Genomic DNA, 71,001 nt, shown 5'->3' on the forward strand with positions numbered 1-71,001 from the left:
CACTGAGCTCAAGATCAGGTTATTTAGGAATTGGTGTTGAGTGATCAGAAGAGCTAATTGAAACTTTTGCTGGAAAGGACCTTTTGGGAACAGTGACCACAATGTTTTGGTTTTCTTTTATGCTGTTTGAGTACACGGCAGTTTTTGTTTTATTTGAAGTAATCGTGAAAAATCTGAGTCATGCAAGCCATGAAAGTGTGAGGCGAAAGTGGGGATTACAAATGCTGGAGATCAGAGTCGAAGAGTGTGGTGCTGGAAAATCACAGTCAGGCAGCATACTTAACAGCAGATAAATCGATGTTCCGGGCATAAGCCCTTTATCAGGATTGAAGCTTCTGTGCCAAGGGGGCTGAGAGATAAATGAGAAGGGGGTGCGGCAGGGGGGAGGTAGCTGGGATTGCGGTAGGTAGATGAAGGTGGGGTTGAAAGTGATAGGTGATGAAGGGAGACAGAATGCCTCATCTACTGCATCCATTAAACCCATTGTGGTCTTCTCTACATTGGCGAGGCAGGAGGTCAACTTGTGGATCATTTCAGAGAACATCTCTGGGACAGCCACATTGAACAACTCCATCGCCTTGAGGCTGGGCACTTTAACTCCCCTTCCCACTCTGCCAAGGACATGAGGGTCCTGGACCTGCTCCATCACCAAACCCGAGCCACCAGAAGCCTGGAGGAAGAAAGCCTCCTCTTCTGCCTTGGGACCCTCCAACCACAGGGGGTGATAGTGGATTCCACCATTTCCCCTAATCCCACCTTATCCTACTCCAACCTTCAAAGTCAGCACAGCCCTTTTGAATGATCCTGTGTCCACCTTCCTCCCTATCAATCTGGTCCACCCTCCTCTCCGACTATCACTTTCAACCCCACCTTCATCGACCTATTAGACGAAAGGCGGCAGCTTAGAAAAATGCCAAGTGTTGCAGTCAGCCAGTGGATTCAGAGAAATGTAGGACCCAGCAAAGGATGACCAAGAAACTGAGAAGAAAATCAAAAAGAGAAAAAGCGTGCAAACGAAAGAAAAACATAAAGACTGCTAAAAAGCGTCTATCAATGTACGAAAATAATAAAAACAGTGTCAAATGTGGAACAGTTGCTGCGCGTTCAGGATAATTTATTGCAGAGAACAGAGAAATCGCAGGGAAAAGAAACAGTTTCTTTGCGTCTATCTTCATGGAAGAATGTCCAGAAATTCTTCCAGAAATACCAAGTGACAATGGGACTTGTGTAAGTAAAGCCTAAGATCATTCTTATCAATGTTGAGGTCATCTTTGAAAAGAAAGCTGGATTGAGTATTTATTAATCTGACAGACGAGATGCACATCATACAAGAATTTTAGAAGAAGCAGCAATAGACATGTTGATTGCATCGCGGATTGTCACTTTATTTTCCGACACATTCCCGAAAGTCATTTAGCCATTCTGGACAAGGCAAAGGTTATAAATATTATCCAACAGTTGAAGAAAGGATGAATTTGGAGAATGGTGAACTACAGACCAGTTATCTTGTCATCCGCAGTCAGGTATCTGTTGGACTCGATTACAAAGAACATGCTACGAGATATTTCGAAGGTAAAAACATAACTGGGGAGTGTGAGAATGTACCGATGAAAGGAAAACCAGAAGTGGCAAACGTTGTTTTGGAATGGTTTGAAGATGATTCTTGTGGACATAGGCAATGAAGAACCATTGGATAACGTATAGTTGGATATTCATGAGCTTTTTCTAAAGAACTCACACAGTAAGTTCATAAGAAAAGTTAAACTGAGAGGTATTGGGAATAACACATGCAAATGGAAAGTAAAAATTCGGTTTCCATTCATGTGAATGTAATTGGAAGATAGAGGATGTCGTGCACCAGTTGCATCGAGCGTTGGTGAGACAAAACTTAGAGTATTGTGTCCCGTGCGGAGTCCCAATCTAAGAAAGAATATATTGACTACAGAGGAACTGCAAAAGGTATTATCCAGATTAATCCGTAAAATGGCAAGATTGTCTGCTGGGGAACCTCAGCCTGTAATCTCGAGTTTCAAAACATGAGAGTTGATTGTCGTACATCTTAGAAACATCGAAAGGACTGAATAACAGAAGGACATGGAGAAGTACAGGTAGGCGAGATAAGGGAGAATCCTACGATATTCTACACGGACAAGTCGAACAGAATAATCAGCAAACAGTTAGTGTCCATTAGAAACCAAAGGGGCAATCTGTGTGTCAAGCTGGAGAACATTGATGGATTGTTCCATGAGACCTTCACATCTATTTTACTTGGGAGAAGGAGGAGGCAGGTACAGAATTCCAGAAGATGGACGGGGAAACTATTGAACAGATTGATGTAAAATACGAGATTGGATTTGAGGTTTTGTTCTGTACAAATTTGGACCAATCTCCATGTCTGAATGAGTTGTATCACAGGCGGCTGTTGGGGTCAAATGAGGAAAGACCCTGACTGAATATTTTAATTAGAATCTGACCATAAGGGAGGTGTCAGAGAACTGGAGAACCATTAATACGATTCCACTTCACAGTAAGGGTGGGAGACATAGACCAGGGAAGTTTAGACGAGCGAGTATTAGATCAATTATAAGGAAACTACTGGAGAAAATAGGGAAGGAGAAAATCGAACTCCAATCAGAGTCACAAGGTTTGATCAGGGATAATCATCATGACTTTATCAGAAGGAAGTCACATCCAATTGATTTGATTGAATTAGTTTGAGGAGGTCGATTCTTTAGTTTTGTAGGAAGGCATTTGACAAATTTCCACCGGGGAAACTGAAAAATAAAGTAAAATCTCACAGTATGATGGATAACTTGGCAAGTTACAACGAAAATTGTCTTAGTAGCAGGAGACAGAGGGTGGGGGGAGAAGGCTGTTTGTGTGACTGGAGACCAGTGTCCCCTGGTGTACCACAGAGATCAGTGTTGTGTCCCTTATTGTTTGTGTTATTTATAACAAAATATAGATCTGAATGTGGAGGGGGCTAGGTGGAGAGTGGGGAAGGTGTGATATGTAAGTGTATGTTTGACATAAAGATTGGCTGGGTGGTTCGCAGTGAGGAGGAAGGTCTTACGTTACAGGAAGATGCAGATGGAATGGTCAGATGGGCACATCAAAGGCAGATGGAATGTAACCCTGATAAATATGAGGTGATGCACTTTGGGAGATGGAACCAGGCATGGGAGGACTCAATGAATGGCAGCACACTGGGAAGCTCAGATTGTGCTTCTCCACACATCCCTGAATGTGACTGGACAGGTGAATGCTTAAAAATGTGTTGCTGGAAAAGCCCAGAAGGTCAGGCAGCATCAAAGGAGCAGGAGAATCGATGTTTCGGGCAGATTCCTGAAGAAGGCTTTTGCCCAAAACGTTGATTCTGTTGCTCCTTTGATTCTGCCTGACCAGCTGCGCTTTTCCATCAACACATTGTTTTAGCTCTGATCTCCAGCATCTGCATTCCTCACTTTCTCCTGGACTGGTTAATGGACTGGTTAAGAATTGGACCTTGTGTGTAGCGTCTCCTAATCAGGGTGCAGATTATAAGAGCAATACAGGGCTTTGGTTCGGCCAAAATGGAGTACTGTATGTGGTTCCGGGAACCACATTCCAGGAAGGATGTGAAAGTGCTGGAGAGGGTGCAGTGGTGATACACCAGGATGTTCCGTGGGATGGAGCATATCAGCTATGGAGAGAGGTTGGGTAAGCTCGGGTTGTTTACTTTGGAGCAGAGAAGGCTGAGGGGTCAGTGATTCAGAAGGATAATATTATAAGCGACACGGACAGGGTGGATAGGCAGCAGCTGTTCCTTTTAGTGAGAGGGTCAAGAACAAAGGAGAACACTGTTAAAGTGAAGAGTTTGAGGTTCAGAGATGATTTAAATATTTTTTCACCTCGAGGTGTGGGGTTCTGTGACTACCTCCTGAGAGGGGAATGATCAACTCACAATCGTTAAAAAGTACTTGGACGAGCAATTGGAAGTGTAATAACATTCCAGGCTATGGGCCTGGTGTAGGAAAGTGGGACTAATATAGATCGTGCTGTATTTCTGTTGGCACAGAGTCTATGCCCCTGTGAGTGTATGGTGTGGAAGGTCAATTATTGAACAGTTTAATGCAGGAATTGATGGATTTCTGAAGAGTTATATTCATAAGGGTTATCAGAATGAACTGTATTAGCCTGTTATATTATGTCAATGTGAGAAATATGAGAAAACAAGTGCAGTTTCCTTACAGTTTGAAACCAGAGAATGGAGAATGGGGAACAGGGAAATGGCAGAACTATGAAGCCACTACTTCAGTTCTGTCTTCACAAAACTTTCTAACAATACAAGGAAAACCGAGTGTGGTGTGGGAAAATGGTAGAGTACATGGAACAATAAACATAGTAAGTAAATGGTTTAGCAGAAATTATTGTGGCTGAAAGTAATGGTCATAGACAACGCTAACATAGATTTATGAAATGGGAATTATGTTTGAGAAACAGACTGGGAGACAAATGAAAGAGAAGCAATGGATGTAAAACATGTTGATTTTTAGAAAAATGTTGGTAATGCTCCAAGCCCAATTTGCAAAATCAAATCTGAGTGGATTGGGGCTAATATATGGACATGTTTCTAGAATGGGACAGCTGGCAGGAAACAGTGAATCGAAATAAACAGACTCAACAAGTAATAGCCTAACATTGTCTGAAAGGTATGATTCTGTGAGTATGACTATGTCCCAGACTCCCCATTACCTTCCCCAGATATCTCCTGTCTCATCAGCAGGGCGCACACAGCAGAAATGGCAGTACAGTTGGATACAGTTGGAAGGGAATTGCTCTTGGAGTCCTCAACAGTGTCTCCGTATCCCATGAAGTCTCATGGCATCAGTTTGTACATGGGAAAGGAAACGTCCTGCTGATTTCCATGTACCAGCCTCTCTCAACTGATGAATCAGTACTCCTCCATGCTGACCAACACTTGGAGGAAGCACTGAGGGTAGCCTGTACGCAAGATGTACTCTGGGTGGGGGATTTCAATGTTCACCACCAACAGCATCTCAGCTTCAGCATTATTGATCGAGCTGGCTGGGTCCGAAAGGACATAACTGGCTGCAGGTGGTGAAGGAACCAACAAGAGGAAAATACATACTTGACCACAGCCTTACTAATCTGCCATTTGCAGAAGTGTCTGTCCATGACAGTATCGGTAAGAGTGACCACCGCATAGTCATTGTGGAGACAAAGTCACACCTGCATATTGAGAATAACCTCCACCATTGTGGGTGGTACTATCACAGACTTCGAACAGATCTAGCAGCTCAAATCTGGATGTCCATAAGGTGCTGTGGGTCATCAATAGCAGTGGAATTGTACACCCACATAACCTCATGGCCTGGCAAATCCCCTCGCAACAATTACCATCAATCCAGAGGATCAACCTTGGTTCAATGGAGTGTGCAGGATGGCAGGAGCAGCACCAGGCATACCTGACAATGAGGTGTAAGCCTGGTGAAGCCACCAAAAAAGACTACTTGTGCGCCAAACAGCATAAGCAGGAAGTGATAGACAGAGCTAAGTGATCCCACAAGCAACGGTTCAGATCTAAGCTCTGCAGTCCTTCCACATCTAGTCGAGAAATGTTGGGGATAATTAAACAACTCACTGGAGGAAGAGATTCCACAAATGACCCCTTCCTCCATGATGGAAGATCCCAGCACTTCAGTGTATAAGATAAGGCTGATGCATTCGCAACAATCTTCAGACAGAAGTGCTGAGTGGATGATCCATCTCAACCTCCTCCAGTGGTCCCCAGCAATTCAGTTACCAGTCATCAACCAATTTGATTCAGTCCACGCGATATCCAGAAAGGGTTGGAGATACTAGATACTCCATAGGGTCCATAATCTGACAATATTCTGACAATAGTACTGAAAACTTGTACTCCATAACTTGCCACTCCCCTAGCCAATACAGTTACAACAATGGCTTTCCCCGATTATGTAGAAAATTACCAAAGTATCTCCTGTATATAAAAAGCAGAACAAATCCAATCCGGTCAATTACCACCCCATCAGTCTACTCTCGATCATCAGTAAAGTGGTGGAAGGTCTCGGTGCTTTTAAGCAGCACCTGCTCAGCAATACCCTTGTCAATGACGCCCAGTTTGGGCTCCACCAGGGCCACTCAGCTCCTGACCTCATTACCGTGGTTCAAACATGGACAAAAGAGCTGAATTCCAGAGGTAGGATGAGAGTGACAGCCCTTTAAAACGAGGCTGCCTTCTACCAAGTGTGGTATCAGGGGCCTTAACAAAACTGGAATCAATGGGTATCAGAGGCAAACTCCCCGCTGGTTAGATTCATACCTGACACGGAGGAAGATGGTCATGGTTGATGAAGATCAGTCAACTCAGCTCCAAGTCTGTAGGCGTCCCTCGAGCAGTGGCCGAAAACTTCTTCAGGGCTGCTTCATCAATGACCTTCCCTCCATTATAAGATCAGAAGTGGGGATGTTCGCCAATGATTGTACAATGTTCTGCAACATTTGTGGCTCCTCAGATACTGAAGCAGTCCATGTTCAAATATGACAAGATCTGGACAGTATCCAGGCTGACAAATGGCAAGTAATATTCAGGCCACACAAATGCCAGACCATGACCATCACCAATAAAATACAATCTAACCTGCCCCTTGGTATTCAATGGTGTTACTATCAGTGAATCCCCCAGAATCAAAGTCCTGGTGGGTAAACATTGCTCAGAAACCCACTGGTCTCGCCACATAAACACAGTAACTATAAGAACAGGTCCGAAGCTAGGAATACTGCGGCGAGTAACTCACATCCTGACTTCCAAACGTCTGTCCATCATCTACAATTCATAAGTCAGAAGTGTAATAGAAGACTCCCAATTTGCCTGGATGAGTGCAGTTCCAACAACACTCAAGAAGCTTTATACCGTCCAGGACAAAGCAACCAGTTTGACTGTCCCTTCATCCACAATGCTCCACCATCAACGCTCAGCAGCAGCAGCAGCAGTGTTTTACTATCTACATGCTGCAATGAAATGATTCACCAAAGATCCTCAGAGACCATCTTCCCAATCACGACTACGTCTATCTAGAAGGACAAGGGCTGCAGATGTATGGGAATACCATCATCTTCAAGTTCCCCTCCAAGCCATTCACCATCCTGACTTGGAAATATATCACCGTTCCTTCACAGTCGCTGGGTCAGAATCCTGGGATTCCCTTCCTAAAGGCATTGGAGGTCAACCACAGCAGGTGGACTGAAGCGTTCAACAAGGCAGCTCACCACCACCTTCTCAAGGGCAACTAGGGACAGGCAATAAATGCTGGCCCAGCCAGTGACACCCAGATTCACGAAATAAATAAATAGAAATGAACAGAGGAAGGTTGCTGAGGTGTCGCAGGGATCGGTGCTTGGGGCCCAGCTGTTCACAATACCCATTAAACATTGGGTTGCTGGAATCAGATACAATATATCCCAGCCTGGTGACAGCACTAACGGATGTGGGATTGTGAGTGGGTGAGGAGGATGTAAAAAAGCACTGAGAAGACTAAGACAAGTGGAGTGAATGGGTAAATACGTGACAGATGGAGAACAATGTGGATCGAGGTGATGGTGTGACCTTTGGTGGAAACGAGAAATTGGCCCCCTACCATTTGAAAAGGATTGGTGGAAACATGTTGATCTACAAAGGGACGTATGCTCCTTTTTGTTGTTTCCTCCTGCATGAACCTCTGAGGCCCCTGCAGCGCAGTGAGTTCTGCAACCAGAAGTCAATACTGGGCATGGCATTGGCACGCTGACCAGTTTACATGGACCCACCAATTGGGTAGCTGCAACATTAAAAAAAGTTCTGGATCTCCTTGTATACCAGTCACTGAAAGCAATATTGCAGAAACAGAAAGCAGCGAGGAAGATAAATGGTGTGTTGATCTTCATTTCAGGGGGATGCGAAACCAGGAGAAAGGGTGTCTTACTGCAGCTGTACAGACCCTTGGAGAGATCCCATCTCGAACATTGTGCAGTATTGTGGGCAGTTTTGGTCTCCTTACCTCATAAAGGACAAACCTGACATTGAGAGATAGCAGTGAAGGATCACCAGACTGATCTCTAGTATGACAGGCTTGTTTTGGGAACAGAATTTGGGGTGACTGGGCCAGTATTCCATGGGGTTTAGCAAAATGAGTGGAGATCTCAGTGAAATATACAAAACGCTGAAGGGTGAGACAGATTGAAAGCAGGAATGATAATTCCCCTGGCTGGGACGTCTAAAACAAGGAGCCACAGTATTCGGGACAGACAGGCCATTCTCCATTGAGATGAGAATAAATGCCTGTACTCACTGACTGGTGAACATGGGGAATTCTCTCGCACCTGGAAACCAAGACACTGATTATAAATAAGGATTGAGAGACAGTAAAGGGATGGTGGGAGAGCAGGCGTGCGGTGTGGAAATGAAAGGCCAACCATCATTACATTGAGTTGGGTAGCAAACTCAATGGACCAATCATACTACTTCACCGCCTATTTTATAGCTTCCCAAGATTACTCACATTAACGGATATGTATATCGTGTGGGATGAGTGCATTGAGGAGATTTTTTCCATGAACTAGAATGGGGGAGGCTCAAAGTGTTGTATGACCGACTCCTTTCCCGCTGTTTCTGTGCAGTCTGTGGGAAAGCTCTGTAAATGCAGTCACAAGCTCTCAGATGTTAGGAAGGGGGTCTCTGCAGGGTCGACAGGACTGTGTTCCCATTCCCTTTTCCGACACTTGTGCTGAGGCTGGATGTTCTGTCCGGTTTCATCCTTTCAGACCTCGGAGTAGTTTGATACAAGATCCCACTGTCATACATTACAACAGGAAGGAAAACCAAAGGAAAACGCCAAAGGAGTTGATGCTCGGAAGACTCGGCTAAAGCATTTCTAGTGGCTGGAATGCACAAGGACGTGGTTAATTTTTGTTGTACATGTCATACATTCCAAATGGTAGGTAGGTCACAGTCGGTAATAAAACTAGCACCTTTGTTGGCAATTTCTGTATTCGAAGAACCTTTCAGGTGGGTTATGATTAGTTGTGTAGCTCCCATTTCTGAAATAAAAGTGGAAACCAATATCTGCTGATCATAGTGGATGTGTCTACCCGATTTCCAGGGATAATTCCATTATGGGGTGTTAAGGCAAAAAGAGGGGGGGGGGGGGTGGAGGAGTTGGTAGCTTTCTTTACTCACTGTGGGCTACGCAGTGTGATTCAGTCAGACCAAGGGTCTCATTTTACCAATCAACTGTTTAAGTACGTCATGGATAGCTTTGGCATACAGCAGTTTAAATCAAGTGCATCGCATCCCGAATCCCAGGGGGAGCCTTGGAAAGTTGGCATCAGATGCTGTAGACGATATTAACGGCGTACTGTCAGAATTACCTGAATGACCGGAATAAAGGCGTCTCATTATATTGTTTACCATTAGAGATGCCCCAAATAAATCTACTCACTTTACTTCCTTTGAGTTAATATTCGTATATGAAATGAGAGGTCCTTTGAAATTAATTAACTATAAACTCACAGGACAGAAATCGGAGATTTCACACTTGGATTATGTATCTGAGGTGAGAGAGAAATTAGATGGAGTAGGGGAGTTAGCTTAACAGCACCTGAAGGGGTCACAGCGTGGAATGAAGCAGATGGCAGATTAAAAAAAAACTGAAACTTTGACGATTTCCCGTGGGGATGACGTGTTAGTATTGCCACCAGTGGTAGGAAATCCCTTCAAAGCCAGGTTTAGTGGACCCATTCAAATTAAAAAAAGTATTGAGTCAGTTCAACTATCTGGTAAAGATACGGAGATGACAAAACAAGTTAGAGTACGTCATGTGAATGAATAATGCTCCAGCCACATTTAAGACTCAGGAACAGAGTTGGCTAGTTAAGACCACTGGGTAAACAGCGAGGGAGGCTTTGGGTTTATTTTAATGCAGCTTGAATGGGTGTGGCCAGCTCTCACAGATTAGGATCTCTGGGATTTGGTTTCTCAGTAACATCAGAAACTATTGGGGTCTCCACAAAGTTGGAAGCTTCAGTGATTGTCTCTTGGCTGCTACTCTCTCTGAATGTTCTCTTGCTGCTGTTTTTAAATCCTGGATTGGAGAAATGTTTGTGACAATCTGTGTCTGAATATTCCTTTTTGCCAAGGGCTGTGTTTATGGGATTTTCCTATATTGGAACAGTTCATTAGTAATCACTCCACAATCTATTATTCTGTTAACTTCTCCAATAGAATTACGTTATTCTAAATTCCTCTTTCTTTGGTTTCATTTTATCTTCCGTGTTTAAATAAATGGTGTTTGCTTCACACCAAGTAGTTTGACCAGTCACATTGCATCTGGAACAGACAGTTTACATTTCCTTTAAAATACAAAACATTAGAGTCAAGGCTGCCACCTTCAAATATTTTTGAGGGGCTCTGGTGTGGTCCATCACACTAGATTCCTTCTGTTCCTGAGTAATAGGCTGGAGGCACTGAATGGGCTGTCCCTGTTCTACTCTAATACTGTTAATGGGCTGAATAACTTCCTCATAGTCCTGTGAAACCAGCGTGAGGTGCTGAGTGAACTCTTGTTTTACTGTGGCAATGTGCAGTGCCAGGCAGTGCTGTGACATGAATGTTACAGACCATTTAACAGCACAAACCTGACTGGTGTCTGGGTCTTGCTGCAATGGACAGAGACCGGTTCAGGAGCTGACGGGCGACAAATGTTCTGAACATTGTGGAATCTTCAGTGACCATCCCCACTTCTGATCTTATGTTGTGGAGGGTGGGGGCGGGGAGACATTGATGAAGCAGCTGAAGCTGTTTGTGAAGAGGAAGCTACCCTGAGGATCTCCCAGAGAGGTGACCCAGGATTGAGATGGTGAACATCCTTTGTGCCAGGTGTGTCTCCAAACACTGGACAGTTTAGTCTGATTCCCATTAAGTCCAGTTTTGTTAAGCTCCTTGATGTCAACAAAAGCCAACCACTGCCTTGATATCAGGGCCCGTCATTATTACCTGAACCCTTGAGCCAACCTCTTTTGTCCATATCAATAGGCCATGGTATAGGAACAACACGTGTTTTCTTCAATCAAATGATATTGAATGTCAGGGTTTCTCTTCTCAAGAATGTTAGGGAGCAAGATGATTGTAAGTATTTGAAGAAGAGGTAGATGGATATTGACCTGACAGAGAGTTGAGGGCGATGAAGAATTGGTTATGAAAGAGTGTTTGAGACCAAGAGCAGATCAGGTATGATCTTAGTGAAGGGCATGGCAGGCTTGGGGAGTGAACGACCTGTCCCTGTTTCTGATGTTCTCACATCTGTTATTGGAGAGTTAGTGGGTGTTATTTTCATAAATGTGCAATTACTGAATATTGCAGTCAGGGAGACCAGATGATTTTGTGAGCCATCTCCGGTGAGTATATGGGCTGTATTCAGAGTCAACCTGCGTCTACAGCATGACCAACAAATGAAGCACAAGTTACAGAGAGGGCAAGCTCTGTGAAGAGAGATGAGGGGCCTCTTTCCTGGATTTTCCAATTACATTTCCCAAATCACTTCAAAGCGTGTGTGACAGTCTTGAGAGGCTGAATGGTCTCCTCTGTTTCTGTGCACCAGATTATAGGAGTAAGTGGCCTCCAACTGTCCCTGTCTAGCAGGTATAAGGGGCTAAATGGAACACAGGAACATGGGACTGAGGAGCAGGAGTGGGTCATTAGATACTTTGACCCTTCTCCATCAGGAACTACGATTGTGGCTGATCAGGTTGTGGACTCAGCCCTACTTTCCTGTCTGTATCCCAATATCCGTGACTTACTTCCCTGTCAAATATTTAGTAATGCAGCTTTCAATCAATGTGAACATAGAGGCACGATAAACTTCCAGTGAAGAGAATTCCCACTTGAAAGGTCATTTTAGAATTTTTCGTAATCCTTCTTACAGAATCAGAGCGTCATGCAGAACGGAAACAGACCCGTTAGTCCAACCTGTTCACTCCGATCAGATATCAAATCTGATCTCGTCCCATTTGCCAGCATTTGGCCAATATCCCTCCTCTTTCAGATACTTTTTAAATGTGCGATTGTAACCGCCTTCAGCACTTCCTCTGACAGCACTTTCTGTACACACACCACTCTCTGTGTGAAACATTTATCTTCAGGTCCCTTCTAAATCAATTCCCCCTCGCCTTCAACCTATGCCTCTGAATCTGGTCTCCCCTACACTGAAGAGCAGAACGTGGCTGTTCAGAATATCCATTCCCCTGATGATTTTATAAACATCTATAATGTCACCCTTCAGCCTCTGACACTCCAGGGAGAAACACCTCAACCTAATCAACCTCTCCCTGGGACATCTGTGTAAATCTTTTCTGCAGACAACCGCGTTGAATGCAGTTTTCTTAAAATGGCTTTCCCAACACGGTGTACAGATGCAACATGCCACCACAAACTCTATACTCAATGCTCTGACTGATTAAGGCAAATGTGCCAAATATGTTCAGCACCACACTGTCTACCTGCGACGCCACTTTCAAGGAACAATGTACCTGCAGCCCTAGGTCCCTTTGTTCCATAACACTCCCCAGGATCTTGCCATTAAGTGTATAATTTCTTCCTAAAATGCAAAACCTTATATTTATCTAAATAAACTTCATCTGTCACTCCTTGCCCCTTTGTCCCATCTAATTGTGGTCTCGTTATACTCTGAGGTAATCTACGACACCACATTTCTGATGTCATCTGTAAACTTACTAACTATGGCTCTGATATCCACAACTACGTTCTTTACATAAATGATGAAATGCAGTGAACTGAGCACTGATTCTTGCAGCACACTGCTGCTCACAAGCCTCCAGTCTGAAAAATATCCCTCTTCATTCACGGCAATTGTGACCAGCTTCTTCTGTGTCCCATGTGACCGAACCTTTAATCTGCCTACCAATTGGAATGTTATGTACACCTTGCTGAAGTCCATATAGACAATGTGTACCAAATTGCCTTCATTAATCTTTTTTACCTCTTCATAAAACTCAACCAAATTAATGAGACATGATTTCCCATGCAGAAAGACACGTTCACTTCCCCGATCAGCCCTTGCCTTCCCAAATGTATGTAAATGCTATCCCTCAGAATCACCTCTAACAACTTACCCACCACTGACATCAGGCTCACCCGTCTATAGTTCCCCGACTTTTTGGGGTCACTGTTTCCTTTTCTCATCCCACTCCTCCACTACTCATAACAATTGTTAAATATAACCAGGTCGGTGATGTGGCCGATTATATCGGTCTCAGACTGGGTCAGGGTCAGTTTTAGGAACAAGTCAGGCTAGTTTCTTTAATCAGCTGAAATAGCACGTTTATGATCCAGAGCAATGTTACTCAAACTATGATGGAAAGATGAGTGGCAAACTGTTTGAGTACTGCAAATATATAATCAATACTTCCCTGTTTAAAATGCTGAGACACACACACACACACAATCTCTGCAATTTGAAGTTGAAAGAACTTTGTCCAAATATTAGTGTACCTTATGACAAAAGGAAAAATTGAGAGATTGTCCAAAATATGATTCGGCTTCTGAAGATATTCTACTCACACCAGCTGCTAGCAATGGGATTTCATCCTGGGACAGTTGGATTTGGCTGAATTCCCTTTGCATTAGGCAGTGAGAAGATTCCAATGAATTCTGGTCAGTAATCACCCAAAGGGTAGCACAGTGGCTGAGTGGTTAGCACTGCTACCTCACTGCGCTAGGAAACGGGGGTTCTATTCCAGCCTCGGGCGACTATCTGTGTGGGGTTTGTACATTCTCCCTTTGACTGCGTGAGCTTCCCTTCACCCAGATCCATCCATCCATCAAATTCCCTCATTAATCACTCCATCCGGGATTTTCTCATTTCAGTTCAGTGTTTCAGCGATGGAGCAGCCTGTCGCTATGGTAACAGACTGAGGGTCGCGCTGGGTTGTCCATCCTTATCCCACAGGGGGGTTACAGGGAAACATTTCAATGTTTCTCACAACTCAGGGGCCAGTGAGAAAAGGCACCATCCCACTGAGTGTATCCATCACTTCCATTTGTAACCAATAAAAATGTTGATTAAAGCGTGCCGAGCAGCAGAGTGACCGATGTTGTTGGGTGTCTTTGTGTTGGAGAAGCTGAGCTGGAGAGAGACAGACTCAGCCCCAAGTCCTGGTCCTCAGGGAAGGGGAGGGCACCGCGCCCTGAGCTCAGGAGCTGGGTTTAACTCCCTCTGTCCCTCCCCACTCCAACCTGGCCTCCCTATTTCCTCTCCCCGACTCTTCCTCCTCAATTCTCTCACTCTCTCTCTCTTTCTGCACACTGTGTCTCTCTCACCTCCTCTCCCTTTCACTCTCTCTGGTCCCCTCTCAGACACCCCCCCCCCAACCCTGGATTCTCCACCTGCCTCCACTATTCTTTCTGCCTCACTCTCCCTCTCTCTCTCACACCCCCAACATGAGTTTATCCACCTGCCTCCATTCTTCTCTCTCCCCCTCACCCTCACTCTCTCTCTCTCCTGCTGTCTCTCTCTCCCTCCCGCAATGTCGTCTCTACCCCATTTTCCCCACCTTCCACTTCCGCTATCTCTCGATCATCTCACCCCCACCCCCACACGCAGCCTCACCATCAACCCCTCAGAGGGAGAGGGAAGGACTAGGGAGACAGAGTGTGTCAGAGAGAGAGGAAAGGCACGACAGGAGGGAGACAGATTGAGTCAGAGAGAAACGGAGGGAGGTGGGGAGAGAGAGAGAGACCAAGGTAGGGGGATCGAGAGTGGGAGAAGATGGAGAGAGCGAAGGAGCAGGGAGAGACAGAGGGAGAGAGAGAGAGGAAAGGGAGAGATAAGGTGAGGGAGGGAGAGAGAGAAATAGGGGAGGACATAATGAGAGAGGGGTCAGAGAGACAGGGGACAGAGAGAGGGGGACAGAGAGAGGGGGACAGAGAGAGGGGGGACAGAGAAAGGGGGGACAGAAAAAGGGGGGAGATAGAGAGGGTCTGAGAGAAGGAGACAGAGAGATAAGGGAAAGAGAGAGGGGCACAGAGAGTGGGGGAGATAGAGGGGGTCAGAGAGAGAGAGGGTCAGAGAGAGAGGGGACAGAGAGAGAGGGACAGAGAGATGGCGACAGAGAGAGAGGGAGACAGAGAGAGGGGGGACAGAGAGAGGGGGACAGAGAGAGGGGGACAGAGAGAGGGGGACAGAGAGAGGGGGGACAGAGAAAGGGGGGACAGAAAAAGGGGGGAGATAGAGAGGGTCTGAGAGAAGGAGACAGAGAGATAAGGGAAAGAGAGAGGGGCACAGAGAGTGGGGGAGATAGAGGGGGTCAGAGAGAGAGAGGGTCAGAGAGAGAGGGGACAGAGAGAGAGGGACAGAGAGATGGCGACAGAGAGAGAGGGAGACAGAGAGAGGGGGGACAGAGAGAGGGGGACAGAGAGAGGGGGACAGAAAGTAGGCGACAGAGAGAGGGGGACAGAGAGAGGGCGACAGAGAGAGGGGGACAGAGAGAGGGAGACAGAGAGAGGGGGACAGAGAGAGGGAAGATAGAGTGTGGCGAAGATAGAGAGGGACAGAGAGAGAGGGGAACAGAGAGAGGGGGGGACAGAGAGGGGGGAGAGACAGAGGGGGTCAGAGAGAGGGGGACAGAGAGAGGGGAACATAGAGGGGGACAGAGAGAGGGGGACAGAGAGCGGGGGGATGGAGAGAGGGGGACAGAGAGGGGCAGAGAGCGGGAGAGAGATAGAGGGGACAAAGAAAGGGGGACAGAGAGAGGAATTCAGAGAGAGGGGAAGAGCGTGGGGTGATGGAGAGGGTGGGGGACAGAGAGAGAGAGGGGGACAGAGAGGGGGGCAGAGAGGGAGAGATAGAGGGGACAGAGAGAGGAGGCAGAGAGAGGGGGCAGAGAGAGAAGGGGACAGAAGGAGTAGGCAGAGAGACGGGGCAGAGAGAGAAGGGGACAGAGAGAGGGGGACAGTGAGAGGGGGGCAGAGAGAGAGGGGGACAGAGAGAGAGGGGGACAGAGAGAGGGGGGGCAGAGAGAGAGAGGGGACAGAGAGAGAGGGTGACAGAGAGAGAGGGGGACAGAGAGAGAGAGGGAGAGATTGAGGGTACAGAGAGAGAGGGGGACAGAGAGAGGAGACAGAGAGAGGGGGACAGAGAGAGAGGGAGACAGAAAGAGAGGGGGACAGAGAGAGGGAAGATAGAGTGTGGCGAAGATAGAGAGGGACAGAGAGAGAGGGGAACAGAGAGAGAGGGGGACAGAGAGGGGGGAGAGACGGAGGGGGTCAGAGAGAGGGGGACAGAGAGAGGGGAACATAGAGGGGGACAGAGAGAGGGGGACAGAGAGCGGGGGCATGGAGAGAGGGGGACAGAGAGGGGCAGAGAGCGGGAGAGAGATAGAGGGGACAAAGAAAGGGGGACAGAGAGAGGAATTCAGAGAGAGGGGAAGAGCGTGGGGTGATGGAGAGGGTGGGGGACAGAGAGAGAGGGGGACAGAGAGGGGGGCAGAGAGGGAGAGATAGAGGGGACAGAGAGAGGAGGCAGAGAGAGGGGGCAGAGAGAGAAGGGGACAGAAGGAGTAGGCAGAGAGACGGGGCAGAGAGAGGGGGACAGTGAGAGGGGGGCAGAGAGAGAGGGACAGAGAGAGAGGGGGACAGAGAGAGGGGGGGCAGAGAGAGAGAGGGGACAGAGAGAGAGGGTGACAGAGAGAGAGGGGGACAGAGAGAGAGAGGGAGAGATTGAGGGTACAGAGAGAGAGGGGGACAGAGAGAGGGAGACAGAGAGAGGGGACAGAGAGAGAGGGAGACAGAAAGAGAGGGGGACAGAGAGAGGGAAGATAGAGTGTGGCGAAGATAGAGAGGGACAGAGAGAGAGGGGAACAGAGAGAGAGGGGGACAGAGAGGGGGGAGAGACAGAGGGGGTCAGAGAGAGGGGGACAGAGAGAGGGGAACATAGAGGGGGACAGAGAGAGGGGGACAGAGAGCGGGGGGATGGAGAGAGGGGGACAGAGAGGGGCAGAGAGCGGGAGAGAGATAGAGGGGACAAAGAAAGGGGGACAGAGAGAGGAATTCAGAGAGAGGGGAAGAGCGTGGGGTGATGGAGAGGGTGGGGGACAGAGAGAGAGAGGGGGACAGAGAGGGGGGCAGAGAGGGAGAGATAGAGGGGACAGAGAGAGGAGGCAGAGAGAGGGGGCAGAGAGAGAAGGGGACAGAAGGAGTAGGCAGAGAGACGGGGCAGAGAGAGAAGGGGACAGAGAGAGGGGGACAGTGAGCGGGGGGCCGAGAGAGAGGGGGACAGAGAGAGGGGGACAGTGAGCGGGGGGCCGAGAGAGAGGGGGACAGAGAGAGAGGGGGACAGAGAGATGGGGGGCAGAGAGAGAGAGGGGACAGAGAGAGAGGGTGACAGAGAGAGAGGGGGACAGAGAGAGAGAGGGAGAGATTGAGGGTACAGAGAGAGAGGGGGACAGAGAGAGGAGACAGAGAGAGGGGGCAGAGAGAGGGGGCAGAGAGAGAAGGGGACAGAGAGAGGGGGACAGAGAGAGGGTGACAGAGAGAGAGGGGGACAGAGATCGAGGGGGACAGAGATAGAGGGGGACAGAGAGAGGGGTGACAGAGAGTATGGTGAAAGAGAGAGAGGGGGACAGTGAGGGGGTACAGAGAGAGAGAGAAAGTGAGAGAGAAACAGAGAGAGAGAGACAGAGAGAGAAAGAAAGAGAGAGAGAGGCACATACGGAGGGATGAGATGGTGGGTAGAGAGCGACAGAGCGAGAGTGGGCGAGAGAGAGACAATGTGCAGGGAGAGTGAATGAGCAGGGAGAGTTAGAGTGAGGGGGAGAGAGAGGGGCGCGAGAGAGAGGGGGCAGAGAGAGAGGTGTGCGAGAGAGAGGGGCGAGAGAGAGGTGGGCGAGAGAGAGGGGGATGAGAGAGAGGTGGGCGAGAGAGAGGGGGGCAGGAGAGGGGGGGGCGAGAGAGAGGGGGACGAGAGAGAGAGACAGAGAGTGTCTTTGTGTTGGAGAAGCTGAGCTGGAGAGAGACAGACTCAGCCCCAAGTCCTGGTGCTCAGGGAAGGGGAGGGCAACGCTGCAAATCCACAATTCAGTGGCTGAGCTATTTCAGGTTTTGTATTATTCAGTACATACAATACACCATATACATTGTTGTATAGAGCTATTCGTCTATGCATAAATATTGGAGCTGATCTGTTTACATGTAAATATTACTGTGCATCGAACTATCTCAGTTTATTTAGAAATCTTTTTTGTTTGGGAACTTTATGTTTATAAATACAAATATTGTTGTGGATGGGACGTGTTCATGTTTATATTGAAATCCTGTTTTGTTTTGGAGATGTTCATGCTTTTTCAGAAATATTGTTGTGGATTGGAATTGATATGAATTATATCCCAGACCACAACAACTTGCTGTATCAAAACATCTGCCCCCTTGATACCTTTTGCTCAATTCGATGGGCCCTGATAACATCAGCGACAGCACATTTGCCTTGTGTGTCAGACAGAGTAGTTACATTTCACTGAAACCCTTCCTCAATCTCATTAAGAAGTGATTAATCAAAGAAACGACATGTTTTTACATTTCAACCAAATAAAATAAAATTTTGTACAAAGTTAGAAAGATAGAATAATCTGGAGCGTATATGTCCATCCCTGTTTCCCTTCAGTGTTGTTTGGATTTGTTTGGACTGGGAACAGGGACTGCAGTTTCGAAATAATTGAATGAACAACAGAAAAGAATATTTTTTTAAATTTCACTGGAATTTCAGTGAAGATTCTGAAGCCTGCTCTGTCCCCACCAGATGGCAGTCTATTGTAAACTCCCCATGGGGCAGTCAGGCAGACTCACGGCAATGTGCTCTGTCCCCACTAGAGGGCAGTCTATTGTAAACGCCCCATGGGGCAGTCAGGCAGACTCACGGCAATGTGCTCTGTCCCCACTAGAGGGCAGTCTATTGTAAACGCTCCATGGGGCAGTCAGGCAGACTCACGGCAATGTGCTCTGTCCCCACTAGAGGGCAGTCTATTGTAAACGCTCCATGGGGCAGTCAGGCAGACACACGGCAATGTGCTCTGTCCCCACTAGAGGGCAGTCTATTGTAAACGCCCCATGGGGCAGTCAGGCAGACTCACGGCAATGTGCTCTGTCCCCACTAGAGGGCAGTCTATTGTAAACGCTCCATGGGGCAGTCAGGCAGACTCACGGCAATGTGCTCTGTCCCCACTAGAGGGCAGTCTATTGTAAACTCCCCATGGGGCAGTCAGGCAGACTCACGGCAATGTGCTCTGTCCCCACTAGAGGGCAGTCTATTGTAAACGCCCCATGGGGCAGTCAGGCAGACTCACGGCAATGTGCTCTGTCCCCACGACAGGGCAGAATATTGGCATCAGAAGCTGAAGACAATATTAACAGCGTACTGTCAGAATTACCCAAATGATTGGAATAAAGGCGTCTCATTACATTGTTTGCCATTGGAGATGCCCCAAATAAATCTGCTCACTTTACATCCTTTGAGTTAATATTCATATATGAAGTGAGAGGTCCTTTGAAATTAATTAAATTTAAATTGACAGGACCAAAGTCGGAGATCTCACACTTGGATGATGTATCTGAGGTAAGGGAGAAATTAGATGGAGTAGGTGAGTTAGCTAAACAACACCTGAAGAGGGCACAGCATGGAATGAAGCAGGTGACAGTTAAAAACGCTGAAACTTTGACGATTTCCCGTGGGGATGACATATTAGTATTGCCAGCAGTGGTAGGAAATCCCTTCAAAGCCAGGTTTAGTGGCCCCTTTCAAATTAAAAAAATGTTGAGTCAGTTAAATTATCTGCTAAAGGTACTGGATATGACAAAAAATGCTAGAGAATGTCATGTGAATGAATAATGCTCCAGATACATTGAAGACTCCGGAACTGAGTTGTGGCCAGCTGAATAAATTGTGCAGTTTATCTGTATGATGTAGTAATCTTTAGCAAGTGATTGAAAGCTCACATGTTACAGTTGACAGAGCGTGTTGAATGATTGCAAGAAGCAAACTTGGTAATAAACTTAAAGAAAACAGAATTCGTGAAGGCAGAGGTGACGTTCCTGGGACATTACATTGGACATGGAAGGTTGACCCCACGGAACACAAAGACGAAGGGCTTTGAGGAATTTCCACGACCATCCTCGAAGAAAGAGGTGCTTCGATTTTTGGAACTGAGTGGATTCTATCGGAAGTTTATTGCAAACTTCAGCAGAGTATTGGCATCCCTGATGGATTTATTAAAGAAGACACAGAATTGTGGTGGACAGAACAATGCCAGGAGGCATTCGTTAATTTTAAAGCCGGATTAATCATCGCACCAGTTTTAGCTGCACCAAATATTTTGAAAAATTTGAAAATTGTATTTGATGCTAGGGGTATAGGTGTCGGAGAAGTATTGATTCAGCAAGATGATGTTGGAATTGAATGGCCAATTAGCTACGTGTCGAAAAAAACAATATCCACTAGAAATAAAATACAAAATCTCCCTTATTGTAAAATAATGATTAAGTTTCGCACGGGACTGACAATATTTTGATGTTTGGATTAGTGGTGCTGGAAGAGCACAGCAATTCAGGCAGTCCGAGGATTTTGCCTGTCCTTGGATGCTGCCTGAATTGCTGTGCTCTTCCAGCACCACTAATCCAGAATCTGGTTTCCAGCATCTGTAGTCATTGTTTTTACCTCAATATTTTGATGTTTATATGACAAACACATTGTCAGAGATGGTTGTGGACAACGACAACCATCTCGCATTTTTTTTAATATTTAAAGAACAGAATATGAGACTATTTCATTGGAGTCTTATGTTACCGACTTTAACCTTACAAAACCTACATGCAGTGGGTCCTAAAATGTGATAGCAGAAGTGTTATCCCAGATTTAAAGGAAAAAGTTTCGATAAGATTTGACTTATTGCAGTGTCATATATGTGTGCAGAATTAATATGTATGGTATGGCTGAGATTAATACTTTTGGAATTCATAATAATGGGATTAAGAATTAGAGGAAAAGAAATGAAACCATTTTTTCATTCTGCTGGTTCATGTTTTTTTTTCTGAAGCGGGGAGGTCTTATGAAGCCGAAAGCATGTCCGGTCACTTTCAGACAGAACGGGTTTTGCTGAATAGAAATTACAGCCACAGATGCCTGCTAAAGGTCACTCTGTTCCACATGTCACCATTAGCTGGGAAATGGATACCTGAGTTTTGGTTTCTGTTTTGACAACAATTCAAATAAAACCAGAGAGTTTAAATAACGCTCAGGATACCAGAAGCCAACGCAATTTGAATATTATTGTTTGGACACCTGGAAAGCAATCAAATTATGAGAATTATTGTATCATGGGGAGTATATAAACCCAGCATTTTGAACACTAGAGGGAGAGCCACTGCCATCCAACAGCAGTGTAACTGCTGTAGAGCAGGAGTGTTAACTGGCCATCTCCAACACTTTCTATCAAATATACATGTCCATTTAAAAGCTATTTGCAATATATAAAAAAACATGATCCAGGGAGATCAGCAGTTGGAAGAGTGAACACAGCGGGGAAGATAGATTCTGTGTGGTCTTGAGATTGTAATGTTTAATATGTGGGTTGTTGGAACAGCATATTTTTACAGAGTTGGAGTCAGATATTAAGTTGCTAAGAAAAGAGGGGCGTGTATTTGAGAATAGTTGTTGTTTAGTATTCACTATTAAAGATAAGAAATTAACTTGTTATTCTTTGTTTAAATAGTGGAATGTAGGAGATCTGTGTTGCTCATATTTTAAAAGATTACGAGCTTTTCTGGGTGTTTGGCTTTAATTAACAGAGGGGTTCAACTCTACTTTGTAAATGTCCACCCACGCTCACCCCATTTCCCTGCAGTTGGCCCATATCCTTCCAGTCCTTTCCTATCCACATATTTATCCAAATGCTTTTGAAATATTGTTAATGTACCCCCTCAGAGCCATCTGCTGGCAGCTCAACCACGTACCATCTCTGGGTAAAGAAGTTACCCCCAGGTTCCCTTTCATTCCTTCCACTTTAACCTTAAACTGATCCCATCCAGTCCTCGATTCTCTACACCTTGGAAGAAGACTGAGAGCATTGACCCTATTCATATCCCTCGTGATCTTATATAGTTCTATTAGGACACCCTACACGCTAAGGAAAATGTCCTAGCTCGTCCAACATCTCCCTATAACTCAAACCATCGGGTCCTGGCAACGTCTTTGTGAATTTCTTCTGCACTCTTTCTAGTTTAATAACATCCGCCTGATAACAAAGGTGACAAAACTGAACACAATACTTCAAGTGCGGCCTCACCAAAGTCCTGTGTAACTGCAACATAAATTCCCAACTTCTATACTCAATATCCTGCCTGATGAAGGCCAGTGTGCTAACAGCCTTCTTCACTGCCCTCTCTATATGCGACTCGACTCTGGGAGAACAGTGCACCTGAACACCAAGGTCTCTCTGCCCACTACACCCCTTAAGGCCCTCTCATTCACCGTGAAACTCCTACCTTGATTTGATTTTCCATAATGCAAGACCTCACACTTCTATATTCAATTCCATTTGCAATTTCTCGGCCCACTTCCCCACCTGATTACGGTCCTGCTGCAATTTCTGATAAACTACCTCACTGAACATGCTCCCACTCACTTTAATGTCATCTGCAAACTTACTAATCATATCTTGTACATTCTCAACCAAGTCATAGATAACAAACAGCAATGGACCCAGCCTCCAGTCTGACAAGCATCCTCCCACTAAACCCTCTGCTTCCTATCAACAAGCCAACTGTGTATCCAATTGGTCAGTCCTCCCAGCATTACATGTGATGTAACCTTCCTGAACAGCCTACCATGTGGAAACTTATCAAAGGTCTTACTGAAATCCATAGAGACTATGGCTGCTGCTCTGCCTTCGTCAACTTTCTTGGTCACTTCATCAAAGAACTCTAACAAATTTGGGAAGCATGATCTCCCACTCACAAGTCTATGCTGACTGCTCCGAATCAAACCCTGTGTAAGTAATGGGTGCAGTCAATGGTATGCTGTCCTTCATTGTAAGATGATTCGAGTACATAAGTAAAGCAATCTTCCTGCTGTTGTAAAGCCTTGCTGAGAGAGCATTAGGAGCACTCTGTACAGATTTGATCTCCTTTGTAAGGAATTATCTCCTTACCACAGATACGGGTGATGGTAACATGAGGATAGAGTGAAGAAGCTGAGTGTTTAATCAGTAGAGCTGTGAGAGACGAAGAAATGGTGACGCTGAAACGCGAGGAGTGGCAGCGATCACTTATTTCCAAAAGAGACATTGATAGGGTGAGAAATTCCATACTTTACCCAGGATTGATTGGTTTGATTTATTGTCACGTGTACCTCAGTACAGGGAAACACTTTATTTATGAGCAGTGGATACAGGTCATAGTAAGGATGAACTGGCAGATCATAGGGTGGAAATAGGCTTGGACAGAATAAGGCGTTCAGGTTACACTGAACAGGGCGTGCACTAGACAAGATCAACATGAGTAATACCATCATTATTTGAACTTAGAGAGTCCATTAATTAGTCTAACGTGACTTTCCTAATAGTTTATATGTCTTAATTAACTCTCCCCACGTTATTGTGCAGTCGGTGTGTGAGCCCGTACTGAACGCCCTGTTGCTCACAATCCCTAACAGCAGCCACAATACATTCCATCTGAAACAGGTAGCCATTCCCACCAGCATCCGCCCTACATAGAAGCACCAGGCTGTCTTCTCGGAGATGAAAGATGCCTTCTTGAGACTTCACACAAGACATATGGCTTCCCCCCTCACCACTAGAAAACCACGTTAAGTGTGTATCATGAGCGACGGCGCCACGAGGAACAACGTGGAGCAATCTGTCTGTGCAGCCTCTGCTCCACTTGGTCATCATACTAGAGCATCATTAGGAGATAGTGAGGACTGTGGGTGCTGTAGATCAGAGTAGACAGTGGATGGCTGGAAAAGCACAGCAGGAGAGTCGACGTTTTGGGCATAAGCCATTCATCAGGATCAGCATCAATTATCTCATTCTGTCCCCATGTAAGTGCATTGAGGTGGGAATGGCCTCCTGCTGTTCCTGTGTAAGTGACTCAAGGGATTGAATGGCTTCTTCATCGTCTGTTTGGACAGGGCCAAGAGGCTGATTGGGTTACCACTGGTTCCTGTTTGACAGCTCGATGTGCTGACAAGTGTGATGGTGCTGCAGCTTTAAGAGGTTATTTTGTCCTGGTTTCTTTTAAGAGAGAGATTGAATGATCGTTACCAAGCTGGCTAGTTAAGACCACTTGAGTAAACAGTTAGGGAAGCCTTGTGTTTATTTTAATGAAGACTGAATGGGTGTGGCCAGCTCTCATAGATTAGGATCTCTGGGTTTTGCTTTCTCAGTAATAACAGAAACTATTGGGGTCTCCACAGAGTTGGAAGCTTCAGTGAATGTCTCCTGGCTGATACACTCTCTTAATTTTCTCTTGCTGCTGTTTTTAATTCCTGGATTGGAGAAATGTTTGTGACATTCTGTGTCTGAATATTCCTTTTTGCCCAGGGCTGTGGTTATGCGATTTTCCTGTATTGGAACAGTTCATTAGTAATAGCCCCACGATCTATTATTCTGTTAACTTGGCCAATAGAATTAAGTTATTCTAAATTTCCCTTTCCTTGGTTTCATTTTATCTTCCGTGTTTAAATAAATGGTGTTTTGCTTCACAACGAGTAGTTTGACCAGTCACATTGCATCTGGAACAGACAGTTTACATTTCATTTAAAATATGAAAACATTAGAGTCTAGGTTACCGCCCTCAAATATTTTTGAGGGGCTCTGGCGTGGTCCATCACACTAGACTCCTTCTCTTCCTGAGTTATAGGCTGGAGGCACTGAATGGGCTGTCCCTGTTCTTCTCCAATACTGTCAATGGTCTGAATGACTTCCTCATATTCCTGTGAAACCAGAGTGAGCTGCTGAATGAACTCTTGTTTTACTGCGGCAATGGGCAGTGTCAGGCAGTGCTGTTACATGAATGTTACAGACACTTTACCGGAACAAACCTCTGAACATTGTGGAATCTTCAGTGACCATCCCCACATTCTGATCTTATGGTGGGGAGGGTAGTGGCGGGGAGACATTGATGAAGAAGCTGAAGATGTTTGTGAAGAGGAAACTGCCCTGAGGATCTCGCACAGAGGTGACCCAGGACTGAGATGATGAGCATCTTCCTTTATGCCATGTTTGACCCCAAACACTGGAGAGTTTACTCTGATTCCCATTAAGTCCAGTTTTGTTAAGTTCCTTGATGCTTCAGAAGTTAACCACTGCCTTGATATCAGGGCCAGTCATTTTTGTCTGAACCCTTGTGTCAGCCTCTTTTGTTCATATCAAGAAGCCATGATATAGGAGCAGCGAGTGCTTTCTTCAAACAGGAGGTATTACATGTCAGGATTTCTGTTCTCAACACTGTTCAGGGGAGCTAGGTGACTGAAAGTATTTCAAGACAAGGTCGATGGATATTGACCTGTCAGAGAATTGAGGGCTATGAAGAATTGGGAATGAAAGAGGATTTGAGACCAAGAGCATATCAGCCATGATCTTAGGGAAGGACAAGGCAGGCTTGGGGAGTGAACGACCTCCCCCTGTTTCTAATGTTCTCACATTCTGTTATTGGAAAGTTAGTGGGTGTTATTTTCATGAATGTGCAATTACTGAATATTGCAGCCAGGGAGACCAGAGGAGTTTGTGAGTCATCTGTGGGTGAGGTAAGTTGTCTGTATTCTCAGTGAATTTGGGTCTACAATATGACCAACAAATGAAGCACAAGTTGCAGAGAGGGGAAATTTTGTGAAGCGAGATGAGGGGCCTCTTTCATACCCAGCCTGGGTTTTCCAATTACATTTCCCAAATCACCTCAAAGCATGTGGGACTGTCTTGAAGGGCTGAATGGTCTCCTCTGTTTCTGTGCATCAGGTTATAGATGTAAGTAGCCTCGAACCGCTCCTGTCTAGCAGGTATGAGGGGCTGAATGGAACACAGAAACATGGGACTGAGGAGCAGGAGTGGGCCATTAGATACTTTGAGCCTTCTCCACCAGGCACTAAGATTGTGGCTGATCAGGTTGTGGTCTCAGCCCCACTTTCCTGACTGTATCCCATTATCTGTGACTCACTTCCCTGTCAAATATTTAACTAACGCAGTTTTCAGTCCATGTGAACATCGAGGCACAATAAAAACTTCCAGTGAAGAGATTTCCCACTTGAAAGGTCCTTTAAGAATTTTTCGTCATTCTTCTTATAGAATCAGAGAGTCCTGCAGAACAGAAACAGACCCGTTAGTCCATCTGTTCACTCCGGTCAGATATCAAATCTGATTTAGTCCCATTTGCCAGCATTTGGCCAATATTCCACCTGTGGTTGTACCCGACTTGACCACTTCCTCTGACAGCAATTTCTGTACACACAACACTCTCTGTGTGAAACATTTATCTTCAGGTCCTTTCTAAATCATTCGCCCTCTCGCCTTCAACCTATGCTCTCTCGTTCTGGACTCCCCTATACTGGGATCAGAACGTGGCTATTCAGAATATCCATGCCCCTGATGATTTTATACACCTCTATAATGTCACCCCTCAGCCTCTTACACTCCAGGGGGAAACACCTCAACCTAATCAACCTCTCCCCGAAGCTCAAACCTCCAGTCCTGGGTCATCTTTTCTGCAGACAACCGAGTTGTACACAGTATTCTTAAAGTGGCCTCACCAACATCCTGGGAGAGTTGGATTTGGCTGAATTCCCTTTGCTTTAGGCAGTGAGGAGATTCCAGTGAATTCTGGTTAGGGATCACCCAAAGGGTAGCACGGTAGTTAGCACTGCTGCCTCACAGCACCAGGGAATTGGGTTTGATTCCAGCCTTGAGTGACTGTCTATGTGGAGTTTGCACATTCGCCCCTTGTCTGTGTGAACTTCTAATGGGTGATCCAGTTTCCTACCACAAACTGTGTAGGTTCGGTAGATTGGTCATGCTAAATTATTTGGAGTGTTCAGGGATATCTAGGTTACGTACATTCGTCAGAGGTAAATATAGGGAAATGGATTGGGAAGGTGGATATGGACTTGTTGGCCCGAAAGGCCTGTTTCCACACTGCAGGGATTCCATTAAAATAAGAATGGTAACGATGACTTTAGAGTTTTTTTTTAGCTCGCACACATTGCTGTGATGAGGAACAATGAAGGAGTGAGAGTGCAAGAGGCCGTTCCTTCTCAGGCAGATTACATTTTCTCCCTCTCTGAGCTGAATCACACAGGAATGTCATCCTCTCCCAAACTGTAGGGGATAGTGTAATTTTTAAATGGTTAGCTGCATTTTAGTCTTTTCTACCTTATAGTAAACACAAGCAGACACTCGAAACTGTTGCCGGACCTCCCCCATGTTTTTAATGAATGAAACAATTGTAACAGCTTTCCTCGATAGCTGAGAGACCGCCCTGAACCACAGTTGTACAACATCATCCATATAAGGAAAGAACGGGGAGCTCGAACACTGATTGGCCAAGTGAATAACAAAATAATCGCAGGGACCAGAACCCAAATAAGGAAAACGGTGGGGAACCCTAGCACTCATTGGTCAAGACAGCAGTAGGACACCCAGCCCACATATACGTGTATATAATGCGTGGAGATTACTATGCTTGTGTGTGTACCCACGGGAACAACACCCGACTTTGCAAAGTTGAATGAAAAAGTTTTGGACAGACTCCTCCGTGTCTTTGTTCCTGGGAAGGGAAATAAAAGTGCCGGAGATGGGGCCGGACAGCCACATATCTCGCACAAAACTGTACCATGTGAGGTCTCCTTGTACATTGTCCAAACTATGTCCCCATCACATTCCCTGTTCCATGTAGGTGCACCATTGCTGCTGTCATACATACACAGAGCCATACGCTTAGCAGAAAATGGTCTCGGTCAATTTGAAATATGTTTCCATGTCCCTGCGTCATTAAAAAAATAAATTGTTTAATTTATTCAGAATACCTGTGTTAAAATGAACGCATTTTTTAAACAAATACAGACATTTCTGGAAAAGCTCCTTTTACATGCTATATTTGTACCAGCCTCCACCACTTCCTTTGGCAGCTCATTCCATACACACACCACTCTCTGTGTGAAAAGGTGCCCTTTAGGCCTCATCAAAACCTTTCCCCTCTCACTTTCAAACAATGCCCTCTCGTATTGGACGCCCCTAACCTGGGGAAATACCCTGACTACTCACCCTATCCATGACCATTTTGATTTTATAAACCTTTACTGCTGCGAAATGTGACTCCAATCAACACGAATGGCTGGACTTTCAGTCATCCTGGGCCTAAATTCTGAAATGCAATGCTGACACCTCTTCCTTATCCATCAAGTCACAATTCTAAATCCATTTTAATCAGTTTGTTCAGATGTATTATGAGACACTTCTGTGGGATTTGCCTCTAGACCTTTGTGCCCGGAGGTAGGGACACTAGACTCACTCAGCAATACCCATAAAGCTGTAACATTATTCTCCTGTGTGTTTGTTCATCAGCCTGTTCTGACATGCTGTGACATACCTCTGCATAGGCAGGACTTGAATCCAGACCTTCTAGTCCAGAGCTTGGAACACCACCACATAAGTTCAGGAATTGGAATCAAATCCAGAGATGTGGCTCAGAGGCAGGGACACTACCCACCACACTACCATACCCAGATTTTGGGTCATATTTTAGTGGCCACTTTCACCTTGGTGTGGATTTATTATAATCAGGTTACCATTACTGAATTATAAAAAACACTGTGTATTATCAAACAAATGCAAGATATTTGTCTCAACTGTAGGATATTGAGGGTACGTGCTGTGCCATCGAAATTAACTATGACCATCTTTAATCGCTATTATCTGTAGTCTGCAATATTAGGGAAAGAAATCCTGCAGACACACTCTGCCCAATGAAGGGTCTCAAATAGATATTTATTACTGAACACCAGAGACGAAGGAAGTGCTTAATTTCTGGTCCCAAAACACCGAACACTCTTAACCAACTCTAACGTGCGACTGCCTTCTTCCTAAAACAATGAAATGATACCAGGCCGGTTATTACTGTCCAGCCTCTCCTCCTCACTGACTGTGTCTTCGATCTGCCCCCACCCCCCACACAAGGCAACCCAAGCTCGGGGTCTTTGTGAAAATCAAGGCCGGAGTGTGCAGGCCTCCTGGAGAGGGGGATGGGCATTTTAAAACTGAAGGGGGTGGGTGAGGTGGCAATAATATCACACACTGGACTGAGGGGTGGCAGATGGAGTTTAGTTTGTATTAATGCGAGCTATTGGATTTGGTAAATCAAACAAGAGCAGGACCTATACAATTAAAAGCAGGGCCTTTGGTAGTGTTGCAGAACAGAGACCTAGGCCGTCAGGTATAGTCCTTTAAAATTTGCATCTCATACAGATAGTGTGGTTAAGAAGGTGTTTAACACACTTGGCTTCATTGGTCAGACCTTTGAGTATCGGAATTGGGACGTCATGTTGTGGTTGTACAGGACATTGGTGAGACCTCTTCTGGAATACTGTGTCCAGCCTGGTCATCCTGCCCGCTCATTCCATAGGCACACCACCCTCTGGGTGAAAAAGCTGCCCCTTAGGTCACTTTTAAATGTTTCCCCTCTCACCTTACACCTATGTCCTCTAGCTTTGGTCTCCCTGTACCCTTCGAAAACACCTTGACTGTTCACTTTGATATTATTGACCTAGATATAATTAAGATGGAGAGGGTTGAGAACAGATTAACATGGATGTTTCTGGGAATGGAAGGGAGTGAGCTATAAGTAGAGGCTGGTAGGCTGGGACTTTTTTCACTGCAGAGTATGAGATTAAGGGGTAGCTTTACAGAGGTTTATAAAATTATGAGGGGTACAGAGAAGCTGAAGGGCTGATGTCTTTTCCCTCAAGGTGGGGATTCAAAACTGAGGGATATTTTAAGGTGCGAGGAAAAAGATTTGCATAAGTCATGAGAGGTAATTATTTGAAATAGAATCTGGCTTGTGTGTGGAATGAACTTCCAGAGGAAGTGGTGAAAGCAGGGACAGTTACAATGTTTAAAGGACATTTAGATCAGTCCATGGATAAGACATCAGTTTGGATGGTGCTGTGAGCAGCTGCCCTCTCCCTCCCCCTCTCTGAATGAATCCCTGTTGGTTTTCACCCTCTGCCAATGCCTGTGCAGTGGCGTGTGGAGACCAGCAGAGGGTGGCATTGCATCACTTTAAGCACCACAGAGACTGCCAGACCTGCCCCACACAGACACACACAGATACACACACGGGGATGGTTAGGGCACTACGTGAAGCTCATCTGGTGACTTAAATGAAGCATAATGAGGCTCAATTCGTCTCGTAAACTGTTAAAATATGAGTGTCAGATCTACCAAATCCCACTGTTTAAATAAAAACATCAATTTATTTTTTAACTCTGGAAGTGAATATTTTACATGGACTGTTCACAACTCTGGGACCCCCTTTTCTCTTAACTGCTTATTTCCCGACTCCAGCTCGATAGCAATATACTGTTTCTGGGTCTGCCATCCTCTCGTATCTCAGGTGCTTGTAAGCTTTCAGTTCAGAACAGAATTCACCCTCACTTAAAGGTACAGTACACACTTTCAACTTCATCACATTATACCCTGATGAATATCGATAAATGGAACCTATCTGGATTTCTTTTGCTCTGTGGTTTGTCAATATTTCATTTGCTCCGTCTGGTGTGTGTCAGGACTTCTGTTGCTCCATTGACAGCATGTCATTATTCGACTCTGTCCATAGGAATATATCAGTATTTCACTTGCTCACACTCGTGTATGTGGGGAAGGATTTCAGTTGTTTCATGGGGACTGTGACACTGTAACAATCTCAATGTTTGTAGATGGCACCGAACCTGGAAGAACTCTGAAGTCTATGGAGGAGAGTGTGGAACTCTAACAGGACAGTGACACGTTGGTGTAATGTTCAGGTGTAAGGCAGATGGGGATCAGTGCAGAGCTGTGTGAGGTGATGCACTTTGTTAGGAAAGACAATGAAAGACAGTTTAAAGCAGGCTGTGCCATTATAAAGGGGGTGCGGGAACAGAGAGTCCTGGGTGTATATGAGCACAGGTTGTTGAAGATGTCAGGACAAGTGGGGAGAGCAGTAACTGTCACAGATTAGTTTCAGTATCTGAGCTGTTTACAGGGGGAGGTGTAGGAGGGAGTCTCCGTGCTCCCTTCCTGGGAGGTGGTGGTGACGATGTGTAGGTGGGGACATGGTCATGGTGAGGTGTCCGGAGGGAGTCAGTCCACAGTGTTGTATCCATGCAGTGTTATTAATGGGGGGGGGGGGGGGGGGTAAAGTGGAGGGAGAGAGACAGACAGAAAGAGACACACAGAGACAGAGAGAGACAGAGACAGACACAGAGAGAGAGAGAGAAGGTGCAGCATGCGGCAGTGAGAGTGGTGGACCATGAGCCTTGTTCGGGGGTTGGTGCTGTAACAGATATAAAGTGAGTGTGACGGAGCAGAGACAATACGGTGACCCTTATCCTGACAGAGCGGGGAAGGTTATTGATACTTGTCCTGTATTGCTGAACATTTCTTCAGACCGTAGATACTGCACTGAGCTGGGTGGGGAGGTCAGACCATGCTCGGTGGGTCTGGTGATGTGGCCCACTCTGGGAAGAGAATGGTCCCCCTCTGTACTAGCCCATTCACCAGGACCTCCGTGCTCCTGTCGACAAACTGTGGTGTAATTACCCTTATCTGCCATGCTCGGGGTAAACTGTGCAGGGCAGCTCCTAACAGAGAAAGCTCAACCGTGTGCCCAATGGCCTTTTAAAGATGGCGCCAGTGTCATGGATCATGGAATATCCAGGGACACCCGGGCGATGGTGAGTACCTCCAGCAATATTGGGTGGGAGAATCGGGCTGGTATTGAATGAGAGGGACACCATGGGGTGGGTGGTTAATGAGGTGAGTTCGATAAGATAGCACCAGGAAACTAGCTCGGCCCAGTGTCGATGATCCCTCTGTCACAGTCAATGGAAATGGCACTAAGACAAATTATTGTTAGATTTAGCCCAATGAGCCAAAGACTCTGCTGACCCTACACCCAGATACAAAGCTGCAGAACAAATACTCATCCAAAACTCTGCATCATCCGAACTCCCACCAATATCATGTTCACCTAAAATTCCTGGAAACACTTATGTTACAGGATGCTGTTAAAATGTTTTCATTTCTGCATTCTAAAACCTGGGAACACATCCCTTCATAACACTGTCTCTCAGTGTCCCCCTCTCTGTTTATTTCCCATATCCCTCCCATTTGTTATTGTTTAAACTGATTCCCCCTCCATCTCTGTATCTCTGTGGCAGTGATGTTCACAGTCACAGCACCCCCTTGTCAGGGCACAATGGAGAGATGGAGTTGTAAATGGACGTGAGCTGCACATCCTGTCACTTCCAGCCCGGGCTGCAAGTTTCCCCACGCTGGGCAGTGATCTATCACAATGTTACAGATCAATGCACTGGGGTGATGTACACAGTCCTACATGTTGGGAGGGTAACTGCTCCTAGTTTACAGATAGTGCACTGGGGTGGGGTACACAGTCCTACATGTTGGGAGGGTAACTGCTCCTGGTTTACAGATTAATTCACGGGTGATCACTGCACAGGTCACTGTGCTGGTCAGACTATCTGGTTGAGGTTTATGGATAATGCCCTGCTGTGGTCTGCACTTCTCCCGCTGCTGGACAGATATCTACTCCGGGGTTATAGATCAATGCACAGCTGTGGTCTGCACAACTCCCCGTGTTGGACAGATATCTCCTACGGGGTTATAGATGAATGCACTGCTGTGGTTTGCACAGCTCCGCGTGTTGGACAGATATCTAATCTGGGCTTATAGATCAATGCACTGCTGTGGTCTGCACTTCTCACCGCGCTGGACAGATAAGTGGTCTGGGATTATAGGTCAATGCCCTGATCTGATCTGTGCAGTGCTCCACTCTGGACAGATTGCTGGGTTGTACTGAGCAGGACACTGGCCTGGTCTGCACAGTGTTCCACGGTGAACAGATATCTCCCTCTGGCTTTATGGGGTCTGGGCTGGTTCTGTGCGGTGGATTGAGAATGTGGTATATCTAACCATTTCAGCTGATCTGGCAATGCCTTTAGTTCCCATTCCTGTGACTGGACCCTCCGTCTCTCACCCCATTAATGTTACAGTGTGTCCAGAACATCATGTTGGTGGGGTGGGTAGGGGGAAAGGTCATGGACAGGTCAAGGGGTTCCCCGGAACGTTCTGTCCCCGACATTCTACAACTGCCATTCCCCGGAACGTTCTGTCCCCGATATTCTATAACTGACATTCCCCGGAACGTTCTGTCCCTGACATTCTATAACTGACATTCCCCGGAACGTTCTGTCCCCGACATTCTACAACTGACATTCCCCGGAACGTTCTGTCCCTGACATTCTATAACTGACATTCCCCGGAACGTTCTGTCCCTGACATTCTATAACTGACATTCCCCGGAACGTTCTGTCCCCGACATTCTACAACTGACATTCCCCGGAACGTTCTGTCCCTGACATTCTATAACTGACATTCCCCGGAACGTTCTGTCCCCGACATTCTATAACTGACATTCCCCGGAACGTTCTGTCCCTGACATTCTATAACTGCCATTCCCCGGAACGTTCTGTCCCCGACATTCTATAACTGACATTCCCCGGAACGTTCTGTGCCTGACATTCTATAACTGACATTCCCCGGAACGTTCTGTCCCTGACATTCTATAACTGACATTCCCCGGAACGTTCTGTCCCCAACATTCTGTAACTGCCATTCCCCGGAACGTTCTGTCCCCGACATTCTATAACTGACATTCCCCGGAACGTTCTGTCCCCGACATTCTACAACTGACATTCCCCGGAACGTTCTGTCCCCGACATTCTATAACTGACATTCCCCGGAACGTTCTGTCCCCGACATTCTATAACTGCCATTCCCCGGAACGTTCTGTCCCCGACATTCTATAACTGACATTCCCCGGAACGTTCTGTCCCCGACATTCTATAACTGCCATTCCCCGGAACGTTCTGTCCCCGATATTCTATAACTGACATTCCCCGGAACGTTCTGTCCCTGACATTCTATAACTGACATTCCCCGGAACGTTCTGTCCCCGACATTCTACAACTGACATTCCCCGGAACGTTCTGTCCCTGACATTCTATAACTGACATTCCCCGGAACGTTCTGTCCCTGACATTCTATAACTGACATTCCCCGGAACGTTCTGTCCCCGACATTCTACAACTGACATTCCCCGGAACGTTCTGTCCCTGACATTCTATAACTGACATTCCCCGGAACGTTCTGTCCCCGACATTCTATAACTGACATTCCCCGGAACGTTCTGTCCCTGACATTCTATAACTGCCATTCCCCGGAACGTTCTGTCCCCGACATTCTATAACTGACATTCCCCGGAACGTTCTGTGCCTGACATTCTATAACTGACATTCCCCGGAACGTTCTGTCCCTGACATTCTATAACTGACATTCCCCGGAACGTTCTGTCCCCAACATTCTGTAACTGCCATTCCCCGGAACGTTCTGTCCCCGACATTCTATAACTGACATTCCCCGGAACGTTCTGTCCCCGACATTCTACAACTGACATTCCCCGGAACGTTCTGTCCCCGACATTCTATAACTGACATTCCCCGGAACGTTCTGTCCCCGACATTCTATAACTGCCATTCCCCGGAACGTTCTGTCCCCGACATTCTATAACTGACATTCCCCGGAACGTTCTGTGCCTGACATTCTATAACTGACATTCCCCGGAACGTTCTGTCCCTGACATTCTATAACTGACATTCCCCGGAACGTTCTGTCCCCAACATTCTGTAACTGCCATTCCCCGGAACGTTCTGTCCCCGACATTCTATAACTGACATTCCCCGGAACGTTCTGTCCCTGACGTTGTTTGTGAACAGCCGGACGTCAGTGAATTGAACAAACGATAAGATCCCAAGGGAAGAGATCCCGTTCCAGGGAGAAGGAGACCCTATTCCGAAGGCCCCTCAGGCAGTTAAAGGGGTGAATACGTTTTCCCTGCGTTTACATTTCTTCATGACACAGGATTGACCACAATTTAGACCAAAATACAGGAATTCCCAAACTCTGTTTGTCTTCAGGAAACTGGGAGAGAATCCTTCAGGATACCCTCCATATTAGGAATTGGGAAGGAGTGACCTGTGTCTGCTCTCGAGTGATCGAGTGTGTGGGAATGTTTTAGAAACCATCTGTCCTTATGGATGTGTCTCTGTGTGTTTGGGGAGGGAGGGTTTCTTGTGGTTTAAGTCACATTTTTGTCAGTAATTCCGACCTTCCCATTTGTTATTCCAGCTCCGATTATTTTAATAAATCCCTGAATACAGGGACACATTTGAAAATCTCACTGGGTCCCCGATCAAACGGGTCCCTTTGCCTCCAGGCTGATGGATAATGGGTTTGTTTTCCTTCCTCACAGTTAACGTAGTGACCATCTACGTCCTGCTTTATAAAGATTGTGGATTGTCTCCATGTGTCAGACGTTACCTGGGGGCCATGGCAGCGGCGGATATCCTGGTCATTATCCTCGACCTGATACTGAGACACATTCCCATTGTTTATCGGGAACAGTTTTATTTCCTGAAGGACTCCGTCCCGGTGTGTAATATCCACGCCGTCCTGCTTTATGCAGCCACTGACTGCTCTGTCTGGTTCACCGTCAGTTTCACCTTTGATCGGTTTGTGGCCATTTGTTGCCAGAAGCTGAAAAGTAAATATTGCAGTGAGAAGACGGCGGCTGTGGTTCTGGGAGCAGTGACTGTGCTGAGCTGTTTAAAGAACATTTCCTGGTATTTTATGCTCTCGGCTCGGTATTGGATGGTGAACACCCCCTGGTTTTGTGATGTAACAGACGCTGTTGCAGTTTCCAGTGTCTGGGTCACAATCGAGCTCCTCCACCACATTCTAACCCCGGGGCTCCCATTTCTCCTGATTCTGCTGCTCAATGTTCTCACCGTCAGACACATTTTAGTGACCAGCAGAGCCCGCAGGAGACTCCGCACTCACACCAATGGGGACGCTCAGTCTGACACAGAAATGAGAAACCGAAAAAAATCCATCATTTTACTGTTTGTGATCTCGGCCAATTTCATCCTGTTATGGTCAACGTTCATGCTGTTTTCTATATGGAGTCGGATGCAGTATATTGTCGATTCCCCTGTGTATCTCGATGACTTTGTGCAGGAATTGGGCTTCATGCTGCAGCTCCTCAGTTGCTGCACAAACACCGCGATTTATGCCGTGACCCAGACTAAGTTCAGGCAGCAGCTGAAGAATGTGCTGAAATATCCCTTCACCCAGATCCATCCATCCATCAAATTCCCTCATTAATCAATCCATCCGGGATTTTCTCATTTCAGTTCAGTGTTTCAGCGATGGGGCAGCCTGTCGCTATGGTAACAGACTGAGGGTAGCGCTGGGTTGTCCATCCTTATCCCACAGGGGGGTTACAGGGAAACATTTCAATGTTTCTCACAACTCAGGGGCCAGTGAGAAAAGGCACCATCCCACTGACTGTATCCATCACTTCCATTTGTAACCAATAAAAATGTTGATTAAAGCGTGCCGAGCAGCAGAGTGACCGATGTTGTTGGGTGTCTTTGTGCTGGAGAAGCTGAGCTGGAGAGAGACAGATTCAGCTCCAAGTCCTGGTCCTCAGGGAAGGGGAGGGCACCGCGCCCTGAGCTCAGGAGCTGGGTTTAACTCCCTCTGACACCCCCCTACTCCAACCTGGCCTCCCTATTTCCTCTCCCCCACTCTCCCTCCTCAATTCTCTCCCTCTCTCTCTCTTTCTGCACACTGTGTCTCTCTCACCTCCTCTCCCTTTCACTCTCTCTGGTCCCCTCTCAGACACCCCCCCCAACCCCGGATTCTCCACCTGCTTCCACTATTCTTTCTGCCTCACTCTCCCCCTCTCTCTCTCACACCCCAACATGAGTTTCTCCACCTGCCTCCATTCTTCTCTCTCCCCCTCACCCTCACTCTCTCTCTCTCTCTCCTGCCGTCTCTGTCTCCCTCCCGCAATTCCGTCTCTACACCAATTTCCCCACTTCCCACATCTCTCAATCATCTCACCTCCACCCCCCACACGCAGCCTCACCACAAACACCCAGTCTCTAGGTTAGAGGGAGAGGGAAGGACCAGGGAGACAGAGTGTGTCAGAGAGAGAGGAAGGGCAGGACAGGAGGGAGAGAGATTGAGTCAGAGAGAAACGGAGGGAGGTGGGGAGAGAGAGAGACACCGAGTGAGGGGGATCGAGAGTGAGAGAAGATGGAGAGAGAGCGAAGGAGCAGGGAGAGACAGAGGGAGAGAGAGAGGGAAGGGAGAGATAAGGTGAGGGAGGGAGAGAGAGAAATAGGGGAGGACATAATGAGAGAGGGGTCAGAGAGAGGGGGGACAGAGAGAGGGGGACAGAGAGAGGGGGGACAGAGAAAGGGGGAAGATAGAAAGGGCGACAGAGAGAGGGGCACAGAGAGTGGGGGAGATAGAGGGTGTCAGAGAGAGGGGGACAGAGAGAGGGACACCGAGAGTGGGGGAAATAGAGGGGGGTCAGGGAGAGAGGGGGTCAGAGAGAGAGGGGCACAGAGAGTGGGGGATATAGAGGGTGTCAGAGAGAGGGGGACAGAGAGAGGGACACCGAGAGTGGGGGAGATAGAGGGGGGTCAGGGAGAGAGGGGGTCAGAGAGAGAGGGGGACAGAGAGAGAGGGGGACAGAGACAGAGGAGGGCAGAGAGAGAGGGGGGGCAGAGTGTGGGGAAGATAGAGAGAGACAGAGAGAGAGGGGGACAGTGAGATGGGCGAAAGAGAGAGGCGGGTGGGAGGGTGAAGGGGCAGAGAGAGGGTGACAGAGAGAGGGGCACAGAGAGAGGGGAATATAGAGGGAGACAGAGAGAGGGGGACAGAGAGAGGGGTACAGAGTGGGGGGGGTAGAGAGGGGGGTCAGAGAGAGGGGGACAGAGAGTGGGGGATGGAGAGAGTGGGGGACAGAGAGAGAGGGGGGACAGAGAGAGCGGGGGCAGAGAGAGAGGGGGCAGAGAGAGGGCGACAGAGGGGGGCAGAGAGCGAGGGAGAGATCGACGGGACAGAGAGAGGGGGACAGAGAGAGTGGGGGGGAGAGAGAGAGAGGGGACAGAGAGAGGGGGACAGAGAGAGGGGGATTGACAGAGATGAGGACAGAGAGAAGGGGGGACAGAGAGATGGTGACAGAGAGAAGGGGACAGAGAGATGGTGACAGAGAGAAGGGGACAGAGAGAAGGGGACAGAGAGAAGGGGACAGAGAGAGGGGTACAGAGTGGGAGAGAGAGAGGGGGTCAGAGAGAGGGGGACAGAGAGTGGGGGGATGGAGAGAGTGGGGGACAGAGAGAGGGGGACAGAGAGAGGGGGCAGAGAGAGGGCGACAGAGTGGGGGTCAGACAGCGGGGGGGAGAGAGAGAGGGGACAGGGAGAGGGGGACAGAGAGAGGGGAAGATAGAGGGGACAGAGAGAGGGGGACAGAGAGTGGGGGACAGAGAGGGTACAGAGTGGGGGGGAGAGAGGGGGTCAGAGAGAGGGGGACAGAGAGTGTGGGAATGGAAAGAGTGGGGGACAGAGAGAGAAGGGGACAGATAGGGGGGCAGAGAGAAGGGGGCAGAGAGAGGGTAACAGAGAGGGGGTCAGAGAGTGGGGGAGAGAGATAGGGGACAGAGAGAGGAGGACAGAGAGAGGGGGAGATAGAGGGGACAGAGAGAGGGGGACAGAGAGTGGGGGACAGAGAGGGGTACAGAGTCGGGGGAGAGAGGGGGACAGAGAGTGGGGGGATGGAGTGAGTGGGGGACAGAGAGAGAGGGGGACAGAGAGAGAGGGGGACAGAGAGAGAGGGTGACAGAGAGGGGGCCAAAGAGAAAGGGGAACAGAGAGAGGGGGGCAGAGAGAGGGGTACAGAGAGAGAGGCGGAGAGAAAGAGGGGGACAGAGAGAGACGGGTGGGAGAGAGAGGGGGTCAGAGAGAGGCGGATGGCAGAGAGAGGCGGGCAGAGAGAGAGGGAACAGAGAGAGGGGTACAGAGAGAGAGTGGGACAAAGAGGGGGAATAGAGAGAGGCGGGTAGAAGACAGAGGGGGACAGAGAGAGGGCGACAGAGAAGGGGGCAGAGAGCGGGGCAGAGGGAGAGGCAGGTGGGAGAGAGACGGGGTCAGAAAGAGGGGGACAGAAAGAGGGCGACAGAGAGAGGGGGCAGAGAGCGGGGGAGAGAGAGAGAGGCGGTTGGGAGAGAGAGGGAGTCAGAGAGAGGGCGATAGACAGAGGGGGACAGAGAGTGGAGGACAGAGAGTGGGGTAGATAGAGGGGGATAGAGAGAGGGGGACAGAGAGTGAGGGGGACAGAGAGGGGGCAGAAAGAGGGTGACAGAGAGAGGGGGACAGAGTGGGGGAGACAGAGAGCGAGGGAGACAGAGAGAGGGGAGACAGAGAGAGGGGAGACAGAGAGAGAGGGAGACAGAGAGAGGGGGGACAGAGAGAGAGGGGACAGAGAGAGAGGGGACAGAGAGAGAGAGAGGGACAGAGAGAGTGGGACAGAGAGAGGGGGGTCAGAGAGAGGGTGACAGAGAGGGTTGGAACAGAGAGAGCGGGACAAAGAGAGAGGGGGACAGAGAGAGAGGAGGACAGAAAGAGAGGGTACCGAGAGAGAGGGGGGCAGAGGGAGAGGGGGTCAGAGACAGAGGGGGTCAGAGAGAGAGGGGCAGAGAGAGAGGGGGACAGAGAGAGAGAGGGGGACAGAGAGAGAGGGGCAGAGAGAGAGAGGGGGCAGAGGGGGGGAACATAGAGAGTGGGGGACAGAGAGAGAGGGGCAGAGAGAGAGAGGGGGGCAGAGGGGGGAAACAGAGAGAGTGGGGGACAGTGAGAGAGGGGCAGAGAGAGAGAGGGGGTCAGAGGGGGGGACAGAGAGAGAGGGGGACAGAGAGAGAGGGGGCAGAAAGAGGCAACAGAGAGAGGGGGACAGAGAGAGGGGAACAGAGAGAGGGGGACAGAGAGAGGGGGAACAGAGAAAGGAGGAACAGAGAGAAGGGGGGATAGAGAGACGGTGACAGGGGGGGGGGCAGAGAGAGGGAGACAGAGAGAGGGGGACAGAGAGAGAGATGGGGACAGAGAGAGGGGGGGACAGAGAGAGAGAGGGGGACAGAGAGAGGGGTCGGGGGGCAGAGAGAGAGGGGGCAGAGAGAGGGCAACAGAGAGGGGGTCAGAGAGCGGGGGAGAGAGGGGACAGAGAGAGGGGGACAGAGAGAGAGGGGAACAGAGAGAGGGGGGGACAGAGAGACGGCGACAGAGAGAGGGACGACAGCGAGAGAGGGGGACAGTGAGGTGGTACAGGGAGAGGCGGGTGTGAGAGAGGGGGTCAGAGAGAGGGCGACAGAGAGAGGGCGACAGCGAGAGAGGGCAACAGAGAGAGGGGGGACAGGGAGCGGGGGAGATAGAGGGGGTCAGAGAGAGAGGGGGTCAGAGAGAGAGAGGGGGACAGAGAGAGTGGGGGTCAGAGAGAGGGCGACAGAGAGCGGGGGACAGAGAGTGGGGGAGATAGAGGGGGTCAGAGAGAGAGGGGGGACAGAAAGGGGGGGGACAGAGAGAGGGGACCAGAGAGAGGGGGAACAGAGAAAGGGGGAACTGAGAGAAGGGGGGATAGAAAGACGGTGACAGAGAGGGGGGGCAGAGAGAGGGAGACAGAGAGAGGGGTACAGGGTGGGGGAGAGAGAGGGGCTCAGAGAGAGGGGGACAGTGAGTGGGGGTGGGCAGAGAGAGTGGGGGCAGAGAGAGAGGGGGCAGAGAGAAAGGGTGACAGAGAGGGGGTCAGAGAGCGGGAGAGAGAGAGAGGGGGCAGTGAGAGGGGGATAGAGAGAGGGGGATAGAGGGAGGGGGGGCAGAGAGAGAGGGGGCAGTGAGAGGGGGATAGAGAGAGGGGGCAGAGAGAGAGGGCGACAGAGAGGGGGTCAAAGAGCGGGGGAGAGAGAGAGAGGGGACAGAGTGAGAGGGACAGGAGTGAGGGGGACAGAGAGAGGGGGACAGAGAGAGGAGAACAGAGAGAGGGAAACAGAGAGAGAGGGACAGAGAGAGGGGTCGGGGGGGCAGAGAGAGCGGGGCAGAGAGAGGGCAACAGAGAGGGGTCAGAGAGCGGGGGAGAGAGGGGGTCACAGAGGGTGGGAGAGAGAGGGGACAGATAGAGGGGGACAGAGAGAGAGGGGACAGAGAGAGAGGGGGACAGAGAGACGGCGACAGAGAGAGGGGGACAGAGAGTGGGGGAGATAGAGGGGGTCAGAGAGAGAGGGGGTCAGTGAGAGAGAGGGGGAGGGAGAGAGAGGAGGACAGAGAGAGAAGGAGTCCGAGAGGGGGGGACAGAAAGAGGGGGGACAGAGAGAGGGGGGCAAAGAGAGGGGGAACAGAGAAACGTGGGATAGAGAGAGAGGGGGACAGAGAGAGGGCGACAGAGAGAGAGGGAGCAGAGAGATGGGGGCAGAGAGAGACGGGGCAGAGAGAGAGGGGGCAGAGAGAGAAAGGGGGCAGAGAGAGGGGGACAGAGAGACGGCGACAGAGAGAGGGGCGACAGAGAGCGCGAGCGACAGAGTGGGTGTCAGAGAGCGGGGAGATAGAGAGTACACAGAGAGAGGGGGACAGAGAGGGGGGTCAGAGAGAAGGGGGACAGAGAGAGAGGGAACAGAGAGAGGGGGGGACAGAGAGGGGGGGCAGAGAGAGGGGGTACAGAGAGGGGGGAACAGAGAGGGGGGGCAGAGAGAGGGGGGGCAGATAGAGCGGGGTCAGAGAGAGGGGGAACAGAGAGAGGGGGGAACAGAGAGAGGAGGACAGAGAGAGGGGGACAGAGAGAGAGAGAGGGGGACAGAGAGGGGGGCAAAGAGATAGGGGGCAGAAAGAGGGCAACAGAGAGGGGGTCAGGGAGCAGGGGAGAGAGAGAGGGGACAGAGAGAGGGGGACAGAGAGAGGGGGGCAGAGAGAGAGGGGGCAGAGAGAGAGAGAGGGACAGAGAGAGTGGGACAGAGAGAGGGGGGTCAGAGAGAGGGTGACAGAGAGGGGTGGAACAGAGAGAGCGGGACAAAGAGAGAGGGGGACAGAGAGAGAGGGTACAGAGAGAGGGGGGACAGCGAGAGGGTACAGAGAGAGAGGAGGACAGAAAGAGAGGGTACCGAGAGAGAGGGGGGCAGAGGGAGAGGGGGTCAGAGACAGAGGGGGTCAGAGAGAGAGGGGCAGAGAGAGAGGGGGACAGAGAGAGAGAGGGGGACAGAGAGAGAGGGGCAGAGAGAGAGAGGGGGCAGAGGGGGGGAACATAGAGAGTGGGGGACAGAGAGAGAGGGGCAGAGAGAGAGAGGGGGGCAGAGGGGGGGAACAGAGAGAGTGGGGGACAGTGAGAGAGGGGCAGAGAGAGAGAGGGGGTCAGAGGGGGGGACAGAGAGAGAGGGTGACAGAGAGAGAGGGGGCAGAAAGAGGCAACAGAGAGAGGGGGACAGAGAGAGGGGAACAGAGAGAGGGGGACAGAGAGAGGGGGACAGAGAGAGGGGGAACAGAGAAAGGAGGAACAGAGAGAAGGGGGGATAGAGAGACGGTGACAGAGGGGGGGGGCAGAGAGAGGGAGACAGAGAGAGGGGGACAGAGAGAGAGAGGGGGACAGAGAGAGGGGGGGACAGAGAGAGAGAGGGGGACAGAGAGAGGGGTCGGGGGGGCAGAGAGAGAGGGGGCAGAGAGAGGGCAACAGAGAGGGGGTCAGAGAGCGGGGGAGAGAGGGGACAGAGAGAGGGGGACAGAGAGAGAGGGGAACAGAGAGAGGGGGGGACAGAGAGACGGCGACAGAGAGAGGGACGACAGCGAGAGAGGGGGACAGTGAGGTGGTACAGGGAGAGGCGGGTGTGAGAGAGGGGGTCAGAGAGAGGGCGACAGAGAGAGGGCGACAGCGAGAGAGGGCAACAGAGAGAGGGGGACAGGGAGCGGGGGAGATAGAGGGGGTCAGAGAGAGAGGGGGTCAGAGAGAGAGAGGGGGACAGAGAGAGTGGGGGACAGAGAGACGGCGACAGAGAGAGGGACGACAGCGAGAGAGGGGGACAGTGAGGTGGTACAGGGAGAGGCGGGTGTGAGAGAGGGGGTCAGAGAGAGGGCGACAGAGAGAGGGCGACAGCGAGAGAGGGCAACAGAGAGAGGGGGGACAGGGAGCGGGGGAGATAGAGGGGGTCAGAGAGAGAGGGGGACAGAGAGAGTGGGGGTCAGAGAGAGGGTGACAGAGAGCGGGGGACAGAGAGTGGGGGAGATAGAGGGGGTCAGAGAGAGAGGTGGGACAGAAAGGGGGGGGACAGAGAGAGGGGACCAGAGAGAGGGGGAACAGAGAAAGGAGGAACTGAGAGAAGGGGGGATAGAAAGATGGTGACAGAGAGGGGGGGCAGAGAGAGGGAGACAGAGAGAGGGAGACAGAGAGAGGGGTACAGGGTGGGGGAGAGAGAGGGGCTCAGAGAGAGGGGGACAGTGAGTGGGGATGGGCAGAGAGAGTGGGGGCAGAGAGAGAGGGGGCAGAGAGAAAGGGTGACAGAGAGGGGGTCAGAGAGCGGGAGAGAGAGAGAGGGGGCAGTGAGAGGGGGATAGAGAGAGGGGGATAGAGGGAGGGGGGGCAGAGAGAGAGGGGGCAGTGAGAGGGGGATAGAGAGAGGGGGCAGAGAGAGAGGGCGACAGAGAGGGGGTCAAAGAGCGGGGGAGAGAGAGAGGGGACAGAGTGAGAGGGACAGGAGTGAGGGGGACAGAGAGAGGGGGACAGAGAGAGGAGAACAGAGAGAGGGAAACAGAGAGAGAGGGACAGAGAGAGGGGTCGGGGGGGCAGAGAGAGCGGGGGCAGAGAGAGGGCAACAGAGAGGGGTCAGAGAGCGGGGGAGAGAGGGGGTCACAGAGGGTGGGAGAGAGAGGGGACAGATAGAGGGGGACAGAGAGAGAGGGGACAGAGAGAGAGGGGGACAGAGAGACGGCGACAGAGAGAGGGGGACAGAGAGTGGGGGAGATAGAGGGGGTCAGAGAGAGAGGGGGTCAGTGAGAGAGAGGGGGACGGAGAGAGAGGAGGACAGAGAGAGAAGGGGTCCGAGAGGGGGGGACAGAAAGAGGGGGGACAGAGAGAGGGGGGCAAAGAGAGGGGGAACAGAGAAACGTGGGATAGAGAGAGAGGGGGACAGAGAGAGGGCGACAGAGAGAGAGGGAGCAGAGAGATGGGGGGCAGAGAGAGACGGGGCAGAGAGAGAGGGGGCAGAGAGAGAAAGGGGGCAGAGAGAGGGGGACAGAGAGACGGCGACAGAGAGAGGGGCGACAGAGAGCGCGAGCGACAGAGTGGGTGTCAGAGAGCGGGGAGATAGAGAGTACACAGAGAGAGGGGGACAGAGAGAAGGGGGACAGAGAGAGAGGGAACAGAGAGAGGGGGGGACAGAGAGGGGGGGCAGAGAGAGGGGGTACAGAGAGGGGGGAACAGAGAGGGGGGGCAGAGAGAGGGGGGGCAGATAGAGCGGGGGCAGAGAGAGGGGGAACAGAGAGAGGGGGGAACAGAGAGAGGAGGACAGAGAGAGGGGGACAGAGAGAGAGAGAGGGGGACAGAGAGGGGGGCAAAGAGATAGGGGGCAGAAAGAGGGCAACAGAGAGGGGGTCAGGGAGCGGGGGAGAGAGAGAGGGGACAGAGAGAGGGAGACAGAGAGAGGGGGGCAGAGAGAGAGGGGGCAGAGATCGGGGTGACAGAGAGGTGGTCAGAGAGTGGGAGAGAGAGGGGACTGTGAGAGGGGGATAGAGAGAGGGGGCAGTGAGAGAGGGGACAGAGAGAGAGGGGACAGAGAGAGAGGGTACAGAGAGAGAGGGGGACAGAAAGAGAGGGTACCGAGAGAGAGGGGCAGAGAGAGGCGGGGTCAGAGAGAGAGGGGCAGAGAGAGAGGGGGACAGAGAGAGAGGGGGACAGAGAGAGACGGGGACAGAGAGAGGGGAAACAGAGAAAGGGGGAATAGAGAGAAGGGGGGGATAGAGAGACGGTGACAGGGGGGGTGGGCAGAGAGAGGGAGACAGAGAGAGGGGACAGAGAGAGAGAGGGGGACAGAGAGAGGGGTCGGGGGGCAGAGAGAGGGGGGAACAGAGAGAGGGGGGAACAGAGAGAGGGGGGAACAGAGAGAGGGGGTACAGAGAGAGGAGGACAGAGAGAGGGGGACAGAGAGCGGGAGAGAGGGGACAGTGAGAACGGGATAGAGAGAGGGGGACAGAGAGAGATAGAGGGCAACAGAGAGGGGGTCAGAGAGCGGGGCAGAGAGAGAGAGGACAGAGAGAGGGGGACAGAGAGAGAGGAGAGAGAGAAAGGGGGACAGAGAGAGAGGGGGACAGAGAGAGGGGGGGACAGAGAGACGGCGACAGAAAGAGGGACGACAGCGAGAGAGGGGGACAGTGAGGTGGTACAGGGAGAGGTGGGTGTGAGAGAGGGGGTCAGAGAGAGGGCGACAGAGAGAGGGCGACAGCGAGAGAGGGCAACAGAGAGAGGGGGGACAGAGAGCGGGGGAGATAGAGGGGACAGAGAGAGTGGGGACAGAGAGAGGGGGGACAGAGAGAGGGGGAACAGAGAGCGGGGGAGATAGAGGGGACAGAGAGAGTGGGGACAGAGAGAGGGGGGACAGAGAGAGGGGGACAGAGTGGGGGAGAGAGGGGGGGTCAGAGAGAGGGGGACAGAGAGTGGTGGGGGCAGAGAGGGGGGCAGAGAGAGTGGGGGCAGAGAGAGTGGGGGCAGGGAGAGAGGGGGCAGAGAGAAAGGGTGACAGAGAGGGGGTCAGAGAGCGGGAGAGAGAGAGAGGGGGCAGAGAGAGGGGGATAGAGAGTGGGGGGGCAGAGAGAGGGGACAGAGTGAGGGGGACAGAGAGAGGAGAACAGAGAGAGGGGCGACAGAGAGCGCGGGCGACAGAGAGGGGGTCAGAGAGCGGGGAGAGAGAGAGTACACAGAGAGAGGGGGACAGAGAGGAGGGGCAGAGAGAGGGTGGACAGAGAGAGGGGGAACAGAGAGAGGGGGGAACAGAGAGAGGGGGGAACAGAGAGAGGGGGGAACAGAGAGAGGGGGAACAGAGAGCGGGGGAGATAGAGGGGACAGAGAGAGTGGGGACAGAGAGAGGGGGGACAGAGAGAGGGGGAACAGAGAGCGGGGGAGATAGAGGGGACAGAGAGAGTGGGGGTCAGAGAGAGGGCAACAGAGAGCGGGAGACTGAGAGTGGGGGAGATAGAGGGGGTCAGAGAGAGGGGGGACAGAGAGAGGGGGGGCAGAGAGAAGGGGAACAGAGAAAGGGGGAACAGAGAGAAGGGGGGATAGAAAGACGGTGACAGAGAGGAGGGGCAGAGAGAGGGAGACAGATAGAGGGGTACAGAGTGGGGGAGAGAGGGGGGGTCAGAGAGAGGGGGACATAGAGTGGTGGGGGCAGAGAGGGGGGCAGAGAGAGTGGGGGCAGAGAGAGTGGGGGCAGGGAGAGAGGGGGCAGAGAGAAAGGGTGACAGAGAGGGGGTCAGAGAGCGGGAGAGAGAGAGAGGGGGCAGAGAGAGGGGGATAGAGAGTGGGGGGGCAGAGAGAGGGGACAGAGTGAGGGGGACAGAGAGAGGAGAACAGAGAGAGGGGCGACAGAGAGCGCGGGCGACAGAGAGGGGGTCAGAGAGCGGGGAGAGAGAGAGTACACAGAGAGAGGGGGACAGAGAGGAGGGGCAGAGAGAGGGTGGACAGAGAGAGGGGGAACAGAGAGAGGGGGGAACAGAGAGAGGGGGGAACAGAGAGAGGGGGGAACAGAGAGAGGGGGACAGAGAGCGGGAGAGAGAGAGGTGACAGTGAGAAGGGGATAGAGAGAGAGGGGGGGACAGAGAGAGAGAGGGGGACAGAGAGAGAGAGGGGGGCAGAGAGAGAGAGGGGGGCAGAGAGGGGGGCAGAGAGATAGGGGGCAGAAAGAGGGCATCAGAGAGGGGGTCAGAGAGCGGGGGAGAGAGAGAGGGGACAGAGAGAGGGGGCAGTGAGAGAGGGGGCAGAGAGAGAGGGCGACAGAGAGGGGGTCAAAGAGCGGGGGAGAAAGAGAGGGGACAGAGAGAGGGGACAGAGAGAGGGGACAGAGAGAGGGGGACAGAGAGAGGGGGCAGTGAGAGAGGGGACAGAGAGAGGGGACAGAGAGAGGGGACAGAGAGAGGGGGCAGTGAGAGAGGGGGCAGAGAGAGAGGGCGACAGAGAGGGGGTCAAAGAGCGGGGGAGAAAGAGAGGGGACAGAGAGAGGGGACAGAGAGAGGGGGATAGAGAGAGGGGAACAGAGAGAGGGGGACAGAGAGAGGGGGACAGAGAGAGGGGGACAGAGAGAGGGGGACAGAGACGGGGACGGTGTTCAGACAGAGGGGGGCAGAGAGAGAGGGGGCAGAGAGAGAGGGGGCAGAGAGAGGGGGCAGAAAGAAGGATGACAGAGGAGGGGTTAGAGAGCGGGAGATAGAGAGAGGGGGCAGTGAGATGGGGATAGAGAGAGGGGGACAGAGAGATAGGGGGCAGGGAGAGAGGGTGACAGAGAGGGGGTCAAAGAGCGGGGGAGAGAGAGAGGGGACAGAGAGAGGGGAATAGAGAGCGGGGAACAGAGAGAGAGAAGGGACAGAGAGAGGGGTCGGGTGGGGCAGAGAGAGTGGGACAGAGAGAGTGGGACAGAGAGAGGGGCGACAGCGAGAGAGGGGGACAGTGAGGTGGTACAGGGAGAGGCGGGTGTGAGAGAGGGGATCAGAGAGAGGGCGACAGAGAGAGGGCGACAGCGAGAGAGGGCAACAGAGAGAGGGGGGACAGGGAGCGGGGGAGATAGAGGGGGTCAGAGAGAGAGGGGGTCAGAGAGAGAGAGGGGGACAGAGAGTGGGGGTCAGAGAGAGGGCGACAGAGCGCAGGGGACAGAGAGTGGGGGAGATACAGGGGGTCAGAGAGAGAGGGGGGACAGAGAGAGGGGGGACAGAGAGAGGGGGGACAGAGAGAGGGGGGCACAGAGAGAGGAGGGGACAGAGAGAGGGGGAACAGAGAAAGGGGGAACAGAGAGAAGGGGGGAATAGAAAGACGGTGACAGAGAGGGGGGGCAGAGAGAGGGAGACAGAGAGAGGGGCACAGAGTGGGGGAGAGAGAGGGGGTCAGAGAGAGGGGGACAGAGAGTGGGGGGGACAGAGAAGGGGGCAGAGAGAGGGCGGGCAGAGAGAGGGGGCAGAGAGAAAGGGTGACAGAGAGGGGGTCAGAGAGCGGGAGAGAGAGAGGGGGGGCAGTGAGTGGGGGGTAGAGAGAGGGGGACAGAGAGAGGGGGGCAGAGAGAGAGGGGGCAGAGAGAGAGGGCGACAGAGAGGGGGTCAAAGAGCGGGGGAGTGAGGGGGACAGGAGTGAGGGGAAAAGAGAGAGGGGGACAGAGAGAGGGGAACAGAGAGAGGGGAACAGAGAGAGGGAAACAGAGAGAGGGGGACAGAGAGAGGGGGACAGAGAGAGGGGGACAGAGAGAGGGGTCGGGGGGGCAGAGAGAGCGGGGGCAGAGAGAGGGCAACAGAGAGGCGGTCAGAGAGCGGGGGAGAGAGGCGGTCAGAGAGGGTGGGAGAGAGAGGGGACAGATAGAGGGGGACAGAGAGAGAGGGGACAGAGAGAGGGGGGGACAGAGAGACGGCAACAGAGAGAGGGGGACAGAGAGTGGGGGACAGAGAGTGGGGGACAGAGAGTGGGGTAGATAGAGGGGGTCAGAGAGAGAGGGGGTCAGTGAGAGAGAGGGGGACAGAGAGAGAGGAGGACAGAGAGAGACGGGGTCAGAGAGAGGGGGGACAGAGAGAGGGGGGACAGAGAGGGGGGGGCAAATAGAGGGGGAACAGAGAAAGGTGGGACAGAGAGGAGGGCGGATAGAGAGACGGTGACAGAGAGAGGGGGCAGAGGGAGAGAGAGAGGGGTACCGTGTGGGGGAGAGAGGGGGGGGTCAGAGAGTGGGGGACAGAGAGTGGGCGGATGGAGAGAGTGGGGGATAGAGAGAGAGAGGGGGCAGAGAGAGGGCAGAGAGAGCGTGACAGAGAGGGGGTCAGAGAGCGGGGGAGAGAGAGGGGGGGAAAGAGAGAGGTGGGACAGAGAGAAGGGGGAATAGACAGACGGTGACAGAGAGAGGGGGCAGAGGGAGAGAGAGAGGGGTTCAGTGTGGGGGAGAGAGGGGGGTCAGAGAGAGGGGGACAGAGAGTGGGCGGATGGAGAGTGTGGGGGATAGAGAGAGAGAGGGGGACAGAGAGAGAGGGGGACAGAGAGGGGGGCAGAGAGAGAGGGGGCAGAGAGAGGGCAACAGAGAGGGGGTCAGAGAGCGGGGGAGAGAGAGGAGACAGAGAGATGGGGACAGAGAGAGAGGGGGCAGAGAGAGAGGGGGCAGAGAGAGAGGGGCAGAGAGAGGGGGACAGAGAGACGGCGACAGAGAAAGGGGGACAGAGAGAGAGGGGGACAGAGAGTGGGGGAGAGAGAAGGGGTCAGAGAGAGAGGGGGACAGAGAGAGAGGGGGGCAGAAAGAGGCGACAGAGAGAGGGGGCAGATAGGAGGACAGAGAGAGTGGGGGCAGAGAGAGAGGGGGAACAGAGTGGGGGAGATAGAGAGAGAGGTAGAGAGAGATGGGGACAGAGAGAGGGGGGACAGAGAGAGGGGCTACAGAGAGAGGGGGGAACAGAGAGGGGGGCACAGAGAGGGGGGGGACATAGAGATGGTGACTGGGAGGGGGCAGAGAGAGGGAGACAGAGAGGGAGGACAGAGAGGGGGGGACAGAGAGAGGGGGACAGAGAGGGGGGGACAGAGGGAGGGGGACAGACCGAGGGAGGACAGAGAGGGGTGGACGGTGGGTAACAAAGAGATGGTGACTGAGAGGGGGCAGAGAGAGGGCTACAGAGAGGGGGGGACAGAGAGGGGGGACAGAGAGAGGGGGACAGAGAGAGGGGGAACAGAGAGAATGTGACAGAGAGGGGGCAGAGAACGGGCGAAAGAGAGGGGTGGACGGGGGGGAACAGAGAGATGGTGACTGAGAGGGGGCAGAGAGAGGGCTACAGAGAGGGGGGAACAGAGGTTTGGGACAGAGAGAGGGTGGACTGAGAGAGGGGGCAGAGGGACGGGGACAGAGAGAGGGGGGACAGAGAGACAATGACAGAGAGGGGGCAGTGAGAGGGGGACAGAGAGAGGGGAGGACGAGGGGGACAGAGAGAGGGAGGACAGAGAGGGGTGGACGGGGGGGCGAACAGAGAGATTGTGACTGAGAGGGGGCAGATAGAGAGCGATAGAGATGGGGGAACAGAGAGCGGGGAACAGAGCGAGGGGGCAGAGAGATGCGGTCAGAGAGAGAGACGGATAGAGAGACGGATAGAGAGAGAGGGTGACAGAGAGAGAGGGGACAGAGAGAGAGAGGACAGAGGGGGGAGGGGGGACCAGAGTGGGGGGGCAGAGAGAGGGGGACAGAGCGAGAGGGAACAGAGGGAGAGGGGACAGAGAGATGGTGACAGAGTGGGGGCAGAGAGAGGGGGAGAGAGAGAGAGAGAGCGGGACAGAGAGAGGGAGAACAGAGAGAGGGGGACAGAGAGAGGGTGACAGAGAGAGAGGGGGACAGAGAGAGAGGGGGACAGAGAGAGGGGGACAAAGAGAGAGGGGGACAGAGAGAGGGGGAGAGAGAGAGGTGGACAAAGAGAGGGGGACAGAGAGAGGAGGGACAGAGAGAGGGGGACAGAGAGGGGGGGACAGAGAGGGGGGGACAGAGAGGGGGGGACAGAGAGAGAGGGGGACAGAGAGAGGGGGACAGAGAGAGAGGGGTACAGAGAGAGAGGGGGACAGAGAGAGGGGTGGGGGGGCAGAGAGAGCGGGGGCAGAGAGAGGGCAACAGAGAGGGGGTCAGAGAGCGGGGGAGAGAGGCGGTCAGAGAGGGTGGGAGAGAGGGGACAGAGAGAGGGGGACAGAGAGAGGGGACAGAGAGAGAGGGGGACAGAGAGACGGCGACAGAGAGAGGGGGACAGAGAGTGGGGGACAGAGAGTGGGGGACAGAGAGTGGGGGAGATAGAGTGGGTCAGAGAGAGAGGGGGTCAGTGAGAGAGAGGGGGACAGAGAGAGAAGGGGGCAGAAAGAGGAGACAGAGAGAGGGGGACAGAGAGAGAGGAGGACAGAGAGAGAAGGGGTCAGAGAGAGGGGGGGACAGAGATAGGGGGGACAGAGAGAGGGGGGGCAAAGAGAGGGGGAACAGAGAAAGGTGGGACAGAGAGAAGGGGGGATAGAGAGACGGTGACAGAGAGAGGGGCAGAGGGAGAGAGAGAGGGGTACCGTGTGGGGGAGAGAGGGGGGGTCAGAGAGAGGGGGACAGAGAGTGGGCGGATGGAGAGAGCGGGGGATAGAGAGAGAGAGGGGGACAGAGAGAGAGGGGGACAGAGAGGGGGGGCAGAGAGAGAGGGGGCAGAGAGAGGGCGACAGAGAGGGGGTCAGAGAGCGGGGGAGAGAGAGGGGACAGAGAGATGGGGACAGAGAGAGAGGGAGCAGAGAGAGAGATGGGGACAGAGAGAGGGGGAACAGAGAGGGGGACACAGAGAGGGGGGGGCAGAGGGGGGGACAGAGAGATGGTGACTGGGAGGGGGCAGAGAGAGGGAGACAGAGAGGGGGGACAGAGAGAGAGGGGGACAGAGAGAGGGGGACAGAGAGAGCGGGACAGAGGGAGGGGGACATACCGAGGGAGGACCGAGAGGGGTGGACGGGGGGGAACAAAGAGATGGTGACTGAGAGGGCGCAGAGAGAGGGCTACAGAGGGGGGGGTGGTACAGAGAGGGGAAGACAGAGAGGGGGGACAGAGAGAGGGGGACAGAGAGAGGGGGGACAGAGAGACTGTGACAGAGAGGGGGCAGAGAGAGGGGGTCAGAGAGAGAGGGGGACAGAGAGAGGGCTACAGAGACGGGGGGACAGAGGTTTGGGACAGAGAGAGGGTGGACTGAGAGAGGGGGCAGAGAGACGGGGACAGAGAGAGGGGGGACAGAGAGACAGTGACAGAGAGGGGGCAGTGAGGGGGGGACAGAGAGAGGGGAGGACGAGGGAGACAGAGAGAGGGGGGACAGAGAGGGGACAGTGAGGGGGGGACAGAGAGAGAGGGGGACGAGGGGGACAGAGAGAGGGGGGACAGAGAAACTGTGACAGAGAGGGGGGCAGAGAGCGGGCGACAGAGAGGGGTGGACGGGGGGGTGGGCGAACAGAGAGACGGTGACTGAGAGGGGGCAGATAGAGGGCGATAGAGATTGGGGAACAGAGAACGGGGAACAGAGCGAGGGGGCAGAGAGATGCGGTCAGAGAGAGAGATGGATAGAGAGAGAGGGTGACAGAGAGAGGGAACAGAGAGAGAGAGGACAGAGGGGGGAGGGGGGGACCAGAGTGGGGGGGCAGAGAGAGGGACAGACCGAGAGGGAACAGAGGGAGAGGGGACAGAGAGATGGTGACAGAGTGGGGGCAGAGAGAGGGGGACAGAGAGAGAGCGGGACAGAGAGAGGGAGAACAGAGAGAGGGGGACAGAGAGAGGGTGACAGAGAGAGAGGGGGACAGAGAGAGAGGGGGACAGAGAGAGGGGGACAGAGAGAGAGGGGGACAGAGAGAGGAGGGACAGAGAGAGGAGGGACAGAGAGAGGAGGGACAGAGAGAGGGGGAGTGAGAGAGGGGACAGAGAGAGGGGGACAGAGAGAGGAGGAACAGAGAGAGGGGGACAGAGAGAGGGGGACAGAGGGGGGGGACAGAGAGAGGGGGACAGAGAGAGAGGGGGACAGAGAGAGAGGGGGACAGAGAGAGAGGGACAGAGAGAGGGGGGGACAGAGAGGAGGGGGACAGAGAGAGGGGGGGACAGAGAGAGGGGGACAGAGAGAGGGGGACAGAGAGAGAGGGGGACAGAGAGAGGGGGACAGAGAGAGAGGGGGACAGAGAGAGCGGGACAGAGAGAGGGGACAGAGAGAGGGGGCAGAGAGAGAGGGGGACAGAGAGAGGGGACAGAGAGAGGGGGACAGAGAGAGGGGGGACAGAGAGAGGGGGACACAGAGAGAGGGGGACAGAGAGAGGGGGACACAGAGAGGGGGACAGAGAGAGAGGGCAGAGAGGGATAGGGACAGAGTGAGGGGGGCAGGGGGAGAGGGACAGAGAGAGGGGGAAAGAGAGAGGGGGGCAGAGAGAGAGGGGAAAGAGAGTGGGGCAGAGAGAGAGGGTGACAGAGAGTTTGGGGAGATAGAGTTGGTCAGAGAGTGAGAACAGAGAGAGGGGTACAGAGTGAGAGAGACAGGGGGGTCAGAGACGGGATGTCAGAGAGAGGGGTACTGAGAGTGTGTGGATGGAGAGAGTGGGGTCAGAGAGAGAGAGGAGGAGAGAGAGGGGGCAGAGCGAGAGTGGGAGAGATAGAGGAGACAGAGAGAGGGGGACAGAGAGAGGGGGCAGAGAGAGGGGGACAGAGAGAGATGGGGATAGAGAGAGAGGGGGACAGAGAGAGGGGGGACAGAGAGAGGGGGGCAGAAAGAGGCGACAGAGAGAAGGGGCCAAAGAGAGAGGAGGCCAGAGACAGGGGGGCAGAGAGAGAGGGGGACAGAGAGAGAGGGGGAACAGAGTGGGGGAGATAGAGAGAGAGGGGCAGAGAGCGATGGGGGCAGAAAGAGGGGGGCAGACAGAGGGGGACAGAGTGAGGGGGGCAGAGAGATAGGGACAGAGAGAGGAGGACAGAGAGAGGGGGACAGAGAGAGAGGGGAAAGAGAGAGGGGCAGAGAGAGGGTGACAGGGAGTTGGGGAGATAGAGGGGGTCAGAGAGTGGGAACAGAGAGAGGGGTACAGAGAGTGGGGGGATGGAGAGAATGGGGGACAGAGAGAGGGCGGAATGACAGGGAGAGATAGAGGGGACAGAGAGAGGGGGACAGAGAGAGAGGGGGACAGAGAGAGGGGGATAGAGAGAGAGGGGGACAGAGAGGGGGGACAGAGAGGGGGCGGACAGAGAGAGGGGGGACAGAGAGAGGGGGGACAGAGAGAGAGGCGGGTGGGAGAGAGAGGGGGACAGAGATGGGGGAACAGAGAGAGCGGGACTGAGAGAGTGGGGGACAGAGAGAGAGGGGGACAAAGAGGAGGGATAGAGAGATGTGGGTGGGAGAGAGAGGGGACAGAGGGGGACAGAGAGTGGGGAGATGGAGAGAGTGGGGGACAGAGAGAGAGAGAGAGGGGGACAGAGAGAGCGGGCGACAGAGAGGGGGTCAGAGAGTGGGGAGAGAGTGAGGACACAGAGAGAGGGGGACAGAGAGAGAGGGGGACAGAGGGGCAGAACAGAGAGGGGGGGGACAGAGAGAGGGGGGGACAGAGAGCGCGGGCGACAGAGAGGGGGTCAGAGAGCGGGGAGAGAGTGAGGACACAGAGAGAGGGGGACAGAGAGAGGGGGGCAGAGAGAGAGGTGGACAGAGAGCGCGGGCGACAGAGAGGGGGTCAGAGAGCGGGGAGAGAGAGAGGACACAGAGAGAGGGGGACGGGGGTCAGAGAGAGGGGGTCAGAGAGAGAGGGGGGCAGAGAGAGAGGGGGCAGAGAGAGGGGGCAGAAAGAGAGGATGACAGAGAGGGGGTCAGAGAGCGGGAGAGAGAGAGAGGAGACAGTGAGATGGGGATAGAGAGAGGGGGACAGAGAGAGGGGACAGAGAGAGATAGGGAGACAGAGGGGGGTCAAAGAGCAAGGGAGAGAGAGGGGACAGAGAGAGGGGGATAGAGAGAGGGGAACAGAGAGAGAGTGGGACAGAGAGAGGGGCGACAGCGAGAGAGGGCAACAGAGAGGGGGACAGAGAGCGGGGGAGATAGAGGGGGTCAGAGAGAGAGGGGGCAGAGAGAGAGGGGACAGAGAGAGTGGCAACAGAGACAGGGGGACAGAGAGAGAGAGGGGGACAGAGAGAGGGAGGGACAAAGAGAGGGGGAACAGAGAGCGAGGGGGACAGAGAGAGGGGGGGAAAGAGAGAGAGAGAGAGGGGACAGAGAGCTGGGGGACAGAGAGAGTGGGACAGAGAGAGGGGGACAGAGAGTGGGGGACAGAGAGTGGGGGACAGAGAGCGGGGGACAGAGAGTGGGGGACAGAGAGCGAGGGACAGAGAGCGCGGACAGAGAGATGGGGACAGAGAGTGGGGGTCAGAGGGAGTGTGGACAGAGAGAGGGTTACAGAGTGGGGGAAAGAGAGGGTGTCAGAGAAAGGTGGGCAGAGAGAGGAGGACAGAGAAATGGGGGACAGAGAGAGGGGGACAGAGAAGGGGGACAGAGAGAGGGGGACAGAGTGGGTGGGACAGAGAGAGAGAGGGGGACAGAGAGAGATGGGGACAGAGAGAGAGGGGGACAGAGATGGGGACAGACAGAGGCGGGGACAGAGAGAGGGGGGGACAGAGAGAGGGGGACAGAGAGAGGGGGGGGACAGAGAGAGGGGGGGCAGAGAGAGGGGGGGCAGAGAGAGGGGGGACAGAGAGAGGGGGGACAGAGAGAGTGGGACAGAGAGAGAGGGGGACAGAGAGAGGGGGGAAGAGAGGGGGCAGAGAGACTGGTGACAGAGAGAGAGGGGTACAGAGAGAGGGGGACAGAGAGTGGGGGACAGAGAGTGGGCAGAGAGAGGGCAACAGAGAGAGGGGGACAGAGACCGGGGCAGAGAGAGGGGGCAGAGAGAGGGGGACAGAGAGAGAGGGGGACAGAGAGGGGGGACAGAGAGCGAGAGGGACAGAGAGAGGGGGACAGAGAGAGCGGGACAAAGAGAGGGGGGGGAAAGAGAGGGGGGACAGAGAGAGGGCGGAAAAGCGAGAGAGAGAGGGGACAGAGAGCGGGGGAGACAGACAGCTGGGGGACAGAGAGAAGGGGGAAATAGAGAGAGGGGGCAGAGAGAGAGGGGGATAGAGAGAGAAGGGGACAGAGAGAGAGGGGGGACAGAGAGGGGGGACAGAGAGCGAGGGGGACAGAGAGAGGGGGACAGAGAGAAAGCGGGACAGAGAGAGAGGGGGAAAGAGAGGGGGGACAGAGAGAGGGCAGGAAAGAGAGAGAGAGGGGACAGAGAGCGGGGGAGACAGAGAGCTGGGGACAGAGAGTGGGGGTCAGAGAGAGGGCAACAGAGAGCGGAGGACAGTGGGGAAGATAGAGGGGGTCAGAGGGAGTGGGGACAGAGAGAGGGTTACAGAGTGGGGGAAAGAGAGGGTGTCAGAGAAAGGGGGGCAGAGAGAGGAGAACAGAGAGAGGCAGGTGGGAGAGAGAGGGGGACAGAGAAATGGGGGACAGAGAGGGGCACAGAGAGAGAGGGACAGAAAGATAGAGGGACAGAGAGAGAGGGGGACAGAGAGAGAGGGGGACAGAGAGAGGGGGACAGAGAGAGGGGGACAGAGTGGGTGGGACAGAGAGAGAGGGGGACAGAGAGAGATGGGGACAGTAAGAGAGGGGGACAGAGAGAGGCGGGGAGGGAGAGTGGGGCAGAGAGTTGGCGACAGAGAGAGGGTCACAGAGAGTGAGGGAGATAGAGGGGGTCAGAGAGAAGGGGGACAGAGAGTGGGGGACAGAGAGACGGTGACAGATATGGCAACAGAGAGAGGGGGTCAGAGAGAGGAGGACAGAGAGAGAGGGGGACGGGGGGGGGCAGAGAGGGGGGGACAGAGAGAGGGGGACAGAGGGAGGGGGGACAGAGGGAGGGGGGACAGAGAGATGGTGACTGCGAGGGGGCATAGAGAGGGGGACAGAGAGAGGAGTACAGAGAAAGGGGGACAGAGCGGGGGGGCAGAGAGGGGGCGACAGAGAGAGGGGGACAGAGAGAGGTGGTCAGAGGGAGGGGGAAAGAGGGAGTGGGGACAGAGAGATGGTGACTGGGAGGGGGCATAGAGAGGGGGACCGAGAGAGGAGTACAGAGAAAGGGGGACAGAGGGGGGGCAGAGAGGGGGGGACAGAGAGAGGGGGGGCAGAGAGCGCGGGCGACAGAGAGGGGGTCAGAGAGCGGGGAGAGAGTGAGGACACAGAGAGAGGGGGACAGAGAGAGGGGGGCAGAGAGAGAGGTGGACAGAGAGCGCGGGCGACAGAGAGGGGGTCAGAGAGCGGGGATAGAGAGAGGACACAGAGAGAGGGGGACGGGGGTCAGAGAGAGGGGGTCAGAGAGAGAGGGGGGCAGAGAGAGAGGGGGCAGAGAGAGGGGGCAGAAAGAGAGGATGACAGAGAGGGGGTCAGAGAGCGGGAGAGAGAGAGAGGAGACAGTGAGATGGGGATAGAGAGAGGGGGACAGAGAGAGGGGACAGAGAGAGATAGGGAGACAGAGGGGGGTCAAAGAGCAAGGGAGAGAGAGGGGACAGAGAGAGGGGGATAGAGAGAGGGGGACAGAGAGAGAGGGGGACAGCGAGAGGGGCGACAGCAAGAGAGGGCAACAGAGAGAGGGGGACAGAGAGCGGGGAAGATAGAGGGGGTCAGAGAGAGAGGGGGCAGAGAGAGAGGGGGCAGAAAGTGGCAACAGAGACAGGGGGACAGAGAGAGAGAGGGGGACAGAGAGAGGGAGGGACAAAGAGAGGGGGAACAGAGAGCGAGGGGGACAGAGAGAGGGGGACAGAGAGAGAGCGGGACAGAGAGAGAGGGAGAAAGAGAGGGGGGTCAGAGAGAGGGCGGGAAAAAGAGAGAGAGGGGACAGAGAGCGGGGGAGACAGAGAGCTGGGGGACAGAGAGAGTGGGATAGAGAGAGGGGGACAGAGAGTGGGGGACAGAGAGTGGGGGACAGAGAGCGAGGGACAGAGAGCGCGGACAGAGAGAGGGGGACAGAGAGTGGGGAAGATAGTGGGGGTCAGAGGGAGTGTGGACAGAGAGAGGTTTACAGAGTGGGGGAAAGAGAGGGTGTCAGAGAAAGGGGGGCAGAGAGAGGAGGACAGAGAGAGGCAGGTGGGAGAGAGAGGGGGACAGAGAAATGTGGGACAGAGAGGGGGACAGAGAGAGAGGGACAGAGAGAGAGGGGGACAGAGAGAGATGGGGACAGAGAGAGGCGGGGAGGGAGAAGGGGGCAGAGAGTTGGCGACAGAGAGTGAGGGAGATACAGGGGGTCAGAGAGAAGGGGGACAGAGAGAGGAGGGACAGAGAGAGAGGGGGACAGAGAGAGAGGGGGACAGAGAAAGGGGGGGACAGAGAGAGGGGGGGACAGAGAGAGGGGGGGACAGAGAGAGGGGGGACAGAGAGAGGGGGACAGAGAGAGTGGGACAGAGAGAGGGGGACAGAGAGAAGCGGAACAGAGAGAGGGGGACAGAGAGAGATGGGACAGAGAGAGAGGGAGACAGAGAGAGGGGGACAGACAGAGTCGTGGAGGGAGAAGGGGGCAGAGAGTTGGCGACAGAGAGAGGGCCACAGAGAGTGAGGGAGATACAGGGGGTCAGAGAGAAGGGGGACAGAGAGTGGGGGACAGAGAGACGGTGACAGATATGGCAACAGAGAGAGGGGGGCAGAGAGAGGAGGACAGAGAGAGAGGGGGACGGGGGGGAACAGAGAGGGGGAGACAGAGAGAGGGGACAGAGAGAGGAGGGACAGAGAGAGAGAGGGGGACAGAGAGAGAGGGGGACAGAGAGAGAGGGGGACAGAGAGAGAGGGGGACAGAGAAAGGGGGGACAGAGAGAGGGGGGACAGAGAGCGAGGGGGACAGAGAGAGGGGGACAGAGAGAGGGGGACAGAGAGAAGGGGAACAGAGAGAGGGGGGGACAGAGAGAGGGTGGGCAGAGAGAGGGGGGACAGAGAGAGAGCGGGACAGAGAGAGAGGGAGAAAGAGAGGGGGGTCAGAGAGAGGTCGGGAAAGAGAGAGAGAGAGAGGGGACAGAGAGAGATGGGGACAGAGAGAGAGGGGGACAGAGATGGGGACAGACAGAGGCGGGGAGGGAGAAGGGGGCAGAGAGTTGGCGACAGAGAGAGGGCCACAGAGAGTGAGGGAGATAGAGGGGGTCAGAGAGAAGGGGGACAGAGAGTGGGGGACAGAGAGACGGTGACAGATATGGCAACAGAGAGAGGGGGTCAGAGAGAGGAGGACAGAGAGAGGGGGACGGGGGGGGGCAGAGAGAGGGGGAGAGAGAGAGAGGGACAGAGAGAGGAGGACCGTGAGAGGGGGACAGAGAGAGGAGGACAGAGAGGGGTGGCAGAGGGGGGGGGCAGAGAGGGGGGTCAGAGAGGGGGGGGCAGAGAGGGGGACAGAGAAGGGGGACAGAGAGGGGGGCAGAGAGAGGGGGGCAGAGGGAGGGGGACAGAGGGAGGGGGACAGAGAGAGGGGGACAGAGAGAGGGGGACAGAGAGAGGGGGACAGAGAGGGGGCAGAGAGACTGGTGACAGAGAGAGGGGGACAGAGAGAGGGGGGAAGAGAGGGGGCAGAGAGACTGGTGACAGAGAGAGGGGGACAGAGAAGAGGGACAGAGAGGGGGGCAGAGAGAGGGGGGCAGAGAGAGGGGGACAGAGGGAGGGGGACAGAGAGAGGGGGACAGAGAGAGGGGGACAGAGGGAGGGGGACAGACAGAGTGGGACAGAGAGAGAGGGGGACAGAGAGAGGGGGACAGAGAGAGGGGGGCAGAGAGAGTGGTACAGTGTGGGAGAGAGTGAGGGGGCAGAGAGAGGGGGACAGAGAGTGGGCAGAGAGAGGGCAACAGAGAGAGGGGGACAGAGACCGGGGCAGAGAGAGGGGGCAGAGAGAGGGGGACAGAGAGAGAGAGGGGGACAGAGAGAGGGGGACAGAGAGCGAGGGGGACAGAGAGAGAGAGGGGGACAGAGAGAGGGGGTCAGAGAGAGAGCGGGACAGAGAGAGAGGTGGAAAGAGAGGGGGGACAGAGAGAGGGCGGGAAAGAGAGAGAGAGGGGACAGAGAGCGGGGGAGACAGAGAGCTGGGGGACAGAGAGGGGGTACAGAGAGTGGGGGACAGAGAGCGAGGTTCAGAGAGCGCGGGACAGGGAGAGGGGGACAGGGAGAGGGGGACAGAGAGCGAGGGACAGAGCGCGGGACAGAGAGCGCGGGACAGAGAGTGGGCAAGATAGAGGGGGTCAGAGGGATTTGGACAGAAAGAGGGTTACAGAGTGGGGGAAAGAGAGGGTGTCAGAGAAAGGGGGGCAGAGAGAGGAGGACAGTGAGAGGCAGGTGGGACAGAGAGGGGGACAGAGAAATTGGGGACAGAGAGGGGGACAGAGAGAGAGGGACAGAGAGATAGAGGGACAGAGAGAGAGGGGGACAGAGAGAGGGGGACAAAGAGAGGGGGACAGAGTGGGTGGGACAGAGAGAGAGGGGGACAGAGAGAGATGGGGACAGACAGAGAGGGGGACAGAGAGAGGCGGGGAGGGAGAGTGGGGCAGAGAGTTGGCGACAGAGAGAGGGTCACAGAGAGTGAGGGAGATAGAGGGGGTCAGAGAGAAGGGGGACAGAGAGTGGGGGACAGAGAGACGGTGACAGATATGGCAACAGAGAGAGGGGGGCAGAGAGAGGAGGACAGAGAGAGGGGGACAGGGCGGGGGCAGAGAGGGGGGGACAGAGGGAGGGGGACAGAGGGAGGGGGAACAGAGGGAGGGGGGCAGAGAGATGGTGACGGGAGGGGGCATAGAGAGGGGGACAGAGAGAGGAGTACAGAGAAAGGGGGACAGAGAGGGGGGCGCAGAGAGGGGGGGACAGAGAGAGGGGGACAGGGGTGAGGGGGACAGAGAGAGGTGGACAGAGAGAGGGGGACAGAGAGAGGAGAACAGAGAGAGGGAAACAGAGAGAGGGGTCGGGGGGCAGAGAGAGCGGGGGCAGAGAGAGGGCAACAGAGAGGGGGTCAGAGAGCGGGGGAGAGAGGGGGTCAGAGAGCGTGGGAGAGAGAGGTGACAGATAGAGGGAGACAGAGAGAGGGGGGCCAGAGAGACGGCGACAGAGAGAGGGGGACAGAGAGAGGGGGAGATAGAGGGGGTCAGAGAGAGAGGGGGTCAGTGAGAGAGGGGGGAACAGAGAGTGAAGGGGGCAGAAAGAGGAGACAGAGAGAGGGGGACAGAGAGAGAAGGGGTCAGAGAGAGGGGGGGACAGAGAGGGGGGGAAAGAGAGAGGTGGGACAGAGAGAAGGGGGAATAGAGAGACGGTGACAGAGAGAGGGGGCAGAGGGAGAGAGAGAGAGGGGTACAGTGTGGGGGAGAGAGGGGGGGGTCAGAGAGAGGGGGACAGAGAGTGGGCGGATGGAGAGAGTGGGGGATAGAGAGAGAGAGGGGGACAGAGAGAGAGAGGGACAGAGAGGGGGGCAGAGAGAGGGCGACAGAGAGGGGGTCAGAGAACGGGGGAGAGAGAGGGGACAGAGAGATGGGGACAGAGAGAGAGGGGGCAGAGAGAGGGGGGGCAGAGAGAGAGAGGGGGCAGAGAGAAGGGGACACAGAGACGGCAACAGAGAGAGGGGCGACAGAGAGAGTGGGCGACAGAGGGGGTCAGAGAGCGGGGAGAGAGAGAGTACACAGAGAGAGGAGGACAGAGAGAAGGGGGGGACAGAGAGGAGGGGCAGAGAGAGGGGGAACAGAGAGAGGGGGTCAGAGAGAGGGGGGACACAGAGGGGGGGGTCAGAGAGAGGGGGGACACAGAGGGGGGGGGCAGAGAGAGGGGGGATAGAGAGAGGGGGAACAGAGAGAGGGGGGACAGAGAGAGGGGGAACAGAGAGAGGGGGACAGAGAGAGGGGGTACAGAGAGAGGGGGACAGTGAGCGGGAGAGAGGGAGCACACAGAGAGAGGGGGACAGAGAGAGGGGGGACAGAGGAGGGGCAAAGAGAGGGGGGACAGAGAGAGGGGGGGCAGAGAGAGGGGGACAGAGAGAGGGGGGACAGAGAGAGGGTGTACAGAGAGAGGAGGACAGAGAGAGGGAGACAGAGAGAGGGGGACAGAGAGCGGGAGAGAGAGGGGCCAGTGAGAAGGGGATAGAGAGAGGGGGACAGAGAGAGAGAGGGGGACAGAGAGAGGGGGGACAGAGAGGGGGGCAGAGAGATAGGGGGCAGAAAGAGGGCAACAGAGAGGGGGTCAGAGAGCGGGGAGAGAGAGAGGGGACAGAGAGAGGGGGACAGAGAGAGGGGGCAGAGAGAGGGGGTGACAGAGAGGTGGTCAGAGAGCAGGAGAGAGAGGGGACTGTGAGAGGGGGACAGAGAGAGGGGGCAGTGAGAGAGGGGGCAGAGAGAGGGCGACAGAGAGTGGGTCAAAGAGCGGGTGAGAAAGAGAGGGGACAGAGAGAGGGGGACAGAGAGATGGGGACAGAGAGAAGGGGACAGAGAGAAGGAGACAGAGAGATGGCGACAGAGAGAGGGGGACAGAGAGAGGGGGACAGACAGAGGGGGACAGAGAGAGAGGGGGCAGAGAGAGAGGGGGCAGTGAGATGGGGACCGAGAGAGGGGGACAGAGAGAGAGGGGGCAGGGAGAGACGGTGACAGAGAGGGGGTCAAAGAGCGGGGGAGAGAGAGAGGACAGAGAGAGGGGTCGGGGGGGCAGAGAGAGTGGGACAGAGAGGGTAGGACAGAGAGAGGGGCGACAGCGAGAGAGGGGGACAGTGAGGTGGTACAGGGAGAGGCGGGTGTGAGAGAGGGGGTCAGAGAGAGGGCGACAGAGAGAGGGCGACAGCGAGAGAGGCGGGACAGAGAGAGGGGGCACAGAGAGCGGGGGAGATAGAGGGGGTCAGAGAGAGAGGGGGTCAGAGAGAAAGGGGGGGACAGAGAGAGGGGGGACAGAGATGGGGGGGACAGAGAAAGGGGGAACAGAGAGAAGAGGGGATAGAAAGACGGTGACAGAGAGGGGGGGCAGAGAGAGGGAGACAGAGAGAGGGGTACAGAGTGGGGGAGAGAGAGGGGCTCAGAGAGAGGGGGACAGAGAGTGGGGGGGACAGAGAGGGGGGCAGAGAGAGTGGGGGCAGAGAGAGGGGGCAGAGAGAAAGGGTGACAGAGAGGGGGTCAGAGAGCGGGAGAGAGAGAGGGGGCAGTGAGAGAGGGATAGAGAGAGGGGGACAGAGAGAGGGCGGCAGAGGGAGAGGGCGACAGAGAGGGGGTCAAAGAGCGGGGGAGAGAGAGGGGACAGAGTGAGGGGGACAGAGAGAGGGGAACAGAGAGAGGGGGACAGAGAGAGGGCTCGGGGGGGCAGAGAGCGGGGGCAGAGAGAGGAGGGACAGGAGTGAGGGGAAAAGAGAGAGGGGGTCAGAGAGAGGGGAACAGAGAGAGGGGAACAGAGAGAGGGGAACAGAGAGAGGGGTCGGGGGGGCAGAGAGCGGGGGCAGAGAGAGGGCAACAGAGAGGGGGTCAGAGAGCAGGGGAGAGAGGGGGTCAGAGAGGGTGGGACAGATAGAGGGGGACAGAGAGAGAGGGGACAGAGAGAGAGGGGGACAGAGAGACGGCGACAGAGAGAGGGGGACAGAGAGTGGGGGAGATAGAGGGGGTCAGAGAGAGAGGGAGTCAGTGAGAGAGAGGGGGACAGACAGAGGGGGACAGAGAGAGGGGGACAGAGAGCGGGAGAGAGAGAGGGGACAGTGAGAAGGGGATAGAGCGAGGGGGACAGAGAGAGGGGGACAGAGAGAGGGGGGACAGAGAGGGGGGCAGAGAGATAGGGGGCAGAAAGAGGGCAACAGAGAGGGGGTCAAAGAGCGGGGGAGAGAGAGAGGGGGACAGAGAGAGGGGGCAGAGAGAGTGGGGACAGAGAGAGGGGGACAGAGAGAGGGGGCAGAGAGAGTGGGTACAGAGTGAGGGGGTACAGAGTGAGGGGGACAGAGTGAGGGGGGACAGAGTGAGGGGGACAGAGAGAGAGGGACAGACAGAGGGGGACAGAGAGAGAGGGGGACAGAGAGAGAGGGGGACAGAGACGGGGACGGGGTTCAGACAGAGGGGTGCAGAGAGAGGGGGCAGAGAGAGAGGGGGCAGTGAGATGGGGACAGAGAGAGGGGGACAGAGAGAGAGGGGGCAGTTAGAGAGGGTGACAGAGAGGGTGTCAAAGAGCGGGGGAGAGAGAGAGGGGACAGAGAGAGGGGGAGATAGAGGGGGTCAGAGAGAGAGAGGACAGAGAGAGGGGTCGGGGGGGCAGAGAGAGTGGGACAGAGAGAGTGGGACAGAGAGAGGGGCGACAGCGAGAGAGGGGGACAGTGAGGTGGTACAGGGAGAGGCGGGTGTGAGAGAGGGGGTCAGAGAGAGGGCGACAGAGAGAGGGCGACAGCGAGAGAGGGGGGACAGAGAGAGGGGGGACAGAGAGCGGGGGAGATAGAGGAGGTCAGAGAGAGAGAGGAGGATAGAGAGAGGGGGGACAGAGATGGGGGGGACAGAGAAAGGGGGAACAGAGAGAGAGGGGACAGAGAGAGGGGGGACAGAGAGTGGGGGGGGGACAGAGAGGGGGGGGGACAGAGAGGGGGGCAGAGAGAGTGGGGGCAGAGAGAGAGGGGGCAGAGAGAAAGGGTGACATAGAGGGGGTCAGAGAGCAGGAGAGAGAGAGAGGGGGCAGTGAGAGGGGGATAGAGAGAGGGGGACAGAGAGAGGGGGGGCAGAGAGAGAGGGGGCAGAGAGAGAGGACGACAGAGAGGGGGCCAAAGAGCGGGGGAGAGAGAGGGGACAGAGTGAGGGGGACAGAGAGAGGGGAACAGAGAGAGGGGGACAGAGAGAGGGGTCGTGGGGGCAGAGAGCGGGGGCAGAGAGAGGAGGGACAGGAGTGAGGGGAAAAGAGAGAGGGGGACAGAGAGAGGGGAACAGAGAGAGGGGAACAGAGAGAGGGGACAGAGAGAGGGAGAACAGAGAGAGGGGGACAGAGAGAGAGGGGGACAGAGAGAGGGCAACAGAGAGGGGGGTCAGAGAGCGGGGGAGAGAGGGGGTCAGAGAGGGTGGGAGAGTGAGGGGACAGATAGAGGGGGACAGAGAGAGAGGGGACAGAGAGAGAGGGGGCAGAGAGACGGCGGCAGAGAGAGGGGGACAGAGAGTGGGGGAGATAGAGGGGGTCAGAGAGAGAGGGGGTCAGTGAGAGAGAGGGGGACAGAGAGAGAAGGGGGCAGAGAGAGGGGGGACAGAGAGAGGGGGGACAGAGAGAGGGGGGGACAGAGAGAGGGGGACAGAGAGAGGGGGGCAGAGAGAGGGGGACAGAGAGAGAGGGGGACAGAGAGAGAGGGGCAGAGAGGGATGGGGCAGACAGAGGGGGACAGAGTGAGGGGGGCAGGGAGAGAAGGACAGAGAGAGGGGGACAGAGAGAGGGGGGCAGAGAGAGAGGGGAAAGAGAGAGGGGCAGAGAGAGGGTGACAGAGAGTTGGGGAGATAGAGTTGGTCAGAGAGTGAGAACGGAGAGAGGGGTACAGAGTGAGGGAGACAGGGGGGGTCAGAGACGGGGTGTCAGAGAAAGGGGGACAGATTGTGGGTGGATGGAGAGAGTGGGGGACAGAGAGAGAGAGGGGGACAGAGAAGGGGCAGAGCGAGAGAGGGAGAGATAGAGGAGACAGAGAGAGGGGGTCAGAGAGAGGGGGCAGAGAGAGGGGGACAGAGAGAGGGGGGGACAGAGGGGGAGAACAGAGGGAGGGACAGAGAGAGAGGGGGACAGAGAGCGCGGGCGACAGAGAGGGGGTCAGAGAGCGGGGAGAGAGAGAGGACACAGAGAGAGGGGGACGGGGGTCAGAGAGAGGGGGGCAGAGAGAGAGGGGGGCAGAGGGAGAGGGGGGCAGAGAGAGTGGGGGGCAGAGAGAGAGGGGGCAGAGAGAGGATGTCAGAGAGGGGATCAGAGAGCGGGAGAGAGAGAGAGGGGTCAGTGAGATGGGGATAGAGAGAGGGGGACAGAGAGGGGACAGAGAGAGAGAGGGAGACAGAGGGGGGTCAAAGAGCAGGGTGATAGAGAGACGGTGACAGAGAGAGGGGGCAGAGAGAGGGAGACAGAGAGGGGGGACAGAGAGGGGGGGCAGGGGGGGACAGAGAGAGAGGGGGACAGAGAGAGGGAAGGACAAAGAGAGGGGGAACAGAGAAAGATGCGACAGAGAGTAGGGGGATAGAGAGACGGTGACAGAGAGAGGGGGCAGAGAGAGGGAGACAGAGAGGGGGGACAGAGAGGGGGGGACAGAAGGGGGGGACAGAGAGAGAGGGGGTCAGAGAGAGGGGTTACAGAGAGAGAGGGGGGTCAGAGAGAGAGGGGGTACAGAGAGAGAGGGAACAGAGAGGGGGGGCAGAGGGGGGGACCAGAGAGAGAACAGAGAGAGGGGGACAGAGAGAGGGGGCAGAAAGAGGGTGGCCAGAGAGAGAAGGGGCAGAGAGAGGCCAACAAAGAGAGGGGACAGTGAAGGGGGGGACAGAGAGAGGGGGGACGGGGGGCGAACAGAGAGACGGTGACTGAGAGGGGACAGTGAGGGGGGGACAGAGAGAGGGGGGGATGAGGGGGACAGAGAGAGGGGGGACAGAGAAACTGTGACAGAGAGGGGGCAGAGAGCGGGCGACAGAGAGGGGTGACGGGGGGGAACAGAGAGACAGTGACAGGGGGGTGGACAGAGAGAGGGCGATAGAGATGGGGGAACAAAGAGCGGGGAACAAAGCGAGGGGGCAGAGAGAGGGGGTCAGAGAGAGAGAGGGATAGAGAGAGAGGGGGACAGAGAGAGAGTGGACAGAGAGAGAGAGGACAGAGGGGGGAGGGGGGGGACCAGAGTGGGGGTGCAGAGAGAGGGGGACAGAGCGAGAGGGAACAGAGGGAGAGGGGACAGAGAGATGGTGACAGAGTGGGGGCAGAGAGAGGAGGGACAGAGAGAGGGGGGACAGAGAGAGAGGGGGACAGAGAGAGAGGGGGACAGAGAGAGAGGGGGACAGAGAGAGGGGGACAGAGAGAGGGGGACAGAGAGAGGAGGGACAGAGAGAGGGAGAACAGAGAGAGGGGGGACAGAGAGAGAGGGGGACATAGAGAGGGGGACAGAGAGAGGGGGGACAGAGAGAGGGGACAGAGAGAGGATGGACAGAGAGAGGGCAACAGAGAGAGAGGCGGACAGAGACAGGGGGACATAGAGAGGGGGACAGAGAGGGGGGACAGAGAGAGGAGGTACAGAGAGGGGGGACAGAGAGAGGGGGGACAGAGAGAGGGGACAGAGAGAGAGGGGCTCAGAGAGAGAGGGGGGACAGAGAGAGGGGGACAGAGAAAGGGGGACAGAGAGAGGAGGGACAGAGAGAGGGGGACAGAGAGAGAGGGGACAGAGAGAGGGGGGACAGAGAGAGGGGGGGACAAAGAGAGGGGGGGACAAAGAGAGGGGGGACAGAGAGAGGGGACAGAGAGAGGGGGACAGAGAGAGGGGGGACAGAGAGAGGGGGGGACAGAGAGAGGGGGACAGAGAGAGAGGGGGACAGAGAGAGGAGGGACAGAGAGAGGAGCGACAGAGAGATGGACAGAGAGAGAGGGGAACAGAGAGAGGGGGGAACAGAGAGAGGGGGACAGAGAGAGGGGGACAGAGAGAGAGGGACAGAGAGAGAGGGGGACAGAGAGAGGGGGGGACAGAGAGAAGGGGGCAGAGAGAGGGGGGACAGAGAGAGAGGGGGGCCAGAGAGAGGGGGACAGAGAGAGGGGGACAGAGAGAGGGGGACAGAGAGAGAGGGGGACAGAGAGAGAGGGGCAGAGAGAGGGGGGACAGAGAGAGGGGGGGACAGAGAGAGGGGGACAGAAAGAGAGGGGGACAGAGAGAGGGGGACAGAGAGAGGGGACAGAGAGAGGGGGACAGAGAGAGAGGGGGACAGAGAGAGGGGGGACAGAGAGAGGGGGGACAGAGAGAGAGGGACAGAGAGAGAGGGGACAGAGAGAGAGGGGGACAGAGAGAGGGGGGCAGAGAGAGGGGGGACAGAGAGAGGGGGGGGACAGAGAGAGGGGGACAGAGAGAGAGGGGGGACAGAGAGAGGGGGACAGAGAGAGGGGGACAGAGAGAGGGGGACAGAGAGAGAGGGGGACAGAGAGAGAGGGGCAGAGAGAGGGGGGACAGAGAGAGGGGGGGACAGAGAGAGGGGGACAGAAAGAGAGGGGGACAGAGAGAGGGGGACAGAGAGAGGGGACAGAGAGAGGGGGACAGAGAGAGAGGGGGACAGAGAGAGAGGGGCAGAGAGAGGGGGGACAGAGAGAGGGGGGGACAGAGAGAGGGGGACAGAAAGAGAGGGGGACAGAGAGAGGGGGACAGAGAGAGGGGGACAGAGAGAGGAGGGACAGAGAGACGGGGACAGAGAGAGGGGGACAGAGAGAGTGGGTACAGAGAGAGAGGGGGACAGAGAGAGGTGGACAGAGAGAGAGAGGGCGACGGGGGGGGGACAGAGAGAGGGGGACAGAGAGAGGTGGGGACAGAGAGAGGGGGAAGAGGGGGGGCAGAGAGAGAGGGGGACAGAGAGATAGGTGTACAGAGAGTGGGGGACAGAGAGTGGGGGACAGAGAGAGGGGTACAGAGTGGGAGAGAGAGAGGGGGCAGAGAGAGGGGGAAAGAGAGTGGGCAGAGAGAGGGCAACAGAGAGAGGGGGACAGAGATCGGGTGGGAGAGAGCGCGCAGAGTGAGGGTGACAGAGAGAGAGAGAGGGGGATAGAGAGAGAGAGGTGGACAGAGAGAGGGGGACAGAGAGAGGGGGACAGAGAGAGAGAGGGGGACAGAGAGAGAGGGGGACAAAGAGAGAGGGGGACAGAGAGGGGACAGAGAGAAGGGGACAGAGAGGGGGGGACAGAGAGAGGGGCACAGAGAGTGGGGAAGATAGAGGGGGTCAGAGGGAGTGGGGACAGAGAGAGGGTTACAGAGTGGGGGAAAGAGAGGGTGTCAGAGAAAGAGGGGCAGAGAGAGGGGGACAGACAAAGGGAGGACAGAGAGCGGGGGACAGAGAGAGGGGGACAGAGAGAGGGGGACAGAGAGAGGGGGACAGAGAGAGAGGGGGACAGAGAGAGGGGGGACAGAGAGAGGGGGGACAGAGAGAGGGGGGACAGAGAGCGGGGGACAGAGAACGGGGGACAGAGAGAGGGGGACAGAGAGAGGGGGGACAGAGAGAGGGGGATAGAGAGAGGAGGGACAGAGAGACGGGGACAGAGAGAGGGGGGCAGAGAGAGGGGGTACAGAGAGAGAGGGGGCAGAGAGAGAAGGACAGAGAGTGGGCAGAGAGAGGGCAACAGAGAGAGGGGGACAGAGATCGGGTGGGAGAGAGGGCGCAGAGAGTGGGTGACAGAGAGAGAGGGGGGGATAGAGAGAGAGAGAGGGGGACAGAGAGGGGGGACAGAGAGAGGAGGACAGAGAGAGGGGGACAGAGAGAGAGAGGGGGACAGAGAGAGAGGGGGACAGAGAGGGGACAGAGGGGGACAGAGAGAAGGGGACAGAGAGGGGGGGACTGAGAGAGGGGCACAGAGAGTGGGGAAGATAGAGGGGGTCAGAGGGAGTGGGGACAGAGAGAGGGTTACAGAGTGGGGGAAAGAGAGGGTGTCAGAGAAAGGGGGGCAGAGAGAGGGGGACAGAGGGAGGGGGACAGAGGGAGGGGGACAGATGGAAGGTACAGAGTGGGGGAGAGAGGGGGCAGAGAGAGGGCGATAGAGATGGGGGGACAGAGAGCAGGGAGCAGTGCGAGGGGGCAGAGAGAGGGGGCAGAGAGAGAGAGGGACAGAGAGAGAGGGTGACAGAGAGAGAGGGGGACAGAGAGAGGGAACAGAGGGGGGACACAGAGGAGGGGAACAGAGGGGGGAACTGAGAGAGGGGGACAGAGAGAAGGGGACAGAGAGAGGGGGACAGAGATAGGGGGACAGAGAGAGGGGACAGAGGGGGGACACAGTGGGGGGGACACAGTGGGGGGGAACAGAGAGAGGGGGACTGAGAGAGGGGGCACAGAGAGAGAGGGTGACAGGGAGAGAGGGGACAGAGGGAGGGACGGGGGGACTGAGGGGGGAACAGAGAGAGGGGGCCAGAGAGACGTGGGACAGAGTGAGGGGCAACAGAGAGAGGGGGCAGAAAGAGGGGGGACAGAGAGAGAGAGGGGACAGAGAGGAGGCAGAGAGAGGGCGACAAAGAGAGGGGACAGTCAGGGCAGGACAGAGAGAGAGAGGGGGGACAGAGGGAGGGGGGACAGAGGGAGGGGACAGAGCGAGAGGTGACAGAGGGAGAGGGGACAGACAGATGGTGACAGAGTGGGGGCAGAGAGAGGGCGACAGAGGGGCGGCAGAGAGAGGAGGGACAGAGAGAGGGGGACAGAGAGAGGGAGAACAGAGAGATGGGGGGCAGAGAGAGGGGGTACAGAGAGAGAGGGGGACAGAGAGGGGGGGACAGAGCGGGGGGGCAGAAAGAGGGGGGTCAGAGAGTGGGGACAGTGAGGGGGTACAGAGAAGGGTATACAGAGGGAGGGGGGACAGAGGGAGGGGGGCAGAGAGACGGTGGCAGAGTGGGGACAGAGAGAGGGTGACAGGGAGAGGGGGACAGAGAGAGGGGGACAGAGAGAGGGGGGCAGAGGGGGGCAGAGAGAGGGGGACAGAGGGAGAGGTGGCAGAGAGAGGGGGGCAGAGAGAGGGGGACAGAGAGAGGGGGGCAGAGGGGGGCAGAGAGAGGGTGAAAGAGAGAGGGGGACAGAGGGAGAGGGGGCAGAGAGAGGGGGACAGAGAGGGGGGACAGAGAGAGTGGGACAGAGAGAGGGGGACAGAGAGAGGGTGAAAGAGAGAGGGGACAGAGGGAGAGGGGGTTGAGAGACGGGGCAGAGAGAGGGGGACAGAGAGAGGGGGACAGAGAGAGGGTGAAAGAGAGAGGGGGACAGAGGAAGCGGGGACAGAGAGAGGGGGACAGAGAGGGGGGGACAGAGAGAGGGGGACAGAGAGAGG

The sequence above is a fragment of the Chiloscyllium plagiosum genome, unplaced genomic scaffold (assembly GCF_037043375.1).
Source record: "Chiloscyllium plagiosum isolate Xiang-an unplaced genomic scaffold, Cpla_swu_hap1 HiC_scaffold_22, whole genome shotgun sequence".
In the NCBI taxonomy this organism is placed as follows: Eukaryota; Metazoa; Chordata; class Chondrichthyes; order Orectolobiformes; family Hemiscylliidae; genus Chiloscyllium; species Chiloscyllium plagiosum.